The 72,089-nt window shown below is 39.5% G+C and overlaps 1 protein-coding gene and 1 pseudogene across 1 annotated transcript; one reads left to right on the top strand and one right to left on the bottom strand.

Annotated features, from left to right (window-relative positions):
* Nucleotides 1-51,675: 51,675 nt before the first annotated feature.
* On the bottom strand, nucleotides 51,676-52,575 carry LOC125409830 (taste receptor type 2 member 2-like). Its single transcript, XM_048449014.3, has one exon. The coding sequence runs from the start codon at nucleotides 52,573-52,575 to the stop codon at nucleotides 51,676-51,678; it is 900 nt and encodes a 299-aa protein (XP_048304971.3).
* A 10,747-nt stretch (nucleotides 52,576-63,322) lies between these two features.
* Nucleotides 63,323-64,112, top strand: LOC125409829 (calcineurin B homologous protein 1 pseudogene; annotated as a pseudogene).
* The last annotated feature ends 7,977 nt before the right edge of the window (nucleotides 64,113-72,089 follow it).

Raw genomic sequence — 72,089 nt, 5'->3', positions numbered from 1 at the left:
GCACTTCCCCTGAGCAAAACAATAGACCTGGCACAGGTGGTGTGAGTGCAGGTGAGCTAGATCCAAGAGCATGAGAGCAGAACTGATCAGCTCTTTGCTGCCTGCTCCACTGGGTGAGGCAGCCTGCAGTGCTGGAGAGCTCTCCTAGGTGGTGGTGGTGATGAAGGAAAGCTGACAGGTACCACTCTGGACCAGAACCCGGGCCGCTTGCCACCCTAACATCCGTGTCATCGATGAACCGTTGGAGCGTGTGAAGGGGCCAGACCTGCAGATCCAAAGCTACAGAATCTCTATGACACAAAGCAACAACAGGATATACCAGAGGAGTCCTGGGGAAGGCGCAGTATCAAAAGTGTAGCATGAGCTATAGGTCACAAACCAGAACAATGACTCATTGCAACGAACTCTTACAAGTAAAGATGTCTGGACTAAAGGGCATTCTGTGTGATTCACTGTGTCACACTACACCTTCCATGGCGAGATTTGTTTGTTTGTTTTCTGAGACACGGTTTCTCTGTGTAGCCCTGGTTTCCCTGAAACTTGCTCTGTAGACCAGGCTGGCTTCAAACACAGAGATCCACCTGCCTCTACCTCCTGAGTGCTGGGATTAAAGGCAATGTGTAGCCCAGTTAGGCCTCAAACTTGTGATCCCTCTGCCTTTGCCTCTGCCTTGTTCAGCAAATCTTATCACCTCAACGGGCTGCTGTAATGCATTTCATGTAATGCACATGTGCTGACTAGTAGTCATACTGGTGGGTGGCCAGGGTGAAGTGATGGGCTTTTCTCCTTTCTTTCTTTCTTTCTTTCTTTCTTTCTTTCTTTCTTTCTTTCTTTCTTTCTTTCTTTCTTTCTGTTTTTCTTTGTATTGGAATACACAAAAATAGAATAGGGAAAAGAAAAATTCTACAAGTTGTTTAAAACATAATCATTTGCATTAGCGTATTTGCTTATATTATTCAAAAATCATAAATATGATTTTCCAAATGCTTAAAAATAAGTCATTAGGGTAAAGGACTTTGTGGAAATAAGCTATCTACATTCCTTGTTTATATGATTACTATTCAGAGCAAACATGTTGTTAAAGGCAAAGATAAATGCATCTTGTAGATAAAAACTATCCCTAATTCTGAAGAAGTCAATTAAGGAGGTGTTTTACCTGTTCTGAACAGCACTATACATATCATTAATGCACATTCTAGGTAATTCATGGAGATGTTTTATGATGCAATCAAGAATACTCACATAGACCACATGCCCCTGTCTGTTTGTGTGGCTCTGCTTATTTATTCACTGATTTATGAAGTACAATGTGTTGCAAAGGCTTTCTTGGTAATTATAGAAAATTACTAAGGTTCTCTGCCTAGTAGTTCTCATTATTCTGTAGCAAGAGATTCTAGAGAATTCAATTATGTAAACTAAAGATTAAGAATCGGGTCCAAGTATGAAAAAAGCCCATTAAGCAATCTAAATTTAAATTAATTCAGAAAAATAATCTCAGCCAACATTTGATTGATTATATAGACTAGTGATTAGTAATCTTTTAATGAAAATTATTGATTCTCTTACCCAGAAAATCTGGGCTGTGTAGGAAACTCTCAGTGGAGAAAATAAAAAATAAAATAACTGATTTTTTATTTACTGACCAGTTGGAATACAGCAATAGATTGTCCCCAACTGTCAATACCTTCTGTTTCTGAGCTAAAAATTATTCTACCACTGTATTAATTTCTTCCTATTCCCAAGTTTAGATTGGAGCTGATGAAGGCTTAGGCTCAGAAGCTGTTACTCCTCTTTTTACTGGAATCCTCCATAACTCTACATGAGAAAAATAAGGTTCCTAAAAAGATTCCCAGTGTCTCCTAGCCTTCCAAAACCTACCATGCTCTCCTTAGTCAACTGAAGCTCTTTGAGGACTTCCAGATTCCCTATCTCTCTGCTTAGTGCACCCTTGAATATGGAACAGTAGTCTCTATACCACCTTTCCTCTCAAATGTTGCTTCTAGAGTCTCTACAATTTTGTAAGTCCCACTGTATATTTAACATTCCCGACCTCCTCCTTCCTTCTCCTCCTCCTCCTCCTCCTTCTCCTCCTCCTCCTCTTCTCCTTCTTCTTCTTCCTCTTCTTTTACTGAATCCATTGAGCTATATATATTTTTCTCTGCTCCCCTCCCTTTCTCTCCCCTCCCCTTCAATCCTCTCCCATGGTTCCCATGGTCCCCACGCTCCCAATTTATTCAGGAGATCTTGTCTTTTTCTACTTCCTATGTAGATTAGATCCATGTATGTCTCTCTTAGGGTCTTCATTGTTGTCTAGGTTCTCTGGGATTGTGATCTGTAGGCTGGTTTTCTTTGCTTTATGTCTAAAAACCACTTATGGGTGAGTAGATAAGATATTTGTCTTTCTGGGTCTGGGTTACCTCACTCAATATGATGTTTTCTAGATCCATCCATTTGCATGCATATTTCAAGGTGCCTGACCATTTTCTTTTTGTTTTTGCTGTAAATGAAGCCAAGCTACTCAAAAACATTTCTTTCCTGCAATCTTAAAGAAAAAAAGACTACCTTTTCATACCTCATTTACACAAAAATTGGAAGGTGAAATATCATCCATGCTTTCAAATCCATGGTCTCAAATTATTCCCCCTTCTCTTATGCAGCTCTGAACCTCAGGCTTTCATCTGAACTGTCGATCCAACTGAGATGCTCTCCTATCCTTGGAATTCAGTTACTTTTCTTTCAGAGCCTACATTCAGACTCAGCATCTTTCTTTCTCATGCCCACTTCTGTCATTACTTCTGGTGGTACCAACATCTTACTGTCTGCACCATCCTGACCTCAGAGACTACTCCTAAATTGTCTTGGCTACTAGTCTGAGAGCTTGTGAGCTTTATTGCTTCACAACCTTGGGGATTCCATTTTTGAGTCCCAATTTGTATGCCCCTGAGCTCACATACTCTATGGGTGACCTCGTCCACTGCTGCAGTTCTCCATCTTTATCTTCCACCCATTTCTGATGCAGTCATCTTCAATCTTCACCTTCCTCTTTTTCAACCTTAGACACTATGAGCAGTTATGGCTATCACATTCGTGATGCTCTTCCTTCTATACACCATCCCCCAAATTCTCTGGCTAAATTTGAATATCTCTTATATTTAGATGAGGGTAAGGAATTATTTTAAACCCATGAATATAAATCTAAGGCTATGTTTCTCAAATAAGCTTGCTTTCCAACACTATCAAATAATTTCATAGCTCATCCTTTCTCCCAAGCCCCTCTTTATTTCCTTCCCAATTTTCTCTTGATTTGTAACCTTGAGTCATCTTTCTTGGAAGGGAGGCATCAGTAGGTACAGTCACTTCCATAAATTAATTTTTCCATGCCAATACATGGCTCGCTATCTTTTTTCTGCTATAATAAATATGTCTTCTTGTCTGCAAAAGCTATTCTTCCCCCAGCTTAGGTTCCCAACCCATCACCTGTGAGCTGGACAGATACCTCCTAATGTATATTAAGACATGTAGGAACACTAGGAGGTTCATGATTTTTAAGTGCCTAAGGAGGCACTATTTTGCTTAAACTTGAATCTTTACTTCCCTAAAGTATCAAATATGAATACTATTCTTATCTACCCCTGGACCTACTCCATGTGCACCAAGCATGTGGTGAGTCTGGACTTCTGGTGGTAATTTACTAATTTTCTTTACAAAGACTAGATGTTCATTTTGTATAGTAATCAACAAGCAAATCCACTGCCTCTTATGACCTGAGAATCAAGGTGTCAATATTCTTTTCTGCTTCACACAGACAATTATGTACAACATCTATGACTTTTGTTTTCAAAGAGTGAATATATTAAACATGTAGCAAGCAAAAGTAAAGGAACAGCCAAAAAGTAGCAGATAGATAGAAGCAACAGATTGATACCAAAACATCAACAAGTCAGGTACTTCCAAGATCCACTGGAGGTAGCTGGAATAGCCTGACTGGGAGATTAAGCAAAAGTAATATCATCAATTCAGTCATTGATAACTCTCAGAATAAAGAAGCCACCATATTGACGTTCACAATTGAGATATTTCCAGGCAGAACAGTATTCTCTTTAGGATAACCCTGTGGCTTCTCATTCTCCCAGCACAGGCTTCTATTCCATGGAATAAACAGTACTAACCTTTGATGGCTATAGTTTACCTTCTAGCTGGTCTCTGGTCAAGGATTCAACACAGAAGTAGGGAACCAGTGTTCCTCAGGGAAGAATTTCAGATGACAATTGAACTAAACTTGCTTACGTCTGAGATAAGGGGTTTCCTGTGTTCATAGCTGGTTGTCAACAAGCACAAAGAGCCCATGACATTTATCAATATAATTTGTACTCTACCACCTTTGAAGGAACATAGATTGACCCCCAACAATACTTTGTCCTGTACTCAAGTTGATATGGTCTGGAGATCTGCATTTCCTCAAAATCCCTATTTTTATACCTAATCTTCAAGGTGATAGTATTAAGAGGAAGTATTTATATTTTAAGGATGAGACCTCCTCATGAGGGGTCAGTATGAGGTCATAAATGAGAACTTAGTAGCCTCAGGAGCTATGAGAGAAAATCATGGTTTACAAGCCAATTAGTTTATGATATGTTGTTATACTAGTCTAGATAGATTAAGAAATAATACAATATATTACTGCACTTTCTAATTTTTTCAATATGTATTAGAATCAAAAGTTTAAGAGCCAATGGAGATATTAGAGATAATTTTACAGGCTCAGAAAGCAGGAAGACTAGGTCAAAGTTAAAGGTTAAATACTTGTTATTACAGTATTAGCCTCATAATCTCTAAGACAGATGTTTCTATTTGTGATTATGAGGTTCTTGCTATGCAGAACAGATATGACCTCTGCTCTTTGCCTACTATTCGACAATAAGTGTGTCTTATTTTGGAACTGCAATCCTCTGTCATCTGGTAGTTGAATTTCATAAATGTCATGCTATGCATCACATAATTTTATGTAATCGTTGAAAACTTAAAAATACACATTTATATGGATGGCAAATCAAACTTCACAAAAAGCCTCAAATGGTTAACAGATTTTTATATCTCTAATGAGTATTATTTTCATTTTCTAAAGTAAGAAAGGAGTAAAAACACTAGTTTAAAATGAGAACTCCAAGAGGATGCCAAATACAGGGTTATGAAAACTCAGCAGTGTTGGTCTCTACCCATGGCCACAGGGAGAGACGTAGCATCTGCAAGATGTTTCTTTTTGAATGATGCAGTTTCAGTCCACTGAATTAGACTCCTCACTAATGAACTAATGACTGTTTAATCACATCAAAGGATAATAAGACTTTGCTTAGTTTATGCTTCTGATACTTTCATTGATACTTTTAAGTGATTTGCATATTATAAAATTTACTAGTTCTGAGTGTACAATTCTATGGCAATTTTTGGGGGAGGTTGTTGCTGGGCTTTTTTTTTTTTTGAGACAAAAATCTTTGTGTTTAGTCTGGCATCAGACTCACAGCGACCTTTCCATCTTAGTTTCCTGTGAGCTAAGATTACAGACATATACCACTATCCCTTACTTCTGATGAGGGTTGATGAATGTATCCAACCATGTACTTAGAGATACTATAGGGACATTCAACAATATTGTCCATAGTATTTTTTTGGTGGTACTAAGTCTTTGTCTGTGCCTTGTCTAATTTGGTAGCCATTAATGACATTGCCTACTGAGTGCTTGAAATGTGACTTCTGGATTAAGAAACTAAATAAGTGACTTCATTTAATTTTAAACTCACAAACTTTAGCATTTAAAATGTAATTTGAATAAATATGAGGAGTTCCTTCCGTACATTTTCTTCACCCCAACAAGTGACTTACAATCGTCTTGCACTGCTACTCTGGCACCCTCTACTGGTGCCAACCTGCTTTCCAGTCCTCTGCAAAGATGCAGTGGATGCAGTGGATGCAAAGGATGCAGAGGATGCAGACAGACTCCCATTAATAACTAGAAGAGAATGTGTATCTGCTCCCATAACTGTACATTTAACTTTAATTTAGCTATTTTTATGCTTTTTATTCTTCTTTACAAGGTCTTACCTACATAAAAGTTGTAGTTTTAGCTCCCGAATTTAGCCCTACTAGAGTAGAATATTTGTATATGGACATCAAATACCTTTTGTTATGGTTAACTGTCACTTTAAGAGACAAACCACACCTACTCCCGGTGACCCCTGCCCTTCTCTTTTCATCTTGATTCTCACTGTCCTCCCTCTAGGCACATGTGCCTCTCTCTCCTGCTTCCCTTCCCTGTCTCTCTCCTCTTCTTCTCTTTCTCCCCCCACCCCAAGTAATAACAATCCAATTCTATTCTGTATGATGGGCCTGTCTATGTGTCTCCCACCCACTTGCCTGCTCAACTGCTTGCTTGCTGCTGGGAAACTGTACCTTCTGGGGACTCCCTGGGAGCAGGGCCCTGCCACCGCTCGGGACCAGTAGCTGTCTCTGCCTGGGACTGGGTGCTCTGTGGGCCTGCCTGCCTACTGCCACTGGGGATCTTGCAGCATTTTTAACACCTTTAGCAGTTATTTTTTTAAAAAAAAATTTTCCTTAATTAAAATAAATTATCAGACTTGTCCCAAATACCTTCACTATGTACGCAGTAGTTTGAGACTCTGGTTTGTCTGTCTTCACACCAACTAACCTGTCTTCTTTTGAAAATAATTGCTGTAAGTCATCTAAGTTGCTCTTGAAATTATTTTTTACTAGATACGGATATTTTCAGTTGTATTTTGGAATTACCTTGTCAATTTCTATTAAAGAAAAATCCCACTGGAAAATGTAATTGATTTTTTTTTAAACTCCATAAATCATTTTAAACTTAGTGGGCATTTTAATTATATTGCATTGTACAATCCATGAATATTACTACTAATTTAGATTATATAAAGCTTTTCTCAGTGATGTTTTGTTATTTTGCTCAGCCTCGGTTGTTCTTCTGGATACTGGACAAATAAAAAAAATATTTACCCCATTTTTAGGTTACAGTCTACACTCTCTTCCTTCGTTTATTTTATAATATTTCATTTTTTCAGAGTCTGAGATGAAATTCAATAGATTTTATATGCTAGGCATACATTTTACCGCTGAACAATGACCATTGCAATTCTAGCACCCAAAACTTAATTAAAATAGTATTTAAATGTAATATTTAAAATTACTTGACAATGTATTGCAAGTATGTGCTTGAAATTTGTAAGACTAGATCTCTTCATGATTCATAAAAGCAAATTCCATGCAAATGAATGCTAGCCATGAGTCTAAAAGAAAAGTCAGAAATCTGCTGGGGTCAACAGTGTACCAGCATTTTCAGGTTTTATTATCTTTATAACATATGCACTGTGGTGACGCCTTACTTTTCAATTGCTACATTCTAAAAATTAGGAACAAAAGACATAACCAACCCTAGTTTCTAGAAAGGATCACATATTTGCATAGAACATAGGTAAGAATTGAAAACCACAGTAGTTCTGTTAAAATACTATGATTCTGTCTGCCAAAATTTGCTAAGACAAATTAAGTCTCATGAATTCAGCACATCTACAGGATACAAGAGTTAATTTACAAAATTTCCCTTATCACAGATCAAAAAATGCTCAACATTGATTTTTTTTTTAGATGTAAGATCTAAAACTACTAAATTATATGGGAAAACTTGGGATTTATTAAATAAGTCATAACTCTGGAATGAGCAAAAATATTTTGCATAAAAACTCAAAGAAAAAAGCAAGACTAAATGAGATTTCACCAATTTAAGAAGCTTCTCCTCAACAAGAGTGTGAGGAGACACCATGCAAAAATGAGAGAAATTGTTTGCAAATGACACTTCTGATAAGGGACTATTAAGGAACTCAATGGCAAGCAAGCTCTAATTTTACAATAAGATAAGACCTAAAATGGTTTTCAAAGGAAGACAAACGAATAGTTGTGATAAAATGTCCCATCACCAATTGTCAGAGAAATGGAAATTAAAGCCACAATAAGATAACGTACCCCTGGAATTAGAAAACCAACAGAACATAACAAGTATTGAAGGAGAGGTGTCCTTGCACACTGTTGTGGGCAATGTAAGTTAGAATCCACATTAGGAAAACAGAATGGAAATTCTATAAACATTGAAAACATGGCCTAGTAATCAACTGGTGGGTTCTACACTCAAAAAAAACGTGAAATCATTACTCTGAAGAGTCACTTTTGCACTTATACCCATTCCAGCCCAGCTCAAAATGGCAAAACTGGAAACAACTCAAGTGTGCATCAATGGTTGAAATGAAAAAAAAAAAGATGCTAATACCAAATCCCTACAATGCATACAGAGGGTGAAATGATGTCTTTTAATACAATATTTATGGATGAACCCAACAACATATAGGAACTTGAAGCCATTATTTTAAGTAAAATGTAAATAAAACACAAGAATTACATGATTTTATTTGCATTTGAGATCTAATTATGCTAATTGCATATCAATTGAGAGTAGAGGTTGCTGGGGCAGTGATTTATTGGCTGAACTGCTGGCTGTGCAAGCAGGAGAGCTAAAGTTTGGATCCCAGGACTTTTGCAAAGCTGGCTATACTACCACACCTGCAATCACAGCTTTCTTCTCTTGAGAAGGGACATAAAGACAGGAGAATTTCTGGAAGCCCAAATCAACTACCCTGGCCTACACAGCAGAGAAACAGGGAGATCATGTCTCAAACAGGATGGAAGGTGAGGATCACAGTCAAGGTTGGCCTATAGCCTCTACATATGCATTGTTGAACTTATGCGTCTTCACTCACACCCACGAACATGTGTACACACACATTCACACACACAATACACCCACAAAAAGATAAACAACAGGCATTGAGAGCACGGTGGTAGTTACAGAAGCTAAGGAGTACAAAAATAGAGTGGAAAAATAAATTGATCAACAAGTACTAAATAAAATTTAAAGAACATGAATTCTGGTGTCTTTTTGCCCAGAATATAACAGCAATATGCTGCATAATTCAAAAAACAGGAAGAAAAGATTTTAAATGTATTTTCTGCAAAATTATGTGTTTGAGGAGTTATATTTAAGTGTTATACAATGTATACATGTATTAAAATGTCAGATGGCACCCAGTAATATGCCCAATTTGATGTAGCAATTAAAAATTTTAAATGTTTCCCAATTATTTGTAATGAAACAATCCCCAATTAAATGAAGCAAGTCCATGTACATGAACATAAGGAACAATGGAATACTAAAGAATAAAGCTAATGACAGAACTGCGAAGTTTATTGCCTGAACAGAATTAAATGTCATTGGAGGGAATACAAAACTTTAATGGGGGAAAGGAATGTCCCATGTTTATGATCAGTTTTTCTGATGGTATTGTTGTCTAAGTTGATCATCAGACTAAGTACTTAGAATTCCAGGTGACTTTTTGACATAATTGCACAAGGTGATTTTAAAATTCACACGAAATTACAAGCGATCAAAAGAACTAAAAATGATCATGAAAAAGAACATTCTTGATGACTTTCAGACTACAAAATAACAACAGTTAAGATAACACAGTAATAACACAAGTATGGCTACCTAGACTGAGTCCAGAAAAAAAGTAATGAAACAATTTAGAAGATTACTCATAGAAAATTAATGAGTGGAGCAGAGAGAGCAGGATAGAAGAAGTGGAATGACCACACCACACATAAAAGTGAATTTGAACTGGGCCAAAACTGTAAGTGCAAGAGGTAAAGTCATAAAACTCTTGGAAGAAAATGGGATGAATTTTCATGACCTTGGAATATGTTGTAGCTCTTTAATTATAACAAAAAAAGCATGAGAAAAACACAAAAAGTAGACATACTGGGTTTCTCTGTAATTAAACAGACACTTGAAAGCACAGCATTAAGAAAGTGAAAGGACTAATTCAAATGGACGAAAATATTTACAAGCCCCATGTCTAAGACGTATCCATAATACAAAAGAAGTCCTGTTTAATAACAAAAGGCTATGAACCCAATATAAAATGAACAAAAGGCCTATATAAAGGCGTTTCTATAAGGAAGACATAGTCATTTATACAGCACAATAGGAAATGGCAAATCAAAACCAGGAAACACTGTATAATAACTGCTCAGATGGCTCCACTAAAATACATAATTGCAGGTTCTTGAAAACTATGATGCTGTAGTGTTGGTGGAGGCTACTCGTTTGGTCCCCAGCCACTCAGAACTGAAATAAACACACAGAAACTGGACTATTTGAAACAATGCTTGGCATATTAACTTATGAATTTTTATATCTAGTTCTTAGATCTCAAATTAATTAATTTCTATTATTTTATATTTTACCATGAGGCTCATGGTTTACCAGTAAAGTTCCAGGGCATGTCTATCTTCTCCGGTGGCTACATGTCTTCTGTTTGACTCCTCTTTTTTTCTTCCAGTATTCAATTTAGTTTTTTCCACCTAGCTCTATTCTACCAAGCCACTGGCCAGGGCAGCTTTATTCAATAACCAGTAAAAGCAACATATAGACAGAAGGACTTCCCATACCATTTTCCCTTTCCTGTCTAAATGAAAAGGAAGGTTTTAACTTTAACATAGTAAAATTACATATAATTAAACAGGTATCAAGCAAGAATTATGTTTACAATATTTATATCTACTTTATCTTTTATTATAACTAAGGAAAACTATAACTGTCTATTCTTCAACTCCATCAAATACTCCAGAAGGATATATTAGTACCTAAGTTAACAGGAAGTATATTGTAAGCAATTTCCAAAACTCTAGAATTGACAGAGATATCTCATTGACTGAGCAGTCACCCAAAGTTTTTCTGTAATGTTGGGATACCAATTTTTAGCCTATAGGCCCATAGTATCCAGCAGACTTTTCCATGAAGCAAGAAATTTCAACGACAGTTCTTCCTCTATTGGCAGTTTGTTAGTCACTTTCTTCTGTGTCCTACAGAATGTCTGGCAGACTCTTTCATGAAGCAGAAACCTTGAAGAACCATCTCACCTTTATACAAATACAAAAGTCATTTTTCTCTGGGGTCCTGCATGCCTAGTTCATACATCATAACATCAAGCAGTCCAGGCAAGAACAGTTTCTTGCCCAAATGTCTAAACAACTTCATAAGTAGCCTCTTCAATGCCCATCATCCTCTTAAAGTAGATTGATGATGTCAGAAGCAGATGTGTCTCATTGTTGAGAAAAGTCCTAAGTTTTTAAAACATTTTAAATGCCATATACCTTAGGTCTTTGAAAGGTTTGAAGATTATCTATCTAAGTGAAATAAATCTCTCTATATGTAGAAAATCTAACAAACATGACTACAAGCTTGACTATTATAGATGACTATCTACTTATACCAGTATTTCTTTTTATACATTACATTTTTAAATAAGTTGCACAAGTACAAAACCTAAATCAAGAGTAGAAATATACATATACATATATATATATGCATATAATAAAATTGACCTTAAATTTGTATCAATAAACCAAGATCCATACCAATGAAAAGTATTCATCTCTATATTATATCCTTTTTTAAATGTAAACATACATTTATAAACAATCACTTAGGGAATTTGGAAACAGTTCTCTCCAAACTGCTTCCTGTTTTTTGTTTCATAAAGTGTTTTCTTTTGGGGGGTTCATGGAGAACTTTCGGGAGTCTTGGTTTATCAAACCACATTAGTCTTGAAGAAATCCACAGGTTCTCACTCTATGTTGAAATAAAAGCAGAACTTCTTTTCCAAAGCAATTTAACTTTAGAACCAAATTTTGAAGTCAAGATACCATTAAAGTATATATGTTAGTTTATTTTAGCAGCCCATACAATAAAATATCTCTCTGTACTTAACTCATTCACAGTCAAAAAAATTCAAAGAAAACACAATAATATACATAATCCAGATTCTCTGTGTGTATTCCATCTTTATGTGGCTTATCTTTCTTACTCTATTAATTTTATTACAATTTTAATATTTATTTTATTATCTTTACTCCATTAATATATGACTGTCTGTACTCTTTTTCCTCTTTCCATCAGGCCTGTGTACATTTATCCAACACTGTGACCGATTTAGAGGTCTTTTCAATCCGGATTTGTCATTATTTTGTGTTTATCTGTAATTATTTTTTGACCAGGAGAACTTATTTTTAATGCTAAGCAGGCATGGCTAGGACCAACTCTGCATTCCTGCCTGCCTGCTCCACCCAGTCCAACATGGCACAGGCATGTTTGCTGCCTCTGGGAGTCACTCTCTGCCCTATATTCAGGGTCACAATGGGTCTATGTCATCATTAAGCAAGTTGTAGCACTCTGCTCACAAACCCCATTTAAATGCTCCATAACCAGACCTCCTGAAAGAGTCAGCATTGCTTTCACAATTAGCATAAACAAAGAAGCTTTTCTAAAGAAGCTGTGCAGTTTTTGCTGCTACTGCTGAGTCAGGAAGCCTTCTCTTAGAGCAAACAGCCAGCAAAACAGAGCCTATTTGAAAATATGTGGTTACCAAGAAGCTGCACTTAGTTACCACTTTTGGGGGGCTAGAAGTCCTCTTTTTTTTTTCTTAAGCTATTTTAGGTCTCATGTGGATCCATACCCCAGATAGTGGGTGCCATTCTGGTGGCCGAGGCAGGTTATTTGTTCCTCAGCCACTCAGACCTGGAATAAATACACAAAAAAACTATATTATTTGAAACACTGCTCAACATATTAGTTTATGCATATTTATAGCTAGTTTTTACACCTCAAATTAACCCATTTCTATTATTTTCTATTTTACCACAAAGCTTGTGGTTTACCAGTAAATTTCTAGGGCATGTCTGTCTCCTTCAGGGGCTACATGGCGTCTCTTTGACTCTGCCTTCTTTCTCCCAACATTCAGTTCAGTTTTCTACCTAGTTCTATTCTGCCAAGCCACTGGCCACATACACACGTACACATTCCACTATAAAGAAAAAGAATCATTTAGAAAACAGTGTGTCAGATACTCAGGTGATGTTATTTTGTACCAAGAGATGAAAATTATGTATACCCACAAATATTAAAAATTGTGTTCTTGAATGTTTATAGCAACACAATCAAAAGCTGAAAACACTCAAGTGTCCATTAAGGGACAAAAAGAAAAATACAGTGTAGTATATCTGCCCAATGAGATATTTGTGGGCTGTACAAAGAATTGAGTTCTACAATGGGCCTGAATCTTAAAATCACCAAGCTTAATATGTCTGATTGACAGAATCTAGGAACAAAAGATTATGTACTTTATCTGTTCCTGTTACCTGTTATTGGTTCCTGTAAAATGTACACAACATAGAAATTTAAAAGATGTACAGGGGATTTGTAGTTCAGTGGGTGTTTAGATATAGGACAGAGTAGAATGGGAGGGGATGTAGGGTAGATGACTTTAGCCTATAGCTCAAGTTTTCCCTTGTAGATACCAAACATATTCATGCTCTGGAATAGAGACATAGCCCAGTGCAGGAAAGGGTGCTCTTCTAGCATGCAATAGACTCAAGGTTCTATGTAGTATCAAAGAGCAAACAAACAGCTTGAAATATTCATGTTTTTAAAATTTACTCTGTAATAGTTTTGCTTGTCTCTGAATATGTTACAAAACTGTTAGATTGTTCACTTTCATTGTGAGAATTGTATGGCATGTGAACTATATGCCATTAAAACTAATAATAAAAAAGTTCCACTTAATAAATAACTTGAAAGCTATTTTATGCTATAATCCCATTTATTTAAAATCTGAAAATACATAAGATAAAATTGTAATGTTTTAGGAAACATATATAGCATATGTCAAGATAATATGATCAGGAAAACATATATTTCAAGACAATGAGTGAGCTTGAACAAAGATAAAAATATGAGGCTAAGATTGGGCAGGGGTCTTCAAATGCATTTATAACATTACGTTTTATTATAAAAAAAACCAAAATAGCATGACATATTTTTCAAGGAATTTATTAAATCATTCTTGCTGACTTTAATAAGGCAGTTGGCATGAGGCAATTGTCCTAATTGCCAAACCTGTTTCATCAAGTTTATAGTAATGCAGCCAATGGGATTTCTCTACTTTGTATGTTTTGAAAAGAAAGGATCTGGGTCTCTGTTTAAGGATGCCTTGCTGTGTTTTCCTGCTGAATATTCCCTGAGCTCTGCTTTTCCTCTGCTCAGTCCCTACCCTTTCATATTACATTTTAAAAATAAAACTTAGATGTAACATAATTAAATGAGCTTATAATTATATATATTTGAGAAATTTCGCAGACACCAGTGTAGATTCTGACATGGTTAACCATGGGCTCTGATGTTGGTAGTTGTGATACTCAGATAACCTTGGGTGGTAACACATAAATAATCCTGACCTGTCAACTTTATGACCAAGTGTTTGGTTAGCTAGATTTCTTGGTCTCTTGCTATAGGACTTACACTATTTTTCCATTGTCTTTAAATACCTTTATAAACCAAGTGTTAAAAGTCTGCATTGGATTACTTAGTACCTTAGTTCACAAACTTCACTGCCAGGATCTTTACGGCCTTTTCTGCCTTTATGTCTACATCTTCATGTGCTTCTCTCTCCGACCTGTTTGTCATGGTTCTAAGGTTCATACCACAGTGCTATAGCCCAATGTCTCAATATTTATGTTTCTTACTATATTTATTAAATTGACTTAAGTGTTTTTACAACATATTTTTACAATTTGAATTAAAAAAAGGCAATGACATTTTGTTTACTTTTACTGTCTTTACTTCTTATTCTAAATGCTAAAGACAAATATTTAGAAGGCAATCTTTGCATTTGATGTGGGTTGTGTAATGCATTCTTTTACAGTGTCACTAATGTGGATTGGAGAGTGCTTTCTTAAATGTTAGTTTACATTTTTTTATTATTGAGTCCTCGCTACATTTGGTGACAAGGCGTATACTGTTCTTGATATTCTGGAAATGGAGACACAGCAGTCTTCTGATGTCACCGCAGAGCACATTAGCATTCCCTGCTTCTTTTCTAGCAACAACATTCCCCAAAAGATTAATCAGAGTACAACTTTTGCTGTCAGCAACCAAAGCTGAAAAGAAATTATTTGCTAATGTTCAAAGAAATAATCTCAGGTTGAATCAAATAAACAGAAAAAAAAATCCAAGTCTAATAAGATCTAGAACAGTGGTTCTCAACACCTTTGATATAGTGAATATCAGATCTTTACATTATGATTCATAACAGTAGCAAACTTACATTTTGAAGCTATTAGTGAACTACTTTTTTGGCTGGGGTCACAGCATGAGGAAGGTTGAGGACCGCTGATTTAGAAAGAGAGATGAGGTGCTGAATTTCAGTTTCTGTGGTAAATCTTTGTCCAATGTAAGAAAACTGTTTTCAATCGTGACTCACTTCTCTCTGTCCTAGCTTGGCCAAGGAACCTTTACTCCAGTCCTCAGCGTCCTATACCTGGAAGTATGGGTGCTGGAACTTTTCTAAGGATGTGTGTCTTACACAAAAGAAACTTCTCTCCCACAGAACCTGGTGTTTCCCTCAGATAGAGTTTGAAACCTTCCCGTCCTTTCTACATCGTTGCTGAAGTAGTCAGATGGCCTATCCCTGCCATCTCACCTCTTCTGGTTCCTCTGTCTTCACCTTCACCTGAAAAAGACTTTCTGGACATGTCTACAAAGTTGTTTTCTCCTTCCTACCCCAACAGAGTCTAATCTTCCTAAGAGATACATGCGAAAATCACTTATTTCTCCTATTCCTGTGTTTCTTCACACACAAACACATCCCCATAAGATCTCCCTATAGGGAAACAAGGAAAGGGCACAGAAAAGTCACATTTGCACAGGTGACTTTACAATATGATTTCTGGGAGTGAGGTTGGGATTTTAATAAATCAGTGATTTGTATAAGATGCAGACAACATGACATAACAATCTGAGTTTTTCCTAAAACATTCTTCATTAGACCTGGCTCCCTTGACCCGTAGAAGACCACAGTTCCTTTGTTAACTTACTGTTTCCAAAAGAGCAGTTTTAAGGAGCCAGCAGGAGATAATGTAAGTTGAGGTAATGAATGGGGATGTGAAATGGACCATCAAGTAAAGAGCCTGTAAATACACATAGCTCTAGGAAATTGTTTGCAGGCCGACAAATGGAGAGGCTATGGCTTAAGCGAGAAGGGTTTAGGACCATACTGCACAGCAAGCTCATTCAATAAGACTACAGAGAAAGGCTGCAGATATAGAGATGAAAGGATCTGTGAGGCCCTGGGTAGCAGGCAGAGTGAATTTAATGAGTGAAGGTGTGGACAGTGATTTTAAATAAAGCTACTTAATCATTACCCTGCTGGGAAGGGAATGCAGCTGTCTCTCATTAAGAGCTTAAGTACTGTTCATGCACTGAGATCATGGCTGATTACAGCTAAAACTTAAGAGGAGATGGGTTCTGAAGTAGCAGGATGGGATGGTGTTTGGTGGAAAGGGACAGAACATGGTCATGAGTGTGATATGTATCTACTTCAAACCTTCTCTAGCTCTTTCTCGTGATAAAAACTCCATGTAAAGACCTTTCTCTGCTCTTGTTACTAGTTTAATAGGTACATTTGGGTGGCCTCCAGAGCAGAGCTCAGATTCTCATTGTAGGTACTAAGGAAAGCCTAGGGCTAAAAGGTGACTCTGGCTTCCCTACACCCTGAGTAAACAATGTTTAGATTTCAAGATCTCTATTGAAATATTTCTTGGCTTTTAAAATTAAAATAAATTTGTTTATATGCTAATTATTTTAAATAAATATTTTTACTAAAGAACAAAGGTCTTTATGCCATTTTCCTGCTTCTCAACTTATTCCACAAACCCCACAAATTTAAATCACTTCCAACTCCAGAATTTTTACATGCCCACCAGTACCCTTAAAATTTTGCATATCCTATAGTTTACAATATTGTATTGTGCTCTTGAAAATATTAAGAGGGCAGATTTTGCCCCAGAAAATATCAAACTAAAAATAGAAACAATGTGTTTCTTTTCCTCTTCAAAGTCATCACCAAGTCAAGCCGCTAGTTGCTGCCGCCATAGATGAGAACCCAGCCCTTTCCGTCACCACGATCCCTTCCTCTCCCTTCTCTAGTTTATAATTCTAAATAACTCATTCAGTTGTTATAACTACTTGAACATCATGCCTTGACTCCAGATTCTGTAAGATGAGGGAGCCAATACCACCAATCTACCCTTCATTGTGCCCCCTCCATATCTCATCTACAGACAGCAACCTCTATGATTTTCTCTTTTCAAAATCACTATGATTTTCATTTTTTTGTCTTCTTAGTTGCACATTCTATAATTTTTAAATATAAATTTCTTAATCAAGTGGTTTCTAAAGTAGTATGTTAGGTAGGGTATAACTCTTACTTTAACTTTGAGGGATATTTAATTTACTTTTTTATTGTGTCATTTTCATATTTGTATACAGTATTCTGTGACCACAGTCACCCTTCACTATGCTTTTCCATCTGTACTCATTTCTGTTCACCTTCTTCCCAACTATTTCCTGCTTGTATCATCATGTTCCTCCGTCCCTCCCTTCTTTCCCTTCCTTCCTCTCTCCCACCCTCTTTTCTTCCTTCCTCCCTTCTTTTCTTCTTTTCCTCCTTTCTTCCCTCCTTTATTCCCCTTTCCTCCCTCTGTCTCTCTTTCTCCCCCTCTTATCTCTCTCTCTCTCTCTCTCTCTCTTTCCCTCTCTGTCTCTCCTTCTCCCCCCTTCTCTCTCTGTCTCTGTCTCTCTCCCTCACACACACATACACACACATGCATACACACACACACACACACGCATACACACACACACACACACACACACACACACACGTGCTCATAGATACTGTAGGGTCAGGCCCATAACAGCCCTGCCATATCTAGATGTTAGAACTTCACAGCACTCTTCCGTACCCTTTGACTTATACAATCCATCCACTAGGAAGAGGTGACTCATACTTGACATAGTCCACCAGGAGAAGATGACATTGATGTCTTGTTTAGGATTGAGGACTCAAAAGTCACGTATTCTCAATAGTTTGACCTGTTTTGTGTACCTGCTTTGGCTTTTGCCCCATGCCAAACAAGACTTCTTTCATTAGGGCTGAGAGACAGTCTATAGGTATAAACATAAATGTTTATGTCTTAGTTAGGATTTCGATTGCTGTGATAAAATACCATGATACAAAGCAACTTGAGAAGAAAAGAAATTATTTTTTTTCCTGTGGTTCATAATCCAATTGAAATCAATGTAATAACTCAAGGCAGGAACCTAGAGGCAAGAACTGATTCAGAGGCCATGGAGAAGTGCTGCTTCCTGATTGGCTCTCCATGCCTTAGCACGCTTTGTTACATTATCTGGGACTACACACCAATCTGGTGGGTGCATTTTCTCAGTTGAAGTTATCTCTTTCCAAATGACAATAGCCTGTATCAAATTGACATAAAAATTAGCTACTACTATTTAGAAGGCAGTTTAACTGAATGTTCCTTTAGAAAAATGTCAAGTGGATCCCTTGAATAGCCTTTGATCTTTCTAATCATAGACTTTAAGTCATGTTGAGAGCATCAGACATGTATGCAAGGGTATTTTGATGGAATCATTTTGATGCAACTTTGTCAAATGTAAAAATTATCTATATTTTAAGCAACAACAAAAAAGACAGAAATGTGCACAGAAGACTTTCCTAGGCCTCATCAAATCCCTGAGCATGAAGAAAAGTGAAAAATGTGTAAGATTATTTATGACAAGTTTCATTTTATCTTAAAACAAATGCTCTACAATATGCACATAAGGCCACCTCAGAATGTCATGTACCTTCTATCATTCCTACATTTATTTTGCTAAGGTATATCTCCAGAGGAAAATATTAGAAAACTCCATCTTCTGAATTTGGGGCAGACTAGACAGCCAATCTAAATGAGAATAATAGCAAAGACTTACAGTAGAATATGTCTAGCAATGTTAATAGCCCTGTGGGGAGATGTTGTAAAATTACAAAGAAATATGCTTTAGAAAAATGAAATCTCTCCTGAAAATGCCAGTGCTAAATCTATTGAATAAAATATAAACTTAAAATAGAATACCATAATCTCCAGTTTGTCTTTTATCTTCAAAGAAGACTAAAAAATGTTATTATTCTCTTTTTAAACATATTCTCCAAACGGCAATTCAAATGACTTGCCTGAAGCCGTAGTAGTGTACTAAAGAGTTTCCACCATAATCTAGCCCCACAAAGACTAAAGAATGCTGTAAATCAACTACCTGCTTCCATCTGGTACCACAGATTTAAAATTTAAAAAATCATGATATTTTAATGAATACAAAATTCTATGTTATGGAGAGGCTTCATATAGTTCAATAATCCATTTGATTGTCCTATTACATACAGCCTTGTGTTAGGTACAAGTTTAACTTTCCTTCAGGAAGGAAGAAGACGGGCACTTTCTTGGGAGCACATCCTTATGCATATTGTGTTACCAGGATGTTTTACAAAGGGGAACAGTGAAAAGAAGTAAAATAAAAGCTTTTAAACTTATTTTAAAGTATTCAATTTCAGCGGATATTGATTTTAAAGTAACATTTGAGGCTATAAATATGCTCAAGACCTCTCCCACGAAGCAGCAATTGCTGCTGCTGCTTAACTTCAACCAAAAAAATCTCTGCTCGTACCTTGGGAGGGGGGATTAGGTGTGTTCGTGGTCAATGATGTGTATATGAGAACACAATATGAAAAGTGCTGTAGTTTATTCCAGGTCAGAATTGATTAGCAGACAGCCTCTGAGATGTCCTGGCTCCAACTTTTAATACAGAATGCAAACTCCAACAGAAGAGGGTGATAGGAAAGTTGACAAAGAGCTGCCAGAAGGAAGCTAAGATGAGAAAAAAAAATTCACACACAGGATGTTGATTACTTTTGCTGGCTTAGTATATAGCAAAGTTGACCAATACCAGTGAAGGGGCCAACAGCAGACACAGAGACTAGGGAAGAGCAGTGTGTGTGCATGGAGCAGAACGTTCTGGAGAACAGCTATCTCTGAAGCTCAGTGATGGGTCACATCTGTGCTAAAGTATCCAAAAGAGTAAGACCCACATTTGCAACGAGCACAAACAATCCTGAAGGAATTCTCCTGCCTGAGGAAGTGAAGGACTAGTGCATGCAGGAGGCTCAATGCAGCAGGCTCTGTGCACCTAATGCACACAATGCTTTCGTGTCTGGATGTAGGCAATCCCTGTTCATGCCAAAAGGGATGCAGAAATTTCCTGTCTTTTCCAAATGTTACACATATTTACTTCCCAAAGGCTTACATGAGAATCTACTTCTTTCCAGGTAAGAGAGATGAAATGCTGAATACAATCATTCTCTGACATGAAAAGCCTTGCTCCTATCCTTTGGTGACAACAAATTAATGAAGTGATTATGTGCAACACAAACTGGCATGGGATGAATGAAAATGGAAGGCCAGGATGGAAGGAAAGTTTATAGGGAGAGCTTTTGTTCTAATACAAAGAAAGGAAGTCAACTATATATCTTGTTACCACTAACTAAGTCAAGCCCCCTAGTCTGTATCTTTTACCTTCCAGATGGTATGTATAGGTATAGTAATTGTTTCTGTGTGGTTAAACAATATTCCTTTTGTAAAATATCCAGCTTTTGTAGGTTTATCTCTTTATAATTTCAGAAGTTCTATTTGTAGCTTTGTAATGACTGAAACCCCAAAGATTTGTGTCGTCTTACAACCTCAAAATCCTTGTGCCCAAAGATACAATATTTTATTCATTTGAAAAAAATCTTTATTACATACCTGTAATGTCTCAGGATTTGTTCAAGGAGCTGAGAATATAATAACATAATGGCAGCTTCTCTGTACTCATGGATTTTTGTATTCTCATGGTGCAGACATAGGTAAAAACAAGTAAATAATAAGTATATAACTCAAAGTAGTGGTATGTGCTATAGAGAAAAATAAAGGTTAACAAACTTGGTCAGAAGGGGAGGAGTGAGTCTGTTGCTTTAGAAACAAAATAATCAGTTGAAGCCTCTTGTAATGATAAAAGTAAAAAATGCTGCAGGATCCCTCCAACTGGTGGCAGCAGGCAGTGGGCAGCAGGTCCAGAGAGCAGCCAGTCCCAGGCAGCGATTGTACAGTTCCCCAGTGGCTGCTGCAGGCCACGAGGAGAGACAGACAGATGGGCATGCCACAAGACCACGCTGCAGATCTCTGAAGGTGGCTGGTCTCGGGCAGTCAGACGTGCAACAGCGGGCGAGAGACAGAGATATAAATAGGCATGTTATCCTATCCATGAGAAGAGCAGAGAAGGGGAGAAGAGCAGAGAATTAAAGAGAGAGAGAGAGAGAGAGAGAGAGAGAGAGAGAGAGAGAGAGAAAGAGAGAGACAAAGAGAGAAGGGAGAGACAGAAACTGCCTCTTCAAAAGGGGGATGGAAAAGGAAGAGACTCAGGCTGCAAACAGGAAGGAAGATCTGCCTGCCTCAGGGGACAGGGCAGGGAATGGGCATGCCTTGTCTCTTAAAGGGACATGACAAATTATTATATACCCATCTTTTTTTTATATAATAAAAAGGCGGGAGTTTAGGCACCACAGACTAAAGGAATTATGGTGGTAGAGTCTCAAGACTGCTTCCTGTTTTTTTTGTGGGCATTATCTTTGGAGGAGGGGAACCTGAGAAAGCTGAGTGCTAGTCACATCCTGGTGTAGCTGGTTTGTTCATTCCTGTCCGTTGCTTGTGGTATGGAAATGCCTGGTGTCTCTTATACTCATTTAAGGTATTGGCAGAACAGAGGAAAAAGTTAAATTAAGGGAAAAAAAATTAGGAGCAAGGCATTGAGAGAGGTGTATCTGACCTGTTTAAGGTAGATCCTTCAATTCAACTCCCTGGAACTCACAAGAATTCTTTGGGTTTGTGAAAACAGAAGTTTTAGACATATACATTGTATAAGCAGGAGCATATTTATGTCAGAATGACTGTGACAGGTATTTTGCGCAATGAATAGTATTTTTAAGACTATGCAAGGCAGCATGAGAGAGAAATTTGATAACTTGTATTTGTCCTCACACCTTTATTACTTGCAGGTCTTGCATTTGTATTTTACTGAAACTTGTTTGGTAAGTTTGTCCTTTTAAACTGACAAAACTCAGCTGTGAAACTGCACCAGAGATCTTCGAGAAGGATGAAATTTTACTTGAGTTACTAATTAAAAAATGACAGAGAACTTACTTGATTGGCACCTAGAGCTACTCTTCAGGGTCCTCCATGGTTGCTGAAGGTTGTGTTTGCCTTTTGCTGTTCAGCGCAGGGCCTATCAGGCTCCAGAAGATCTTGTGGGCTAAGAAATCTATAAGAAGACAAGCCTACTTTGACCTGAGGAGCAAGGCTGTCGATTCCAGTGATTCTGTCCACACCTAGAGATCTTCAGTTAATATCAAAGACAGTTTTTCCCAGTGGTCAGTGTTTGGCAGTTGAAGCGAATTGCTGATGGACATTGTTCTCTGCCCATTTGTCTTCTGTCTTCTTTGGAGGAAATAGAGTGCTGCTGCTAGGAGCCAATCTGTCTCTTTTTGTTATTAAAAATATTTTTAATAAATTTTAATTTATTATTATTAATAATTTAATAATAAGTTTTTTAATAATTCAATGTTTAAATGCCATATTCCCCAGATTGCTGAGCAGTTGAGGACTGTTTATCAGGTAAAACTACAGTATAGAATCTATCTGGAGAGCTGGATCTGACCTTGACTGTACTGGCTCTTAACAGGTAATATTTACACTTGTAAAAAGATAGAAAGAAAAAAAACTGCTTGTAACAGAAAGTTATTGGCAGAACTGACAGTAGTATAGAGCATCTTAATATATTTTAAATGAGGATTAGATTAAATATAAAGTATTTTTGTAAGAGACTTAAAAGTACATACCAGTTTAAATCATGAGACTTACTGCTTTGTAGTCTGGAATGAGATAACATTTAACCGTAAACATAGGTGCATTTAATTTACATATATAAACACACACACAAAATGAACAGGAATTGGGTAAAGTGGATGCTCTTGGTGAGGCCTACCAAAGGCATGTCACTGCACAAAGCACCCATGCAACAGAGTCAACAAGAGGAATTTAGACACAAAAGCAGAAGTTAAATGGGGGACCAGGCAGGGTACACTTCAGTAAAGATGGCAGGGATTGGTCATCTGACTGGCTCTCAGTTAAGATGGTGGTAAAGTCACCTGACCTCAGTTAAGATGGCAGTAAGGTCATCCATCAAACAGAGTTAACACTGGGGAAACAGGCAGTTAGTAAAAATGGCAGAACTTGGTCACCTGACCTGGCTCTCAGCCAAGATGGTGGTAAGGTCGCCTGATCTCAGTCAAAATGGCAGTGGTCACATGTTGTATGGAAAAGCCACAATTTTTGAGCTACAGGGATTTAAAGATTAATAATAAGAGAGACCTAGAGTCGTGATCTGCCCTGTCACTGAGCCACCATGCCACAAGCCATGGAGGGGAGCAAAAGGCTGGAATTGAAAAAAGCCACCTCATTGATTCGACCAATCTTGTTGGCAGCAGTTGTGGTGGCAGAGACAGTTTGAGGAAACTCCTTCTATTTGCCTGTGCACTGACAGTAGTTAGAAAGCTCCCATAAAAGTGCAGACAGTCGGACACTAGTGGAGTGAGGGGAGGAGCTGAAGAAGTAGGGTTTTAATGCCTGTGGTTTTAGGGCCTCTAAAAGGCATCCATCCCAGGGAGGGACAGACATGGATGGCTTGCTATCCATAGCTGAAACAGTGAAAACCCATGGAAAACGGTGACACCACAAGGCACACAAGGAGAAATCTCTCAGCTATGGGTAGGCTGTGAATTGGTGTGAACATTGCAGGACCTGTGGGAGAGAGTCCCCGTCCATGAGTGGTATGTTATAGCCTGGCTGGATCTCGTTGTGGTGACTCAGAAGTCAGAGAGGCCAGAGGTCACTCCAAGTGGTCTTTCATAGCAAGGGAAAAAAAAAGAAAAACGAAAAAGAAAAAAGAGAAAGAAGAATCCGATGGACCCTGGGCCCCCAGTCATGGGTGGATCGACCCAGGGCCATTTCAAACACAATTTTGGCTAAGGAAGCAACCCAGAGATGAATGCCAGCTAAGGGCTCCACCATCAATGGTTGGGGGCTGTCCCCCCATTTCTAGGAACACCAGAAGATTTCTGGGAGCTCACCAGCCAATTGCTCAGGTTCAGAGAAATAGTTAAGCTGACCAGAATGGGGGAAAGTAATCAAATAAAGCCAGTGGTGTGTGTAGAAATCATGCTGTAGAAATCGCACTCAGGCATATGGAACACGTGGTTGTTGTGGAGAAAATACCTGGTTCCAGATCCCGATCCCAGAAGAGGTGCTTGGGGTGGGAGACCCTCCTGACTCTCAGGGCACCAATGAAATGAAGAAATTAAAATGCTGCAGGATCCCTGGTGGTTGCAGTGGCAGAAATGCTGCAGTGGGCAACAGGTTTCAAGAGCAGGCAGCCAGTCTTAGGCAGGGACTGGCACAGGTCCCATGCCTCAAGTCTGTGAAGATGGCTGGTCTTGGTCGGCGGGCAAGAGACAAATGGATAGGTACACCATGTAGAGTGAGGTTGGATATTATTCAGTGGGTAATGGAGGGAAAAGGAAGAAGGAGATAAGAAGAAGAAGAAGAAGAAGAAGAAGAAGAAGAAGAAGAAGAAGAAGAAGAAGAAGAAGAAGAAGAAGAAGAAGAAGAAGAGAAAGGGATAGATGGGAAAGACAGAAGCTGCCTGTTCGAGAGGGAGATGGAAGAAAAAGAGACTCAGGCTACAAGCAGGAAGGAAGATCTGCCTGCCTCAGGGGATGGAATGGGAGTGGAAAGGGTTTGTCTCTTAAAGGGACAGGACAGATTATTATACCTCTCCCTTTGATAACAGTGGGGGAAAGTGAAATGGTGAGAAACAGCAAGAAGCATGTTCATGTTCATTAAATGTGAGATGGGAAACTGGTGCGGGCTTTCAGCAGGGGAGCGAAATGATGGACACTGCTTTGGCAAAATCATCTGAATTGTTATCAAGAGTGGAGGCTGGGGTGTCAAGTGAGGATTCAGGGAATTTGATTAGGAAGGAACAAGTAAGAGATCATGATCAGTAGGTAAAGATGATGTCGAGTTAAATACTTTGACAATAAAGTATGCCGCTGATGGATTAGATGGACAGAAAATAAAGGATGCCTCTTATTATTTCTCTTAAGCAATGTGATCGAAGAAATTGCCTTGTATTGTAACAGGAAAGCCAGGGGAGGACAAATTCAGGGGCGTGCAGTCAGCAGTCTTGTTTAGCATATTTTTAGCTGATACGTTTCTTAGCTAGACAGAGACATCAACAGACAGTTGAATGTTCAAATGTGGATTTAAAAGTAGAGGGTCAGAAATTGATTTGATATAGGATGGAGACCAGCAGCCACATGTAAGATACTTCACAATAAAATAAAACTCTCTCTCCTTCTGCTTGGCCAGTACAGCTCTTGTTATCGATACAGTGCTTTTCCTACTGGAGAAGAAAGTGTCCGTGGAAGGCTTTTTATGGAGGGTATAACTGGCTAACAATTGAAGACTAGCAAAAGCTACCTTCTGGGAAATGCTCAGTTTGTTTCGCATGAGCTTGCTAATGAGAAGACTATTCTGAAGCCAGAATGTCTCTCGTAACTCTACTCCCCAGCTGCAAGGTTTTACAGAGAGGAAAGAAGTCTCCAGGAAGGGAGCTCTAGTTTTTAGAAGTGGAACTAGGGCCAGGCCTCTGAAGGGTGTAGTCTGGCTGCTGATTCTCCTGTGTTTAGTACACCTAGGATCATTGCCAATTGCTCAGGTCACCATATAGTGAGATGCTTCATCTTTCTTTCTTGACTATAATGGACAACAATATCCAAAAACTATAAGACAAAATAATTTTTCCTTTCCATAAGTTGTTTGTTCAGCTACTCTGTCACAGTGACGCAAAGTGGCTAATACAGCAGAAACCCAATCAAGCTTCTTATTTGCACATAATGTTAGAGATGCTTTGGTGCAGCATACATATAAATACACATATATTTGCACATGTATGTCTGTGAATTGACTATAAAGGTATATGGGTTTTATTTACCAGTTAAATGAAAGGCATTTATGGAAAGTGAGTACTATAGCCCTGATTTCAGTTACCACAGCTCCTACCGACTCACATATCTACAGTTCATATGAATTCATTCATTTTTTTTATATTTGAGATTATAATTTGATTACATGTCTTCCTCCAAATGCTTTCATAGTCCTTCCTGTTCTTTCTCAAATCCATGGCCTCTTTTTTACTAAATGTTATTGCATAGATATAAGTATATGCATATTTATGTATACATAGGAATATATGTATATTAAATATAGCCTGTTATGTCTGTATAATGCTATCTGTACTTATGTTTTCAGTGAGGACCATTTGGCACTGAACAGCCAACTGTAGTGTTCTTCCCTGAGGAAGGGCACCCCTCTCATTCCCAGCTTCCTTTATGTTTGTAGTTCTTTATGTAGGATTGAGGCCTCATGGAATTTTCCCTGTCTAGTTTGACACGTTCATCAATGTCTTCCTGTTCAGCTCACATTTGGGCAAGTGTGTGGTAAGACTTTATGACTATAGTTTCTGATATTACTAGGAGACACAAGCTCCCTGAACCCCTGGCTCTTACAATCTTTCCACCGCTTCTTTTACAATGTCCACTGAGCCTTAGGTGTGGGAGTGCTTTGTAGATGAATTCACTGAGACTGTGTTCCACACTCTGTACTTTGATATTATAAATTCTTGGTGGTGTTTATCATTTCTTGTGGGAAGAAAACAAAATAGTGCTTGCCATTTCACACTTTATATCCATTCAAATGCTGGTCTATTTAAAATACTCAGAGAGCTTGCACAGAAACAAGAATTGAAATGAGGCTATATCTTACCTAGGAATAAAAAGGTAAGTATCATGAAACTTCTGCATGTCCCTTCTGCTTCTGCATAGCTGTGCAAACTCCCCTCTCAGAAAAGAGGTGCTGTGTTTTCAGGCCTACATACACACTTGCAGGTTCCTGAGTGAAATAGTCTATATCGCTGGCCTTGATGCTTCTGGATATCCACATGTGTCTCCAGCCTACAATTACCCTACGTACCAAATGATTGCAGTTTTCCCCAAAAAGCAAGGTATGCTTATCTACATCTTCTTTAAAAATAGTTATTTGGTTTTTTGTTTATGGGTATATATTCCTACATGAGTTTACATACACCATGTTTGTGCAGGTGCCTGCAAAGGTTTGAAGTGGGCAACTGATCCCCGAGAAACTTTACTCTGGAAAAGTTACTATGAGTCACCTGATGTGGGGCACTGGGAACCTAACCTGGATGATCTCTGTAAAAGCACCAAGTACTATTCACCACCGAGCCTACCCTCCAGGACCCTAAACCTGCATCATAATGTTGGGGTAGCCATTGACTTCTGTGGTTAACAGAATGGAACAGATGTGAAAATAAGCCAATACCAAACCTGAATTCTATGAAGGTCTTTGCATTTCATTTTATAGTCTTTTGCTGTTGCCTTGAGAGCATGCCCTGCCTAAGCTACTGCATCTAGGATAAAGATAGGAAGCGGGTGCAGCAGGTATAGATAGGTCAATGAAGTCCCAGAACGCTAAGATGCACAAGCATAAAAACATTCTGATTGTTGCTTGGCCCAGAAATTTGAGTTGTCTTGCGGAATTATTGTTCCCAGATACATGTGGCAGTTACAGTTTTGAGAAGACAATTGTGTCCAAATCCTGACTTCATTTTCTAAGGATCCTGCATTATCAACTGTGAACTCATACCTAGAAGAGACAGTTAATGCTGTATACATAAGCCTGGCTGCTGGCCCATCTCTGTGGGTCAAGAGACAGATTCCAGCTGAAAGGAGAGTAAAGCAAAGTAAATAATGTGAGCTAAGCAAGCAGCTTAAAAAAATCATGTGTTTCTTCTAGTTAATGTAGAAAGTATGACAGAGCAAGGAGTACCTTAAGGCAAAAATTGGTGTGTACGTGTATGTATGTATTCATGAGCATGTGCATGTTTACATGCGTGAGAGACAAAAATTGCCTCTTGCAAGAAAGCTCTGAAATTTGTAGGCAACTAAACTCTAAAGGAAATGCAAAAAAATATATCTTTTAAAAAAAAGGAAGATATTAGGCAGTGGAGAAGCTTAAATGGTATAATCAGAAGCTTTGTGTATAATGTGATCAATGTCTTGCCAGGAAATCAAGTGTGAAATAGAAGGGGAAGTAAGTAATTTTTGCTCCTCAGCACACAGCACACATTTTGTAAGTCTGTGAGCATGGGCTGCCAGGCACTCCAGGCGCTGACCATCAGATGTGGCTCTGAGGCCAGCAAAGAACAGAGCTGAAGTTGAGATACAATCACAGTCACATTAAATTTAACGAGTACACAGGCAACGTTAGTCCTGGACTTGAGTGATGAATTTAAAATGAGAGAGCTATTAGACAGCAGAAAATGGATTATTCAAATCTGCTTCATGGCAGCAGAAAAACAAATTGGTAAAATCCCAACCTGTTTTTGCCTTAACTGAAAGACCTCTGGAGCGGGGAGACTCTCACTCAAGTCTCGAGATAACATGACCCCCCAGGAACTCACGAAAAACCATCCTTGCTGCAATCACACAAGGTTTATTGACAGGACAAGAACCAGTGCACTGGGGCCAAAACTCATTTCCCATGCAGGGGTAGAGAGTTTGACCCCTAGTAGCTGGGAGAAGGAATATTTAAGGGAAGAAACCACAACCCAGTAACTCAAAGTGGGTAGGGAGGGCGTCATTGGAAAATTCCGAAAATACCAGCGATCACTGAAAAATTCTGAAAATACCAGTGATAATCACAAAGGGGTAACTCCCTGTTTTTCAAGATTATTCTCAAGATTATAATCTAACTTTATCTTTAGCTAGTTCCTAATACAGAGTCACTGAACCAGCTAACCTAGATTTTCGGCTCTTCTCTTCCTGCTTAGATTTTTGGCTCTATTTTTTCTCCTAGAGGGATCTGGATTTATCCAGGTCTTTCATAACCATAGGTGACTCTATCTCTTTAAGACTCTTTAAAGACACATGATGACAATGTGTAGATTTGAAACTAGGAAATATTTATTATAATGCATATAATCTTACTTGAATCTGGTATCTAAAAACACTGATTGCCAAATCATTTCTGAAAATAATAAGATAGCATTGCATTTTCACAACTTTATGGACCATTTATGAAAAAAAAAATTGATGGATTATTTTTTATCCACTTACAAAAATACATACTGATAAGCATATCTGAAATATTTGAAATACTATGCTTATTATATAGAACAAGTACTAAAATCTATATGGAATAAGTAGCAACATATTGTAAACAAGAACCAAATGGACTTTGACTTCTCTAAAAAAAACTGGTATAATTCTGACAACAATACACAATTTATATCAAACATCAAGCTGACTGAAAGTTGAAGAAATTAACAATTATAATAGTTGTCACTAATCAGGAGGACATCAGAGAAGTCAAAAAGAGTCTACTGAGAGTTTGCCAAACGAGCAATAAATTTGAACAACAAATTTGAACAAGGCTATCCAAGGCAATTCAAGATATGATGGAAAGCTGTCATAGATCCCTCCAAACAAATAACACTGAGGTTTGAGCTGCAAAGTAGCAGTGGGTATTTGGTGAGTTTAATAAAAATTGTGGAAGTGTCTTCATCTGGTGTTTGCTCCTAGACAGTCTCTCAAGGCAAGGCAATTCTCTGAAGGAGAGTTAAGTCCTCTTCTCTGCCCTAGCCTACTGAGTCTGATGTCCCCAAATGCACTAAGAAACTGTATTTGTCGTGGTCTTCTGGATGATTCTGTTGTGCAGTCGAGCTTGGAAACCTTTGCTTTGGAGAGAAGAAGAAAACATAGGGCTGACACATTTGAACGTTCATGGTGGCACTGCATAGCCATCCTGAGTTCTAAGAAACCTGAGGTGGGTTCTGCTTTTAGGCTCTGCATTTGCAAACCACTCGTTTCACTCCCAGAGGTTAAGAATATGTCTTTCTTTAATCATACTGGAAAGCGAAGGCATGGCTATCTATCTACTCTACAAAATTGTAAAACTGTTTAAGATGCCTTAGGTGAAAATCAGATGATCCAATGAAGAGAGTGATCCGTGGTTAAACTGGCAGAGAATCCGGTAAAATGAAAGTCTAAATTATTAATTATTTGTATTACTTATTTGGCTTATGTAGTAAAAGAGAAGTATTGCAGACAGGATTTCTCATTAAATATGTTTTGGGACTCTGTTCATGCCGTTTCATATCTGAAAAAGTGTACACTATACTTAAATGTTTATTGATCTTTAAAACCATATAGCTTTAACTGCACACTGGTTTTCCTGCACAACAAGATGATTATAAGTAAAAATCTAAAATTGCCTCCATCTGTCCACACAGCTTTGTGATGAGTAATTAAGGTGGGGGTCATGTGAAGCTGTTCTTCAAGTATCAGGTCCTTCTGGTAACCTGTGCTGACCCAGGCTCCCTGTCGTGAGGTGGCTGGTGCTGATGGACAAGAAAATACAGCAGAAAGTCCTACCTTCAAAGATGCTGTTTTCTGACTCTAGCGTGGGTCAAGACATGGCTCTTTTAAAGTAGAAAGTCAGCAAGTCTAAGGAACACATATCTAGGGACTCAGGGATCTTTGGTTTTCTATAGCTGGGAGAAGAAATCTACATCTTCTACCTTTGTGTAACGATATTCAAGCTTAGGATAGAAAGCAGGTAACAAAACAGGAGCCCTTAAAGCAATTACAGCTATTTTATCATGTAACACAAGTAAACACACACACACACACACACACACACACACACACACACACACACACGGAGGAGACCCAAAAATGTGAGTCTGTTTTTACCTTGTCTGATGGTCAGAGAGTTTGAGTTTGCTCAAAATTGTTGACAACAGCCAGGGCTACACATCCTGACCCAGGTTGTGGTTACTTGGTGCTTTTGACATTAAGATGGCCCATACAGGTAGATCCACTCCATCCTGACAAATGGCCACACACACACACACACACACACACACAAAAAAAAAAAGTGCTGGCATACTTCTACTTCTTCTTTTGTATTATGAGGTATGACCTTGGGAACGGCTGCCCTCAGGATACTTTGTCTAGGGTGGGTTCACTGCCTAAACAAAGGAAGGCTAATGAATGGAGTAATGACTTGATGGCTCAAAGTATTGAAGCAATTAATTGTTCAAATTTTCTTCTGCATCATGTTAAAGAAGTCTTTTGTTGCCTTCTTTTCCCTTTTGTATTGGGGTATACAAGTGTATGGAAAATTAAACACGAGAATTTTAGCATTCACTGGCACTCCTTCCCTATACTATCCTAAGTATCTGTTTTATTATTTTCACTCCTGTCTTCAAACTCTTTACTTATTTTCTGTTCCCCATACCCCTACCATGGTAAGTGGTATTTTTGTCAATGCTGGTCTCCGAAAACACATATACACCACACACAACACATACATACCACATATACACACAAACACACCACATACACAGACCACACAACATATACACACCACACAACATACACACAGGCACATCTCTCTCACACATACATACACATGCACACTCTGAAGACTTAAAGATTTGACGCAATATAAAAGTTTGGATACAAAGAAGGGCCAGCAGGGGCAGACCTCATTCTGTTCTGTTTGCATTGGGAACTGAAAGTCACGTTGAAAATTTCTCTGTGAGGACCATATCAGCACAAGGAAAAGAAGACCTTGAAATAATTAATTTACTGAAAAAGAGTCTAAAAGAAAGGAAGAGCAAATTACAATATCATAAAAGTTGTTTATATCACCAAATGCCTACTGAGACTCAGTCTAAAAAAATAGCAGAGTTTTTGTTTACTAGAACCCGGAGGAAGGGCTAATCATGCCCTCTGTTTGGGGGAAAAGCCCAGCACCACAGTGGGGAGAGACTGCAACCTGGACATAGAGGAAGACCAGCCTCTTTCCGGAATAGGGAACAGGTTTGCTCTCATAGGAGGAAATGCTGGATGGAAACAAGAAGCCAGAATAAAAAGGAACGAAAGGCAAAGAGGGTGAGCATAATTAGTACATTGCACATATGCAGGAACTATCATAATGGAATATTTTCTAATATGTGTTAATAAAAGAAAAGGGAAGAGGAAAAAATAATTTTATTTGTAAATTAGAAATACTTGTTTGGTTATATGATAGTCCATGATCTAATTCTAACTTCCCTATGTCCCTTTTTCCTTCCTTTGTTAAGACAGGTCTCACTATGTGGCACTGATTGGCCTAGATCGTTTTATGTACTTTGCAAGCACACCTGTCTCTGTCTCCCAAACTCTGGCATCAAAACCAGGTATTACCATACCCAGCTGCATATTTTCAAAATGTAAAAATTTAGTAATCCTTTTTGTTTTCTCACAGGTCAGTGTATCCTGACCTGCAATATCGGATAAATTAGCCACTGTCTGCATGAGGGTAAGGGCAATGGCTGTGAAACTGTAAAGACCCACGTTTGAATACACAGAACACACAAAAGACAGACATGTATATGAGCATTTGTAATGCTGGTACTCCTACAACATGGTAGGAGGAGGCAGAGTCGAGAGAATCCAGCTAATTGAACATTCACAGTAGAAGAACAAGAGATCCTATTTCAGAGAAGATGGAAGGTGAGAACTGATATGTAAGGCTGTGCTCTAACATCTACGTGTGCACTGTAGCATGTACGCACTCCCACATACACACATACACAGGCACAAACACACTTTAAAGTTCTCGTGTTGCATAGGAAGCCGGCTCGTCTCTAACACATGATGGCCTTGCTTAATGTCTGCCAGCATTGAAACAGGCCTCAATTCTTCCCAGTGCTGTAGTCTGCCCTTTCAAGATGTCTGGAACATCTGTCTGCAATAGGCTACTCTTATTACATTGTCAAAATATACCTTGCATTGTCAAAATATACCTTGCTACCTTCCTTGTAGTCTATGTACAAGACTGAACAGACAAGTATCCAACACGACCCTAAGTCAGGTGCACTCATAGGAGATTGCGATTTGGAAAATTGTGTGAGAATTCAAAGACAACACTCAGGTCTTACAAGAGATATTCTCCTTCCAGACAACACTGGTTTTGATCTGAAGGCAACACTTCACGCCTCACATCAGCAATGAACACCCAAGCACAGGCCCAGGATGGAAGAAGAACTTCTTGTACTGTGAGTTACTAGTCAACAAATTCAATTTTAGCTCAGATTAGCAACTGTGAGTTCAGCTACTTATAAATAGTATTCATAGTAGAAATTCCCACTCAAGTTGGTGTTCATTCTGTGGCATTTGCCCACACACATCAAAATCTAAGTCTTGCGTTAGACTCTTCTGGGAACTGAAGACCCATTGGAATTTGTTCTCAAGAGGCTTAAAATTCAAGGAAAAAGACTAGCACACAGTAAGAATACTGCTTTGGCATCATGGAGGCGCAATGGACAAGGGAGGACAGTGCATTGCAAATGGTTCCAAGGAGAAGATGGTGTCTGACCTGAGCTGTGAAAAACAAGGGAATATTTGTTAGATTGGCAATAAGAAAAATAGAGAAAATGCTTGTGTAAGGTGAGCCGGGAACAACCTTCAGTGCTCAGGAGAGACAAGCAGAGAGCATGGTGGGTAAGGGGAGGAGATGGGACACCAGGCAGTATTACTGCAGTGAGTGCTCACTGCACACACTGGTCTAAGTGTCCTACTACAATCATTCTTTCCTCACTGCAGCAGCAATTGATAGCACTATCATTCTCAGGTTTAGACATAGAGAAGTGATTTGTCCAGGTCATGCCTCTATGGAAGGCCAGCAGAAGAGAATTTGAAGGCCAGCAGAAGAGAATTCGTTCCATTTAATCTAGCGCCACAATTCCACTTATTAGAAATCATTGACATGCATAATCAAATACCTTCACAGGACAAACAGTAACACTTCAGCAATGTGTATAATATGGATACCAAAATCTTTTTTTACTTTTATATCTTTTATTCATCATTCTTTTATTTACTTGACATGCCTTTACATACTTGCAAACTACAGTTTCCCCTCTATATTCTCTTGTTTCCTCACCCTGCCTCCCCTCTCCTCCACATGCACTCCTCCTCCACCTCCATGATAGGGTAGGCCTCCCATGGGAATCACCAAAGCATAGCATACCAAGTTGAGGCAGAACCAAGGTCATGCCCACTGTATCAAGGCTGAACAGGGCATCCCATTATAGGGAATAAGTTCCAGAGAGCCAGTTCATGCATTAAGAACAGGACCTGGTCCCACTCCTAAGGATCCCACAAAAGACCAAGCTACAAAAATGTCACTCAGAAGCAGAGGGTCAGAAGAAGAGAGGTCAGCTCTATGTATGCTCCCTAGTTGTTCATCCAGAGTCAGGGAGTTCCTACAAGCTCAGGTCAGCTGTCTCTGTGGGTTTCCCCTTCATGATTTAGACCCCACCTTGCTCATAAAATCCCTCCACCTTCTCTTCAACTGGATTCCTGAAACTTGGCCCAGTGCTTGGCAGTGGTTCTCTGCATCTACTTCTATCAGTTACTGAATGAGGGTTCTATGATGACAGGCCATTCACCCATCTGATTACAGGGGAGACCAGTTCAGGCACCCACTTCACTGTTGCTAGCAGTGTTAGCTGGGGTCATCCTTGTGAACTCCTGGGAGTTCCCCTAGCACCACGTTTTTCCTAGCCCCATAATAGCCCCCTATTTCATTACTCCTGCCCTCCATCCTGCTCCAACTAGACCATCCTGAGACCTCATGTGCACATTTCCCCAACCCCTTCCCTCTACTCCTCCTGACTCCCAGTTCACCCAAGCCATCTCATCCATTTTCTCTTCCCAGGGAGACTCCATGTGTCCCTCTTAGGGTTGTTCTTGTTACTTAGTTTCTCTGGCACTGTGGCCTGTGGCCTGGTTATCCTTTGCTTTAAACCTAGTATCATCTTGTGAGTGAGTACACATCATGTTTGTCTTTCTGAGTCTGGGTCACCTCACTCAGGATGATTGTTTCTACTTCCATCCATTTACCTGCAAATCTCATGATATCATTGCCTTTTTTTTTTCCAGTGAGTAATAAATACTCCATTGTTTAAATGTACCACATTTTCTTTATTTGTTCTTCTGTTGAGGGGTATCAAAGTTGTTTTCAGGTTCTGGCTATTACAAATAATGCTGCTGTGAACATAGTTGAGCAAGTGAAATTTTGTTATGATTGAGCATGCCCAAGAGTGGTAGATACTACAATCTTGATGACCTCACCTGATGTGGAATTTTCCTCTGGATGATGTCAATATGTTTTATTATGAATAAAGCTGTTCCAGTCAATGGTTTATCAGAGCAAAGCCAGGAAGGAAATCCAAACAGAGATATATAGAGAATAGGTAGAGTCAAGGAGATGCCATGTAGCTGCCAAAGGAGAAGGACAAGCTGGATCTTTGGGAACCTTCCTGGTAGGCCACAGCCTTGTGGCAATACACACATTGATAAAAATGGTTTGATTTGTGATGTAACAGTCAGCTAAGAATTTGATAGAGTCTTTGGGCAAACAGTGTTGTAATTAATACAGTTCATATATGATTTTTCAGATCTGGGTAGTCAGAAAATGAAAGAATTGTCTCCTTATACATTCACACAATGAATGTAGGTACCAATGCCAGCCAGAAGTCATATCCTGTTCTAAGGAGGTTATGCCTGGCCCTCTAGCAGCGATGATCATGTGTATGTTTTAGGATGAACACAAAGCATTAATAGAGAGTAGATTAAGGGTGGGAAGTGCAGTTTGACGAGCTGACTTCACTATTTTCCTGACAGTTCTAGCAGTTTGTCATACAAACAAGACCTCACATAAAACCCCAATTTCCTATGGTAGGCATTATGTACTATGTTCACCCCATAGTACCCAACTTGCCACTGTAGGCTTGCCTCAGAAGGCCATTTCAGGAAGGTGTGGAATTGGGGTCCACCATACTTTAGGGGAATTTTAAGAGAGTTTGTGTGTGTTTGTGCACGCATACGTAAGCGTGTGCATGCATACGTGTGTGTGTGTGTGTGTGTGTGTGTGTGTGTGTGTGTATGTATGTATGTATGTGTTTGTATGTGTAAGTATGCTTACCCATTGGGCATATATTAGCATTGGGATGTCTTTCTTCACTGACTTATCTTCCTTAATTTTTAAAAAGATTCTCTCACTTAACATCACTCTTGCTACTTGACTAGGCTGGATGACTATCCAAATCCAGGAATTCACAGCCTTCCTTTAGCCCACTCACAGCCCTGGAGTGATAGGCATAGAGCATTGCACTTCGCTTTGATGTGCATTCTGGAGATCATAACTCAGGTCCTCAGGCTTGTGAGAAAAGGGATGGACCTGCTGAGTCATCACCTCAGCCCCACAGTATTTTCTAGGGCAGAATATTTTTAAAAATAAGAAAATTGGTGATAAGAGGAAAAATGGGGAAACAAATCCAGGAGAAACACCCATACACACAAGAGAGAAAGAGAAAGAGAGAGACACAGAGAGAGAGAGAAAGAGAGAGAGAGAGAGAGAGAGAGAGAGAGAGAGAGAGAGGCTTGCCAAGACAAGCAATGGTCAATGAGGAAATAGACTTTGTTGATTATGTGCTATTATCTAGACATTGTGTCAGTAGACTTGTTCATTCATAAGAAAAGCCCATGGGTTCCGTTCCCTTTTCTCAAACCCTTGTTTTCTCAGGCTTATTCTGCTTGTTGGCCTCTATTGGCCCTGTTCAAGCCTTCATTCCCATCACCATCCTCCCATGAAATCATTGCCATAAGATTTATTTAGACATTTTTGCATGACTTATTGCTTCGGTGTCAAAGTCCCATAGAGTCATTATTACTAAGTCTATCTCCCAGGTGAAGCAGTGAGCTCTGGGCAGTGGTGATTGGAACCTGGGTTTTTAACCCTCTCTCCAACTGCCCATTCAGATTTTCACAGCAATCTCCATAAAATTCTGGTGGTTCTCTAGAAACAAAGTCACTGGGCAAGGCTCAGCAATTTTTATGACACCCCTTAACTGAGCACCAGTGTGCTTTAGTTGGTGGCCTCCTGAGCTGCACATCAGACTCCTACACAGAGTGACAGCATGCTCTCTATTAGCAATGAAAGGTAAACAGTTGTCTTTATTACTGAGACCAGAAGTCTTCTCATCCTGACTAACTTACCTGGGACAGTCTTAAAACCCAGAGTTCTGGGCTCCAACCCCAGAGATGTTAAGAACTCTGTGCTTGATTATGCAGTTCAGATGAAACTGGTACAAAGGTGGTCACGGGGACCACTGACCCAGAAGATCAGAAAATACAAAGGACGGACCAGTCACTTTAATTTCTGGCCATCTAAAACTTTGTGGCCACACTGGGGTGAGAGGGCAAATAACCTTGGAATGACAATCCGAACGGTGATAATAGCTACTCACTGCTTATTCATCTTTGTGTGGATGACGTTGGAAACCCACAGGCGAAGTGTAACATTCTAAACTGCAAAGCCTGAGCCCAGGAGGAATGGTGAGTGACCATTAGGAGATGCTTCTGGAAGCTCTGCACACAGGCTCGCTGCTGTACTCCCCCTTCTCCGTCCCATCTCTTTTCCTACCGCCCTCCCATCCTCCCTTCAAGTGAAAGCAGCTTTGGGTTGCAGGAGGACACTTCAAAAATCAAACAGAAAGCCGAAAATCACTTCTCTGGTTAGCATCTGTGGAGCAATATGTTTACCACTTCTGTGCAGCTCAGAGTCAATGCCAGGAAAAAAAAAAAAAGGAGGGCAAGGGTTCTATTCATCTAATTACTTCTGCAGAAGAAAAATGTGTTAATTAACTGACCTTAATAATTGCTATGTATCTCCACTGAAGGATCATTAGCTGTGTGTGCGAGACCTGGTATCTACATCAAGGGTCGTCAGAACACCCTCACAGCCTCGTTCTGGAGAGATGATCTATTTTTGTTCTCGCAGGAACAAATCTCCCACCCCCAACATGATTGAAGAACCATTCTGCAAATTATGGGTTGGCTATAATACCTTGATTCCTTCAATTTTCCTCAGCACCTCCAGGGGATGGGAAATATTTTTAGAATCACAACAGCCTAACACATTAATTGGATTTCATTATGCTGGTTGCTGATTGGAACATTATACAGTAGAGGCGAATGTGACTATGTGTGTCCTCTGCAGACTTCCAAAACAGAAGGAGCAGGGACACCAAAGAGGTTTGCTTTCAGGGGCAGTTATTAGAATCAGTCAAGTTACAGATTCCCACCAAACGAGTCACTGCAGAGAAACCTGCCAGGCAAGTAGTTCCACAGGCCTTAGCTTTAGCAGACACTCTAAAGGAGAGAAGGGATGGAGATAATTTTATTCCCAAAATAGTGGGGATCCCTGGGTGCATATACAGCTTATATTTCATAGTTTCGGTCCACATACAGAAAGGGGGAATGAATCGTGGTGCATTTTCAATGTAAACAAAGCTGATTTTCAGAATCATTTATGAAACACATCAGCACCATATATGGAGACACACATAGTCGGAGGATGTGGGTTTGTTTTAAAGGGGCTGACAGCAGCTTTTCCAGGCTGTCGGTGTTGACAGCGGAGATGCAGCTGGTCATGTTGGCAGGATAGAGCACCTGCCCCTTGGCAGCTCCTCCGGCCCCTGCAGCCAAGGCTATCACTGCAGTGTGTGACCACAGCTGAGCCCCAGAGACCACAGCAAAGCCAGAGGACACCCACCAAACAAGAGACTGTGCCAAGGCCCAAGAACGTTGCCAACACAGGATCTGATCCAGGGCTCCGGGGTGCTATGCATTGCATCGCTGCCTCTCCTCATGCATATGTTCCTCGAGTCTCAGAATAGGATCTTATTTGGAAATAAGGTCACTGCAGATATAATTAGCTAAGAAGTCACGCTGAAGTTAAAGGGGATCCTCACTCAGTACATCTCCATAGAAATTTAAAAAAAAAAGACATACAAAAATACAAAAAGAAAAAGACACAGAGGGAAAATGGGATGTGCCAGTGTGGGTCTCTGCTACTTGGTGAGAAGTCAGCGCCAGCCAGGAACAGGCCTACAGCGGATCTTCCCCTCGCACCATCTGAGGCAGTGTGGCTTGGATGACGTCTTGATTTCAGACTCTAGCCTCTTGAACCGTGAGACAACAAAAGGAGGTTGTTCTAAGCACCCAGTTTCCGGTACTTTGACCTGGTACCCCTAGCAAACTGATGCAACTAGGCCAAGGACAAAGCTTGAGCGGATAGCCAAGGCTTGACTCCAGGCCCTAGAATCCAGCTGCCATGGTCAAAGCCCAGCTGTCGGGCCTGAGACAGCTTGCCAACTCTTCAGGCCTATTTATCTACCCATGCATTTATTAGAATGCTTGCATAGCACCTCTTGCTAAGCAGGTTTGCCCTGAGGCCAATGAGATTATGCTAAGGATGTGGTTAGCCTCATGCCTGGCAAAAGGTAAGCATTCAGAAATATCTACTAAGAGGTTGCAGGATAAAATTAGCCAAGGAAGGGAAGCTGTCTGCAATCGTTTCCCTCCCGTGGTTTCCCCCCATGCTTAGGGACTTCCAATACACATATCCAAAATGGTGGCTCAAGTTATTCAGATGCATGACTGAGTCACTAACGCTATAGCTCCCCTCACATCCTCCTCTGCATATCATTGCTTCTCTGAATCACACCTGACTTTCAAGTCTGGCAGCTTCTCTTTCTGCACCTCGCTCACCAGGTACCTTCATCCTTTTGCACCCACCTCCTCACCAGTAGGAAAATGTCTTTTTCCTCCGTGCCCTTTCCTATGGCTGAATTCACTGTTAGTAATAAATGTTCTTGCTCTCTGGCTGTTTTGCCTGGAGTAACTGCCCCTTTTAGCTTCCCTTCCATTTTTAAAACTCCCTCTCGCCCTACCTGCACAGAACAGCCATCTGTAGATAAAGACAGTGAATGGAACCTGGAGGCAGCTTTTCCCACTCATACCTAAATATCATCAATTCCCTTCTAACCCTAACCCTCCCACAGCTGACAAAAATAAGCCTTTCAAATGGAGAATGAGGTATAATAATCCAACCACTCGCCATGGCATTAATGGAGTTCCGTTCCCATCCCTGCCTGAACCTGTACGTGCAAAGCAACAGGGAGACCTTTCTGAGCAGGGATTCCGGTCCCATTGCCTTCTCTGCCCTGCTAAAGTATCCATTGCACCGCTCCTGGACAGAGGTGCAGGACCTGGATCATTGACCTGCACACCCATGGAAGGAAGCTCACTTCACCCAGCAGCTCCTCCTTCCCTCCATGGAATCACTGTGAGTCACCCTTTTGGAATTTTCCCGAACTTGTTTCAGAAGCAGCCTTTAGGACAGGCTTAAATAAACAGTATTACACAACTCTGCAGAGAATGAAGCTCTCGGTATTCATCAACATGTGGACAGTTGGTTTTGTCTGCTAGTGCTTCGGTATTTTTTTGTGGGGGAGGAGCCTGTTTCTTATCACTTCCATATGAATCAAATGATGTAATCTAATAAGACCAAGAGGGGGGAAGGAGGGGGAGAGAAAGGAGTGGGAGAGAGGAAGGGGAAGATGGAGGGGGAGAGAGAGTTCACTAGTGTTGTATGGCATGATCCTATTCTCTTGTCAACTGTGATTAGTCCAGGAATAAGCCCATGGCCTCAAGTGGACCAATCCCTGACTCTAACCCTAACTCTAATACTAACCTTTTAACATTTAGACCTGTGCTTCTGGGATAGTTAAACCGGGAGGTTGTTTGTTTCCATTCACTATCTTTCTTACCACACCAAGAGCTTTCCCGGCAGGAAGTGAGGTACAACAGAAGTGAGGGACCAGAGACAGATACAAACCCACGGCTGCACCCCTCGAGGCAAGCTTCAGGCCATACCCACCCCACGGTGCACTCAACTCCTCTGTTTCAGAATACTTCTTGCTGAAAATTTCCGTGGGAGTTCTAGCACTTGCATCCACGAGCTTATTTGCACCTGTGTGGATGTATTGACGGTTAATGGCCCACGTCTGTTCTGTATTACTGCTTGTTTAATATTATGTTCAGCACCGGTGCTCGGCAGAGGAGCCCTGACCCGTCAGAGTGGGCGGCTGGCGGTGCTAAACAGGCCGTGGGTGGCAGCCTCTGTTCTCTCTGTACTCTGGTGGCCTCTTCAGCGCTGCTGCCTCTCTAACTTCCACCTCAACAGAGACATTAAAAAGGCCTGAAAACTCATTCTCCCCTGGAAAAAGCGAGAGGAGAACCGCAGGGGCTGAAGTAAGTTCTTTACTTGTTATTTTCTCAGTCCCCAGAGAGACGCTCTGCAGCAAGGAAAATGCAGAAGATCCTGTGGACAAATGCAGCAAGAAAAGTCTAGAAAGAAGACACATCTCTCTATATATAGAAATATATATATATATATATATACACACACACACACACACACACACACACACACACACACACACACATGTATAATAGATTTGAAATGCATACACGTTTGGAATGTATTTCAAAAGAGAAAAATTCCCAGGATAGGACTCATCCATCAGTTTCCCGGGAAGCTGGCCATGCCAATACAAGGACAAATGGACTTTTTTACCTTTCTAGGGTGACTGAGCTTGAGTGGGGTGTTTCTGAGTAGCCCAAATGTGGTAAATTCAGTTGTGTCTGCCAAAACTCACATATTGTAAGTCTACTCCATTATGACACTATTTGAATTATCTGCCTCTGGTGGGAAATTGGGTTAGGTAAGGCCTTGCAGCTGGGCCTCTGTGATAGGACTCCTGCCACTTTAAGAAGAAATATGAAAGACTCTGCCCTCAGCCCCACTTCTATGTAAATACATACTGAGAAGGTTGACATCTACAAGGCAGAGAAAGGACTCTCACCCTATTCCATGTTGGCACCTTAATTTTGTCATCACTGGGTCTGAAACTGTGAAAAAATAAATTTCTGCTATTCAACATATGTAGTCTATTGTATTTTATTTGCCTTATAGGGCTGACTAGAACTCCTGAAGCCAGGAATCTGATCCTGAAACAGCAAAATAAATTGAAAATGGTGAGAAGACAACGATTGAATCTATTTCAGCTTCCTAGACCTTCATCTAAGAGCAAGAATCCCACAAGAACAACACTAAAATGGTCAAGAACCTGAAACTAAATAGATCATAGGCTCTGAAGAAAACCTCCTATTGTTATTCTGCTAGAAGAAAATAGCAATACAATGATTCCTAAAGAAATATTGCTATGCCCATAGAGCAGAGCACCACCCAACCGTCAACCGTCATCAGAACGTCTTCTTTTTGCAGTAGATGACAATTAGCTAAAAGACCCATGGCTAGACAATGTGCAGAGAATGAGAGTTTTTGGAGTACTCATCCCAAGATACAATGGCTTTAAATGTCTTTGTCAGTCCCTTGCCCTGTCCCCCCCCCCCCACCAGGCACAAGGATTGACCTGGAAGAGAAGGTGAAAAGACTGTACATGCTAGAGGAGAGGTGATGGATGATTCCAAGAAACAGTGTCTTCCAGACACAACAACATGGATATACATATGAACTTAAAGAGATCATGAAAGCATGTACAAGACCACACAGGTTTAAACCAGAAAGGAAAAAAAAAAAACCTAGGATTCAAGCACTGAGAAAGGAAAATGGGCATGGAGTTCCATTCCTAAACAAGAAGCTATTATAATTGACAGTTGCTAGGTAAAGGAAAACCAGTTTTCTTCAATGGAGTGTCACTAGGGTACCATCCATCTCCAGGGCAAATCCTGTGCCCCAGAGCAGTTTCCCAACACAAAATGGCTTCTATGCCTTGCTTTGTTTGTCTTTTGGTTTGTTTGTTTGTCTTTTTGCGGAACTTTATCAGAAAGTGAACTAGAAAGGACATGAAGTTAAATGGAGAGGTAGAAGGGGAGAATCTGGGAGGAGCTAGGGGAAAAGAAATAATATAGCCAAAGCATATTGTGTGAAAATTTGTAAGAAGCCTCTGGGGAAGGTTTCAGTCTTCTGCTTGCTGGTCTTTTGTCTCCTCTTGGCACTCTCCTGTCCTTCTTAACAGGCCATCTAGCATGATTATTTTTGGTCCAGCATAGGTCTTAGCTTGGATGTCTTCCTTAAAGACTCGCGATTATTCCTCCTGCCCTATATGCACGGCAGCCTAGGTACCATCTCACCTGCCTGTCTAGGCTCATCACTTATCAATCCCTCCTCATTCTTGAAGCCTCAGAGATTCTGAGTTCCATCTAGTTGTTCACTGCCATTCATCCATTGTCTCCAGACATGAACCTGCCTATTCTTTCTGCCTGGAACACATTCATTTTATACAGTTAAATTATATACATTCTTTAACTCCTCATATTCCATAACGTATTAACATTTTGTACAGCTAACTTTAACCCATTCTTTAGGTCCAAACAATTCAGAAAACATTCTACAACATGTTTTTTTTTTTTTTGAATCCTTGGCTGCCTGTAGATGGACTTTCCATGTTGCGAAGAGCCAGGTCACATGGAGAGGCCATGTGTAGGTGCTGCAACTGACAGTCTCTGCCCAGGTGCCAGACATGTGAGTCGGGACACCTCCCACAATTCCATTTTCCAGCCGGTTGAGTGTTTCTGGCAGAGATCCCAGACACTGCATCAGAGAACTGACCTCAATGTGCCCTTTCCAATTCCCTGACCCACAAGATACTTGAGCATAACTAGGTGGTGAAATCACTCCCAAGGCATGCTCTTACACAGCACCAGTAATTTATATACCTTCCTTGATTACCCAGGTGCTGATCCGCCTACCATTCCCTGGATTCCCATGGTATCTCGAGCATCTCCCATATGAATGCCCATACAAACTGTCATCACAGCTCACTCATCCCTATCTCAGCCTAGCTGTTAACCCCGCGCAGGTACAGATCCTGCTCATCTCATACACCTCCATATTCTCAGTAATTTGCAGAATGCCTGGCATACAAAGTAACTGTCCAACACGTCTTCAGTAAGGGAGTGCTATGCTGACTTCTAGAAGCATCAGCTTTGGATGAATACTCTTGTCTGACATGCTTTCCACACAGGAAAGGGCTGCTGCTGGGTGAGACAAGGGTTAACAAGGACCCAAGCTCTGTTGTATTATAAATTGTACATTCTGTCTGTGAATTTTTTATGAAAGGAAGACAAGGTCTGCATATGAAGAAATACTCAGATATCAAAGGGGTTAAGAGGCCTAGGATATGCTCTAGGTAGCAAATGATACTGGAGAGTTCAGAGCACAAAGGGATTCAGGAAGAGAAACAATATCTGGCTGACCTTTATCTAAGGCATAAGATTAATTATTAACTATGGAGCCTGATCTGAACCTGCTAAGGATGGAGTTGAATTCTGATTTCAACAGGGTTTTTTATGATGCTCAAAAGATGCTCAAAAGATCTAAGAAAGGGCAAGAGTGTCATCCGGGGGAATGGTAACAAGAGCCACGTATAACTAAGAGTGGAGGCTGTTTAGAGAGAACTCAATACTTTCTTCAGAGAAACTAGACAAACATGGAAGTGCTACAGTTCCTCGGTCAAACAAAAGCCTAAAAACATCTTATGCAACTTTATTTCTGATTAGAGCTACAGATAATGGGTTAGCATTAGCTTTCATTGGATAAAAAACAAGGATCGCTCTCAACACAACGTTCAAATCAATCAGACAAGGGAGACTAAAGATTCAAAGTAACATTCCCTTAAACAGAAAGTAGATTCAACAGCACCTGCATTGTCAGAAAAGAATACTTTGGAAATCATTCTCTGTTGAAGACTGAGACTTCTTTCTTGAAATATAAATGTATAAACATAATTGTTAGCTATATAGCAAAATCTGACAACTGAAGGTGAACAAGCTTGTAGCAAGGCATTTTGTGGTCAGCAGACAGGGTCTTATGGAAGTTTGCTATACGTCTTTAAAGAGTAAAAAGTGTAATTTTAGTGAATTTTGCTGTGCCATTCTAAATACTTTGATAATGTGAAATTTAAAAAAGGCAAAATATACAAAAACATGAAATATGTAAAATGTAAACATATTCATGATATAGGATACATACTAATTTGAGTAGTATTTTTTAAATGTCTGAAAACTATTTTTCTGAAATTTGAATACCCTTGAACTGTTTTATCTGGAGCCTACTTCAACTATTTTATCAACTATAATTTCATATCAAAACCCAAACTCTATTGAACTGATGCGTGGCGGTATAGAGCCGTTTTCTATAGGAAACTTAATTCTTTTTAGTTAAATTTCTTTCTCTTCTTCCCAACTTAGCTGAGACTCAAGACCGTGGCAAAATCCTGCCACCCAGTGGCAAAAATTGTCATCCATTATTCTGACTCCATATCTGAATGTAGATTAGCTATTAGCCCTTAGATCGCTGCTTTAACAGAATAAGTCCTTAGAACACAACCATGAAGAAGTTTGGCAATGTTGGGCCCAAGGTTTCAAAAATGTTCCCACTTTAGGAGAGATATTGTAGCTCCTATGTGACTGTGGGGGCCTACTTTCATCGTTAGAACTCTGTTCTGCTTTCATGAGTATTAATAAACATCAAAATATAGTCATAAGTGGGTGATATGGGGCATTTTAATCTCCCGAATCCAGTAGCATGATAGCATATTAACTATATCTGCCTGTGGGAGTCATTCAAAGGGGAAAAAAATCAAGTTTTTTCTTTGCCTCAAGTCTTTGAAGCAGGTATTCTTTCCCAGGCTTTTGAAGTATTTTTCTTGTAATTAAGCAACAATTTTATGATTATGCATCAGTGTGTGTTTGTAGTTTAAGCATAGGCTTGCACATATGTGATATGAGCTCTCTATGTGTGTGTCTGTTGACACATGGTAGCATAGGATGTCTTCTACCACTCTGTCCCTTATTACCTTGAGAAACGGTCTCTCATTGTGCCTAGGTCTAATGGCTTTGCCTAGTCTGTCTGTCCAGCAAACTAGGGGATCTTCCTGTCTCTGACTCTCCCCTCCCCACCCATTTACACGCACAGGTTACAGAAACTTAAAAGAACATCTGGCTTCATTTTGTAGGTGCTCTGAAACTACTAAGAACATCATTGAGGAAGACTTCAAGATATTAGCATGGGCAATGACAAAAGTACATCAAATTAAAAACTGAAACCAAACCCCAAACCTGCTACGTAGCAAAGGAAACTATGAAAAGGAACCAACCCATCCGACTGCCCCGTTGTCACTGCTGCTGCTGATTCCTCTGTTGATAGCACAGCCAGTGTTTTTAAGCATTCATCGTGGAAGAGAGACCTTCCGTGACTCTTCTGGACTTTTCTGGGCTCCCAGTACTTCCAGACTCAGGCTGAAGTGTCCTGCCCTGTGGACTGAGTAACTACTATAAACTACTGTAGTCAGACAATGAGAAACAGCTATCCTGAGACTACTCCAAGTAGCCTGTTCTTAACATCTGAGGTGTGATTTGGCATTATTATTAATTTAAAATTCAACATCTATCTGTCTGTCTGTTTGCCTGCCTGCCTGCCTGCTTCTCTCTCTCTCTCCTCTCTCTCTCTCTCTCTCTCTCTCTCTCTCTCTCTCCTCTCTCTCTCTCTCTCTCTCTCTCTCTCTTATCCATCTACCTACCTACCTACCTACCTACCTACCTATCTATCTATCTATCTATCTATCTATCTATCTATCTATCTATCTATCTATCTACCTACCTATCTTTGTATCTATTTAGAGACAAAACTCAAACACGTGTCAAACACATGGCAAGATTGAAAATTTTCAAAAACACACAAAATAGAATTATATAATGAACCTCCAGGAAACCATCATACAACTTGAAACAATACAAACTTCTGGCCAGTCTTATCTCACAACCTTGTTTCACACCCATCTTCTAGCCCATTTTCACCATTCCACTTGTTATTAATGTATCATATAATTTCATAAGTAATTATTTCATATTTCCCCAAAAGATGTTTTAAAATAAAACATGGGGATAAATCCAATGCAACATCTTAAAATAGGATCAGGGATATTTTGATAACATGATCAGGTTTATATTAAAAGATTTTCCTATTTTATAAACGCTATGCTTTGGTTTTCAATATACATATTTGTATTGCATTTGAAGGAGATAATGATTTGCTAATATTTATTCCAAATTTTTGTTTGACCTTATTATTCATTCCTCATTTTCATGTTGTTGCTGGAACACAAAATTGCTTTGTCTCTTGCGGCAAAGTCTTCCCGTTCTAACTCGGATCTCCTGTCGTGTGATGGTTCACCACTAGGTGGCAGTCTACCAAAAATTTTCAGTTTTGTCCTACTTGATAAACCGAAGAACAAGAATAAAATTCCTCTTCTAGTTCCCGAAACTCAATTTAATAAGTTTTTTTTTTACTTATTTTTTTTGGAAAATGTCAACAAAATTGTAACTACTAGTTTTGATAATAGAATTAACATACCATCTGACTTTATCTTTGGTTTTATTTTACAGAGAGGTCTAAGTTTCTTGATCCAGTGTATGTATTCAAGTACCTGTTTGTGATTAATTGACAGCTATTAAATATTTGGGACTAGAACTACATTTTAGCATGGCTCTTAATTTCAGGAATACTGGAAAAATTGTTTAGTGAAGATAAAACTGTAAGCAAACTTTATAGGACAATGTACAAAATAACATGTGATAATGCTTTTATGTTCTGAATGAGAAATGAACAAATGAGAGATTTTAGAGTTTGGCAATGTCTTTGAAGGTTTCTTAGAACACAGAAGAGCTGCCCTGATGTTGATAAATACATTTTGCTTCAGAACATGGAAGGAAGCATGAAGAACATCAACATCAGTGAGCTGCAGAAGCAACCGCTCAGAATTCCTTTCAGCCTTCTGAGATGGAAAAATATTATGAAATTCTCAAAGACTCTCTCCTTTGATATAGATACTTCTGCATATATAATAAGCTTTTCTCCACATGAATTAGATGGGGTATATAAGTTATTTTCAGTTCCCAACAAAGTTGGGAGGGTAGCATGTAAAAAAATAAAAATTCCATGACATTGAGGCTTGTGTCTCTATGCCTTAAGTCATGCGGCTCCTCTTGAGTACCATTTACACCACACACGTGTACTAGTGGGAGAACTGAAGAGGCTTTGCAGCTCAAATTTTCATCAAATGACAGGTAACTGTATGAACTCCTCTGTAACTTAGCAGGTGCATAAAATAAGATTTAATGTTTTTTTCTTTAAGAAGAAAAAACTATGGATGAGTTTTTTATGGGGTATAATAACTGCTATGCTCTTGTGCTGTGTGCTTGGACTCTAAGTTTTTCTCCATCTGTTGGTACCCAGGCTTTTCCTGGCTCTTAGAGGCGCTATGCAGGGCTGTTTCTCCTATCAGCCTAGCTTCCTGTCTTCTCCTCTGCTGGCTCCACCGGTTTGGGGAAGTAGCTTAGAGAGCTTTATCCTCTTTTGATATGGTAATTCCACCTGCAAGCAAAAGTCGACATTTACCCTTTGGGCAAATGATCCTGGGCTCTGTGTGTGTGTCTGTTTAACACCTAGGATATTGATCCAGACTCGCGGTTCGATACGGGAAGCGCGCGCCCGCATCGGAGAGTAGGGTTTCGCAGATTCGGGCTATCACATCCATCAAGTGAACAGTTTTCGCGTTGGAGATAACAGGTGTGACAGAAAAGGAGCAAAGCTCAACAGCAGTGAAGAAAGCATGGCTCAGCAGCGTTAGACACGCAGACGGAGGCAGGAAAGGATGAGAACTACGGCCAGGACAATCACTGGCAGTGTGAAACGAGAGAGTAACTCCTAGAAAGCTGTTGGGAGAACAAGGACTCAGTACTGAAAGTCAGACATGTGTCAGTTAATCCCTCAGACACGTGTGCAAAGTAATCTCTGTGGCAATCACGTGTCATCACAAAGCAGACAAGGCGACAACCACAGAAGGGGCACGGAGGAGCCCCGATGTCTGTTCCTTCTGACTGCTCTTGGATGGGCAGTGGGCCGACTCTGTTGGACACACTGATTCTTCTTCCTGTCTTTTCTCTCACCACAGGGCTGGAGTGAAAGGGAAAGAGAGCAGAACAAACATAAAATATTTGGGTAGGGAGAATACTGTCTTTATGTGGGAGACGCTCTCAAGAGTCACTTAGGGAAGTTGTCTGGCCAATGTGTAGAGACTTAGGGGACTTGGGAACAGCTGTGTTTCTCTTCTCAAGGGAAGGATCCAGTTGGAGCTTAGAGTGGAAAGCCCTTCTTTCACAAGGACAGGAGAAGAGAGTCCAGTTCTGTCTCAGTGTCTGAATGGAACAAGTTAAGTTTGGATTCATTTTAGGAAGTCGTGCTTGCTACACACAGAATATAGCTAAAGTAAAGTTTTTTCAAACACACAATCACTGATTGCTGTAAAGAAAAGGAATCTTTTGATCCCTCTCAGAGATACTGATCAATTCAGGGTAAATATGTCTACAAAGCAAATCTGTGGGTGACATAGATACCTCTGGTGGTGATGCTATCAAGCTATACTACACTGAATTTGGCTGTGCTCCACTAATCCTGAGACTGGCAATCAATGTTGTTGATGCTCAAAGCTTTGTAACAAGGGGCCTCTCAAGAGCACCAGTCCTCCTGTTGAGGATGTCCAAATCATATTTATTATACTATGGTGCCTTGACCATCTTTACTCAAAGAAGGACAGCCCATCCGTGATCTTTTCTAAAGATCAAGGTAAAATGCCAAGCACCATCTTTTCGGCTGCTTTTTTCTTCCCCTTCCATCTGCACATACCGCGGCATTTTGTCTCATGCCTTCACAACCTCATTCAGTCTGCCATCTTTTCTAACACACAAAGGTGCTCACCAAGTTAATTTAACTTCTTAGCAACTGGAGAGGTATAAACCTATCCAACTTTAAGTTCTTAACTACTGTGACTGTAAAACATTGGTTCCCAGTTTGTCAAGAACTGGGACCGTGACTCTTTCCTGTTCTGGCTGTGTTACAGTGAGACTGAGACCTGTCAGATGCAGTGTTCTAGGTGTTTCATTGGTGCATGAGTTGGGAGATTTTACCATACAATTTGAGCTTTCTTCTTCAATTACTCTAATAAATTCTAATCGTTTGATCTGTCAACCCTGGTTAAGCTTAAATCCTTCAGAGTCTGACCATAGAATTCCACAAGTAAAGTCACCCTGCCCTTTTCTGAAGGCTGCAGTGGTGTGTGTGTTCCTGAGTCACCAGCACTATGGAACTGATGGAAACTTGTGAGCACAGCCAATCTCATGCTTCCTGGCCCACTAAACCAGAGCCCTCATATTGGGACCAGCAACCTGACTTCACACACATGTTCCAAGTGTCCAACATCTGCTCAAATATGAGAAACTTTCCTTCAGAGAACAGTGACAACATTGTGAGGTTATATGCAGAATTTTTATCTGCCAGTAAACCATTGTCCACATACATACCTAAGTTTTTCTTCATCCCAGAAACTTTCAATCAAATATAATTACAATTTGTTACAACTAAAGTAAGATATACAGTTTTGGTTTAGGCATCAAAAAGGATTTTTCAGGTTTGAACTGGTGTCCCAAGGCATGAAAGTTGTTTCAAAGATTATTTTTCCTCCTCAAAGCAAATTACAAAATTTATGTTAGGTCTCCACTTCACTTCCGGCTACTGTACCCAGATCAGAGTCCTAGTCAGGGATCAGGTCCGGTCCTGTAGGGACTGTTTCCTTCCGAGATTTTCATTCAGCAATCTCCTTCACAGTCTCTCTATGGAGGTAAGTTTGAGACTTCAGAAGGTTGAAAAATAGTCTTCATTTTGCTAAGACTAAACAAAAAACAGAGATCCCTGTTTGTTCTTGTTTGCTTATGTAGACTGGTTAAAATGACACCTGACCCTCTCCATCCGGTTAAGGTCCAAAGCGGATGAGACTTTACCATGTCATCCAGGAGAGCCGTAGCATCACCTTTATTGTGCAGCATTATCACTCCATTTGTGTTCTGCTAATGAATCTCTTTTAAAAAGTTAAGTGTATTAAACAATAAACGTTTTTTTGGATCTGTCAAGTCTTGAACTGAATTCAAATGTTTTCCCCTGTCTCCACCAGAAGATCCCCAAATTACCTAGAAAGACAGACAGCAAAAGCCAAATATTGATTTTCCCAAGGAAGCCTTACATCTTGCTCAAATTCTAAAATAAAAAGTGGTACTTCAGAGAAATTAATAGTTATTCACAGAAATCACAGTATCTTCAGTACACAGTCCATGGAAGAGTGATAACCGATTCATCCAAGACAAAACAATGGTTTTGAACATCCTGGGTAAGGCCTGTGAGGAAACGTGAAGGAAAGAGGGCATGGAAAATGAGAGTTCACTGCATTAATAGCAGGGAAATAAGACAGTGTTCTCTTTACTCTTTCTTCTTCAGCCAGATCATTCTCCTGAATAAGTCTTTAAACTTAGAATTGCTCAAAATGATTATGACTGAATGACCAGCTGGATATGCTGCCATGACTTCCTTCACCACAAAGAAGTGATGACTTCTATATGGAATTCTAAATGTCATATTTGCCATGAAGGCAGCAAAGTAAGACACAAAGAAGCAAAAGAATGTCGTCACCATTTTTAATGCATTTATGTGGGCTTCTGTTCTGGCATTTGACATCTTCTGAGATCTGCAGGTGTGCTTGTAAAGAGAAATGAACAAAATAGAGGTGCACTTCACAAACACCGCGAAGGGAAGTAGTAAGGCCAGATTAACGAGGAGCAAGTCATTATTTTTCATTAACTTGATATCACTAATGTTTAGATCTGTGTTTCCCAGGACATACCCATCCTCAATTAAAGGGAAACCTACCTCAATACTCACAGCTGCAGTGCCCAAAGAGGCCAGCAAGCTGCCCAGAAGCAGCCAAAATATGAACTTTGAAATCCTGAATTTCAGCCAAAGAAACCAGGACTTAGTGAAGCTTGAAATCTTGAGGCAGTAAAAGACAGAAAGACAGGTGGCAAACCAAAGGCCAATTGAGCTAAAGAACATCCAAATGAACATCATATTGGGACCATAAATATTCTCCTCATATGCAAATGGGAAGAACACAGAGAAGAAACTCTGTGTCATCAGTATCATCTGCAGCCCGAGTCTGGACAGTCCTGTGCATATCAAGAGGATCTGCAGTATCAGGAGTTTTCCACTCTTGGCCAAGTCATAGCCATTCACAATGGTAAGGAATCCATTCACTGTTGTCCCTATGAGGAACTCTGCTGTCATGATGACCATGTGGAGAATAGCTGGGAAAGAGAAGAACATGATGAATCTTGGCGTTTCTCTGGATGACCTCAGGCCCTTCCTCCTAAGGGTCTTGCACAGCACACAGCACACAATCTGGCTGGTTGCTGGAACCTGGATTTCAGTAGAGTCTTACGCATGCTTTACTACAAGGAAGAAAATTAGCTGATTTTCTGAACCGGGTGCTCATCATGTGAAACTGAGAATGCAAATCCAAATATTTGAATGTTGGCTGATTCTTCCAATTATATACTTCGAAAAGAACTGCCATAGCTAAACTACTCTGTTTCCTAATTTTGTCTTGTGAAAAAGAATCTGATTGGGAAGATGTTTTATTTCAACTACTACAATTATGCTTTCGTCTTTCATTTTTTCCTAGTACCCAAGACAACAACCGTAGGATACGTGTTTTATTTCTCTTTATTGTAGCAATTGTTCAATCTCAGATTTCACTTGTTCCAGCACATTTTTGACTTATAGTATTTATGGAAAATATTGATAAATTTTCTTTTCTTTATTCAAGGGTAGGACAGAGGAAGGAGTCAGGGAAGGATAAACAAGATTGAAGATGCTTGAAAAAAAGTCATATGGAGACCTACTAGTGTATAAGCATTCAAATATATGTACTTAAGTATGTACATACAGCTAAGTTTAAATGGAGTTAACCTTAATCAGGGATAATGTTCCTGCCAGAAGCAACAGGTTACAAAATTAAAAGCCCCAGTTCCAGATGTGAAGAACTTCCCTTGCATTGTTTGTCAGACAGGTCACAGCAACCCACTACACAATAAAGGTTAGTGTTTTTGTTTTTCGTTGCTACCAGACCTTGATGATAAGATTCTGTTGCTGATGATATCACATACTTTGGTCACAGGATTTGGAGAGATAAAGTTGGTACTGATCTGGAAGCTTTCTCTATGCTGGCTAGATTTTATAGTATTGGAAAATGCTATGCTGGATGCAGGAGGAGAAAAGTCATCGTTGGTCTATCCTGTCTGTGAACCCTGTGAACTGCAATAAAGACTGGGCTGGAAAGACATGCCCATAGGTGCAATATGGGTTGACTATCATAGGAGTAATAGCATCACTTTCCGATGGAGTTGAAGGTGCACTCCACAGGAGGGAACTTATCACAGTACAAGTCTGATGAAGAACATGTGACTAGGGAGCTCAGAGGCTCTAAGGGGTGAACCTACTACTATTATGGTGCTGAATGGACATAGCATCAAGCTGAGTTTTAAACATGTACTTTACTTTATTACCCACAGATTAGTGCAGCTTTCAGTTTTCATCAGAGAAGCTTTTTCTGCGTGTTGGACAGTAGTTAAAACACAGACGCACAGCTGGTCAAAGGGCTGAGAACGAGCATCTGTAGAGTGCTCATTCATAAACTGGACATTCCTGTCGGTATATCACATTATCTTCCCACTTCCAAAGCTTAGGTAATAGAAGGGGATGAATGGTTATAAGAGCCAGAATCAGGGAGTGTCTGTGTCTTCTGGATGTGACAAGTCTATTGTACTCAAGAACTCATGGCATCTTGGCCTTTTGAAAACATTGCCGCTTCTGGGTACCAATACAAGAGCTGCACAAGATCAAGCTAGTCCACATTCCAGCATGGAAGTAGGGGGCGCGCATGCAAGCTTACTCAGGCTGGAGACCTCTTGCGAGTTGATAGCTACTAGGGGAGAGAGAACCAGTTTTCTTTAGGTCTATGGTCCCTGGTAGGCTCACCAGACCCCAGTGGTTGGTCCCACACTCATGGATGTATGGGTAGCAGGAAGAGGATTCCGTAGATTATAAAAAAAATAAAGGAAGGCATGAAGTTAGAAAGTGTAAATTGGGAATCTCCCGAAAGAGTGGAGGAAATGGGAGGTGAATGTGATAGAAATATATATATATATATATATGTGTGTGTGTGTGTGTGTGTGTGTGTGTGTGTGTGTGTATGAAAGTCACAAAGAATAAGTTTAAAATATTATATTGAAACAAAATAAAACAAAACTTTCCCTTCCTTAAGCCCAACTTTCATTTAAGAGAATTGTGGCATTAGACTTCAATAGTAATTTCTGGAATATGGTACTTTAAAAAAAAAAAGCCACTCCTTTCATTGAAACATGCAATGTTTTCATTGCCTTTGTTTCGATAGAATGTTGACTTTAGTACTAAAAAACTAGAGGTATAAACATAGTAACAAGTGATCCTGTCATACCAAACAGAAGATTCAGAAATATTTAACAGCCAGCAGAGGTTATAATCACTGTGTTAAAATCAGCTCCCTCTATGGGTTAAAAAGAAACATGGACATAACCCTGTTCAACCCACACCAGATGCAAAATGTATAAACTATTACTGTAGAAGATGTCGTGAATCCTGGATAAGTCACAGCAGACACTTTACAAATGTTAGTTGCTACAAATATTAAATATCTATCTTTGTAATGTACTTTATCACATATGTATATATTTACACATATATATTTTGTAAAGGATTTGTATCTTATGAAAAGGATAATACATACTATATGCTACTATAATATATAAAATGTAATTGTATTAATATAGAATCTATTATTATGTATTACATATTGATATATTATATGTTATTATGTAATATAATAATATATTGTATAAACACATTCCATAAAGAAATAACTGAACCAATGAGGGGCAACAGTTTGTATATAAGTAATCATCCAGATTATAGACACATGACAAGTTATTAATTATGTAATGTCAGACTGAAATCTTGGAATATATACCAACTCTAGGGTATTTTATATTAAATCATGACTGAGTAAATGTGATTTAACTATATTGTTTGATCATACAGCTATAATGAAAATGCATAATAACATACTTGCATTTATTTTATATTTTAGTGCAGCAATGGAGATCTTATTATATGTGAGATATCTTCCCCATAATAACCAGTGTTTGAGTATTCAGCAATCTATTTATTTTCTTCCTTGTTCTCTACTTGTCTGGTTCTAGAGTCTTCTCTAAATTATTCCTGAAACATTAGCATTCAAAAATACACAGACATTCTTGTTGAAAAAAACATTGAAATAAATATGAATTTTTCTGATGATCTTTGTGAGCTTATATTTTTAAGCCTACATAAGAATGAATATGATTTTTACGAAGCTTCTTTAAATGCCACTTCTTAGGTTAATACACAATCAATCAGCTAATATTTATCTCCATTAAACATTGAAGTGCTTTAAAATATCTTGGCTGAGTGAGTTTCAACCTACCCTGCCTTTTTCACATTGACGCTGGTCTGACTGCCTTCATTGACTGGGACTCGTGATTCTGCTCGGAGATTTGAATTTCTAGAATTTATTTCATTGTGAAATCCTGGATTCTGGCTCTCATTTGCCTCTTTAAGTACACAATTTAATTGAAGAGAATGATTGACTTTTTCAAGAACTGTTCTAAATGTATAATTGACATTAAACTCCAATTAGTTAGTATTTGCATTTGTGATTTTCCTGTCATATGTCTACTGGTTTGCATTTACCCAGTCCAACCCCATCTTGGAAATGGAGTTTCAGCGAAGCACTTGCTTATGCAGAGCCTTACCGAGAATGACTCACTGGGACTTCATGAGTTTAGAAAAGGGTAGTGATGAAATGGGGAGAAGAGCTATTAAAATTAAGAAATGTGTAGCATATTTAATGTGACAGATTACATTTATGAGGACACTGGATATTTATAGCTAGATTTACTTTTCTGGTTTCAATAAAGATAAGTTCTTATAGCTATCCACAAGATTCTCGAGCATTGATATACCCCTAATTAGTGGAATTGTTTGAGCAGAATCTTCTGATTCTAAGGCAAGGAACATAAGTTAATTATGGCAACATGGCTCAGTGAGTAAAGGTGCTCACCATAAAGTCTGATGACCTGAGTTCAACTCCCAGAAGTCACATGGGGGAAAGAGAGCACTGAATCCGAAAAGTTGCTCACTGATTTCCACTCAAGCACATGGGCACATACACATAGGTAGAAAGAGAGACAGATTGAAAGATGATAGGCCAAGAGACAGATAGGGGAATATACACACAGATACATGTAAGAAACAACTACAGAAAAACTTGAAATTTAAGATTTATTTTGATTATTAATATTATTTTCAAGCAATTCCCAGGTGCAGGATATGCTGGACTGGTTCTTACTTATTATGACTGCACATGTGTTTGTATTTACTTAAATAAAGCATTAATTAGGCTAGGTGCCTTACAGACAATGGAAGAAGACTGGAGTTGTGGCCATTCTTAAAGTTAAGAATAGCTTTGTTGATAATTCACTGCCTACCCTGGGTTCACTATCAAAATTTTGCAAGAATTGGCCTTTTGGACAAAACTCAATCTATTTGAGATGTTTAATTCTGTAAAAGTACTCAAACTGATTTTTTTTTTGTTACTGTCATTATTTGTTTGGTTTTTTTGATTATGTAATACCTGAAGTCAAATTTTATCTGAATTTTGGGTCTTATCTTGCAGTTCTGGGAAATGAAAGGAAGTATAACCAGGCTTAAAGGAGATACCCTACCTACAAGTTGTCAGCATTTCACTTACTGTGTCCTCGATGAAGCTGCTCCAAATTCTATCTTTTGTGTTCAGTAAAGTGTTTAATTATGACTTTATTGAAAAATTCTAGTAGGTTGTCTGTATAGATTTTGAGCTGAGAGATGACATGAGTTTCCTCCCTTAGTTTGTGGAATAGCAGAAAGTACTGTTTGTGTGACAGAGAACCCAAGCACAGTGATCTCTCAGAGTTCCACCAAAATCTTTATTCATGTGTGTGCTGTACTACTCACATCAATTGTACCATGGAAAATCAGTCATAAAATCAGTAATATGATAGATATTTGGGTTTGATAATAGCTCATTACTTTACCTACCACAAAAATCAAGTGGTTATTGTTTTCTGCAAATATATTCCACTTAGCTATGCAGGAACTAACCCTTCACTGTTTGTAAAAAACTGTGCAGCTGACCTGTACTATAGAATCAGTGAAGAGGCAAGGGCTTGATGATAGGATAAGGAAGGACTTGAAAGTAGGTGGTGGTTTACAGCTGACGAATATTTCCTTGTGAGAAAACATCTTTGGGAGAACAAGGAAAATAGTTATGAATGTGTTTTTCCGCCAACAGATTTCTATGCTGTTGGCTAAAATGACACAGTACATTCTTAATGAAATACTTCCTGAAGAAAAGCCCACATAAAATCAATTGAGAATCACAGTACACTCGGTGTAATTGATTTCCCCCTTTGTACAGAAACAGGAAGAAATTAACCTTCATTTCCTAGGAGGATAAGTCTATAAAGTGTTCAAACCAGGATCTTGGCCTTGGGTTATTAGCAGATGCAGCTGTTCATCAGTGCTGTGGGACTAACATAATAAACAGAAGTAAAACCCAGACATAATTTAACAAATATTATGCATTTAGTACGTCTGTGAAAAATAAGACACAAGTAAATTTATATGGAAGTGTCAGTGCTATATATGAGCATTACAGAGTGCTCCTAAGAGAAAGGATTCAACTTCCCTCACGGTTTGCACCCCTTACGGAACAGCTCTACAGAGAACTCCAAAGGGCACACGAGTTATTCCAGATGATGTAGGTAAATACTAGTAGAACTTGAAAAGTTCCCTTTCCTGTGGTAAAACAAAAGCATGTGAACAAACAAAAAAAAATCTACATTTCAGATTTTGTCATAAGAGGGACTGATACTCGGCCAAAGTTTTGAAGTATCTTGCAGATACTTCAAGATAGATATCCTGGTCTATCTTGCAGGAGCTGTGTCTCATCGAGGAGGAATCAAGAGTAGGATTTTATGATACAGTGCTTGCTATTTAGAATGTTAAACTAACGAAGACACCACATGCACCCTATTACAGCACCAACCTGAAATAGAATGTAGCTCTTCTCCAGAAGCAAAAGAACCTATGGTGCCATGTATAGACTCAGGAAAACAGGTTGAAAGCAGAAAATATGGTAACATTTATCTTGGTTAGCTTTCTGCTGCTGTGATCAAACACTGAACAGAAGCAACTTAGGAAAAACAGGGTTTACTTCTTCTTACAGTACCAGGCAATAATCCATCAGTGAGGGAAATCAGGGCAGAACTCAAGTCAGGAATCTGGAGGAAGGAATGGCTAGAGAGGCTATGGAGGAATGCTGCTCTCTTACTTGCTCCCATAGTTTCCTCAACCTATCTCTTATACAACTCAGGACCACCTGACCCTGGGTAACATTACTTACAGTGGCCTGGATATCTCATACTAGTTAATCAAGAAATTGCCTATGGGCCAATCTAATAGAGAAACCTTTTAAACTGAAGTTCCCTCTTCCCAGATGACCCTGGTTTGTAATTGACAAAACACCTAGTAAGGATGAATATAAAAGTCTAAATGTATATCTCTAATCTGAGACCTTCTGTAATAGAGTAAGTAGAAATAAATTTTTGGTGTCAGATCATGTAAGTTCAGAACATTAATCTATGCTTTTTCTTCAGAAAGTATTGTGACAGGTAACATCATTTCCTCTGGTCCAGCTTAAGTGAAATTCAAACTTTTTTGCTGATTTAATACATAGTTGATCTATTTTATGATACCTTTGTTTTCTCTTTCTCATTTTGTTATTCTAATGCTCACATTGTATTTAATTTTGCAGGCATAATTTTATGTTACTTAAAATTTTTAAATTAATTTTTAATTTATATGTATGTGTGATTGTGTGACTTTATGTGTATCACATGCAGTGTACACATGCTTGCTGTAGCTAGAGAGGTCGATGCCGTGGAACTGGAGTTATGGAAGGGTGTGAGTCGCCTGATGTGGGTGCTATGAACCAAGCTTGAGTCTTCTTCCAGAGCAGCAAGTGCTCCAAACTCCACTGAGCCATCTCTCCAGCCACTATATTAAATTTTTTGTAAAGCAAACTCAGAAAATATAATTGTTGATGCAATTTAACTATCATATTATTTTCTATTAAATGAAAATCAGAACACTTGTTGTGAATTTATTAATAAATATTCTATATTTCATTATTTTCTAGGTTTGAAATTTTATGAGATTTATAATATATTTTGAATGTCAGTGGACAAGTAAACATACTTTTTAAACATTTAAGGCATCTTTACAGTTGAGTACATCATTAAGATAGACATTCAAATTAATTATTTTCTTGTTCTTTCATAATTATTATAAGGATGTTATTTTCACTGTTATTACTAATAACTGGGTCATCATATAATCTAAATCAGTGGGGCAATAAAAATAATCACTAAATCTTAAATATCAAGATAAATGAAATGGTATTTTTACAGAGGTATTTCTAAGGTACTGTGGCTTTCAGGCTCATGCATTTAATCTTCATTTTGTTATAGAGGTAGTTTGTGTATTCACAATGATACATATTTACATGGGGGTGGGTTACAGTTCCTGCCATGCCTACTTACATATTGACTCATAGTCTGTAGGTAAATGTAGGTTTTCTCTATGTAAATAAATGAGATGATGAGTCTTTTTACTAATCCATATTTACATGTCTTTTTTGGATTTTTATTGGTAACAGCAAATCTAGTCAATAGCCATACTTCTTTGTAGAAATTCACATTGAAACATTAAACATACCTTATAAGCAGAAAGAAACATTTATATAGGTAAATTACTCATTGCTACTTTTTCCCTTTATGATAGAAATGTGACATAAAGTGATAGACTGATAGAATATTGAAGTAGTCTCTGCTCCAGAGAAAAATAAACCCCTCAAGTTTCATGAAAACATCAAGTGGCAGGACCTTAGGCAAGTCCAGGAATAGTTGGTGACTTTGGAGAGGGAGATGTAACATTTAGCAAAAAAACCACAATTTTTCAGGCAAAGATGCATCTACCAAAAGACTGAGCTTGCTCAATCTTGGTTGCTTTTTCTTACCCCTAAGGATGTTCTCCTTGTTCCTGCAAGGAGCCCTGGAAATGTGGTGTGTGTCTTTGCTACATTTGCCAGTGTAACGTTTTCTGGTTTTATTTTTTTTTCAAATGTAACAGTTTTATGTGACATAAATTGAGGCATTTCTCTTCATTTTGCTCTTCTTGTACTTTACTGTGAGAAAGTTGGAGTGGGCTCTATAGTTACCAAAGGTGCTTTCTAGAATAGATGAAAGGGAAATTTGAGATTCCATCAGGTCCGACATACTCACGCACTTCAGTGTCCTTCACGGGGTATGTAAGCACGAGATGGACCTTGTCAGATGGGTTGGGTTCAAGGAGCCCCACTGCAGTGAGCACAGGCATGCCATGCAGACCATGCTTATGTGACAGTTTTTATTGTTCGTGGTGGTTGGGGTGGATAAAGGGAGAGAGAACGGAGTGTAGAGGGGTCTTGTGGGAAGACTGTGAGGGGGGGAGGCAAAGAGACAGAGAGGCAAGCAGGGAGAGAGAGGGAGATAGCTAGATAGCTAGTAAGATAGAAACAGACAGTCAGATAGACAGACAGACAGACAGACACTCGGAAGGGATAGAGGAAGAGAAAGAGGAAGAAGAGAAAGGAACAGGGTGAGGCTACACAGCAGGCTGGGGTACTACTGCCTGCCATGTGCACAGGGGTGACACACTCTGCCAGGTCCCAAAGGGGCAGGGACAGGTGTTCCTGGATGCTAGCAATGGCTACTTCTGCTATACCAAGGTCTTTGTGGAGGAACGGTTTTCTGCCACCAATCATTTTGGGCAGGTGGATTTCATGTGGCAAGAATGTCAGCACCTGAGCCTGGGGGTTACCCACTCTAGAAATGTGTCCAGCAGCAGCAGAATGCAAAATCCAGGTGTAATGAGAAAAAACTGATCACCAATAGGCATATTAAAATGCTGGTCTCCGGGGACCTGTCTGCCACCCTGTACACATCTCCATCAGCTTTATTTCCTTGGCCATTTAAAGAATTGGAAGACAGGAAAGAAGGACAAATGCAGCAAACAGCAGCAAGGAAAATAAAAGCAAACAGGAGAAGACAGACTCAGCTGGTAAAGAAAGGCTTTTAAGGTTGCAGGACTGTACACACACACTGTGCACACAGAGAGATCCGCAAAGTAGACAGAGACTGGGGAAACTGAGGCCCAGACTCTTCTCCAGGGTGGTGGGTGTCGAGGTCTTTGAGGCTTCCTCCCCTTTTAGAAGTGATCAGTTTGAACAGAGACAGGAAAGTTGATAGGTCCAAGAATTGTGTCTTGGTCTGGCCTTGAACTTGTTAGACTGGTTCGCAGGCAGGGAGCACATTCAGCAGGAGAAAAAGCCCACAAGGCCTTTGTTTTAAGCTGCCAGTATTTTGTTTCAGGTCAGGAATGTGAAGAAGAAGCCAAGAAACAATCCTGGAAGTTCATCATTTTTGTTGTTGCTTTGTTTTGTTTGCTTTTTTAAAAAAATCTGGTGAGCCTCCCTGTCTGTCTGCCTACCAAGGAGTCCGTCCAATTCCTCTTCCCTCATGCCCAAGTCCTGTTACTGACACGCGAAGGAGAAACAGCCCTAAAGATAACACGATGGAACCCTGACACAAACAAAGTTCTCACCTTCATGGGGATATCAGAGTTGATTCTGAAGCTGTTCTTCATGACTGGGACCTGGGACTCACAGATTTAGGTTGTTCCAAATTTCATGTTCCAATGTGGAAGCCGTTTATGAAGTTTTGTAATTCACAGACTAAAGAAAGACACAGCTCAAGGCAAGTCTAACATCCATTGGTGAGGATATTAGAGAGGTAGTGAGAGGTGGTGCAGGAAGATGGCGGAGGCTTGTCTAGAGCACGTAGATGCTCTCTGAAGATGCTCATAGCTTGGGACTAGTGGTCTGCTAAGTTCATAGATTTTCAATTTTTTCCTGTTGGTCACAGGACATCCTTTCTGACATAGAGCTGTGATATGGGAAGTTCTTCTGTATCAGTGTTGCTTTTGTAGGTTAATAGCTAAAGACTACTTTGTCCTGTGATAGGGCAGAATAGAGCTAGGCAGAAAAACTAAACTGAATGCTGGGAGAAAGAAGGTGGTGTCAGTGAGATGCCATGTAGCTGCCAGAGGAGGTAGACACTGGAATTTTGCCAGTAGGCCACCAGCCTTGTGGTAAAATATAAAATAATGAAAATTGATAAATTTAATATATAAGAGCTAGCTAGAAATACATTTATGCTATTGGCCATGCAGTGTTATAAATAATATAGTTTCTGTGTAATTATTTTGGGTCTGAGCAGCTGGGAATGAATGAATTACCTCTGACTACATAGGTGGGAAAGGAATGGTTCTTGGAGATGGAGGAGGTGCTGAGCAAGCCCAATAGAAGGGAATGAATTCTGGATCTATAATATCTCAATCTCTCTGCAGTACCGAAGTCCTAATCCATCAGTTTCTGAAGACATACCTTTCCAGTGGTTCTTTTTCACAGATCTAATGATGATCTGTGGGGCCAAAGAGATGTTCCTAAATTATTGTTAACAATAAGCATTTCTATCAATTATGCTCTAGAAGTTAGAATTATCTTACTATTCAATTTATAAAAATGTCACATCAATAGTATTGTTATCAGAGAATATCCTCAAAGCGTACATGGTCAAAAATTGTAGGAAAAATGTTCTAAAAGTGCTTTAAAGAGTTATTTAAAATGTAACCTTTTGAGTGCCCTCTCCCTTCTTGACCCCTGGCCCTTCCCTCCTTCCTTCCCTATTGCTGCAGTAGATTCTAGGCTGCTGCTCCTGGAGGGGCACCTGCCGCAGTGATGGGGTCTTGGGCCTCCACATTCCTACTGGATGAGGAGCTCAAGGAGATTAAGAAAGTGACTGGCTTTTCCAACAGTCAGATCACGTGCCTGTACAGCCAGTTCACCAGCCTGGACACAGGGGAGAATGAGACTCTCAGTCGGGAAGATTTCCAAAAGATTGCAGAACTTGCCATTAACTCACTGGGGGACTGGATCATCAATGCCTTCTTTTCAGAGGGAGAGGACCAGAAAAGCTTCCGAGGATTCTTGAGAACTTTGGCTCATTTCCAATCCACTGACGATAACAAAAGATAACAAAAAACATGTGATTGGACTTGAACCACTCAACAGCCCAAGCAACAAACTGCACTTTGCTTTCAGACTATACTATTTGGATAAAGATGACAAGATCTCCCATCATGAGCTGTTACAGGTACTATAAATGATGACTGGAGTGAATATCTCAGATGAGCAGCTGGGCAGCATTGCAGGCAGGACCATCCAGGAAGCTGATCAGGATGGGGAGAGTTCCATAACCTTTACAGAATTTGTTAAGATTCTGGAGAAGGTGGAGGTAGAACTAAACTATGCTTGCTTTCTAGTATTTAAGAACTGGAACTTCGTTCTGTCTGCCTGCCCCACCCCTATCCTGCCATATCCTTTTCCCAGAATACTGTTGTTCTTGCATGACAACCCAAAGTCTCTCCTGTCCACACAGGACTTGCCTTTGGTGTATAAACAGTGCATGGTAGAAGGGTACCCTCAGTCTATTTATGTTCAGTATGCACCCAACAGGTTTCTGTTTTAAGTATCATCTTCCCCTGTTTTGCTGCTGAATTCCATGTATCCATCCTGTCTGAGGAAATGAGATAGGGACTCATATTACGAACCAGCCAGCCAAGCTCCCACTGGATGAAGAACATATCCATGCTGCCTTCCCTTCATCGAGCCTCCATCATGTTCCTGTTTCCTTTTGTGTCCTTTACTTCCTACTTCACTGGCACCCAACCTTTTCTCCATTTGGTCTTTGAGCCTTCCTCTTTTTCATCAAGATTGCCTGTTTTTCTACTTGACTCCAGGCTCTGTTGTCAAGTCTGTCTCTGATGTGGTAGGATAGTGAGTGGTCTGGTGGTTTACATCTACCTTCTCCTGAGTGTGTCTTTGGGGCATTGCCTATCCAGGAGCTTGTCAACAACCACTACAACTCTTGGAGAACTTGTGACTCTCAATCCCCTGCGCTGCTCTCGCCACAGGGCTTATGAACAGAGATGTTCCTGAAAGGTGGGCATGATGAGGCATTTAGGTGTCTCCTAGGTGGCTTTCCCGAATCTCTCTACCTCTGGCATTTTGATTTTCAGCGTATTCATATGGCCTTTTTTCTGAATTCAGTGCTGACATTGAGAAAATAGTCCTGCCAATTTGCTTCTCTCTGGGACATTGTCACCAATAGAGTGGGCGTTATGACGATACGGTAGGGGCCCTTCTTGTAGTTTTATAAAGCGGCTAGCAACCCTGGAGAGCTGCCCACATTTGCTCTGCAGCGTGGGTTATGCCTCAGTGTTCTGTACACTGGAAGACTCTTCATATTTCCAAACAGAAAGACAAGTGTTGTGAAAGTGCCTGACTCATCTCAGTCCTAAAGAATTAGATTGTCCTCGATTGCACCTGAGTTCACTGTGGAACCATGGAGTTTGCAGTACTGAGGGGGGAGTGAGACGAGTTGAGAGATGTGGGGAAACCAAATGCCTGATGGGAACCTCAACCCTGTTTACTGTGAAGGATGCAGACATATTATTTTGCTCCTATGTGAGAATGTTGAGAAAAGCCATTGACTTGAGCAGCTGGCTACAATTTGTTGTTTGTTTGTTTCAACCTTTCTGCCTGAAATACTTTATCAAATGTAGCTAATATTTATTAGAAATCAGCTAGTAAGTACTTCAAGGAAAATTGTGTGGAATGAGTAATAGATATCTGAGGAACAGCTAGAGAGACGACGTCATCTACTAAAAGAAAAAGATGATCCTCCAAACAGTATTCACCCAGTTCAGTTGTTTTGGAGTGACCAGCAAACAAAAATGTAGCAACACAGAAGTCTATAAATTGAGCTGGAAGGAGGAGGGGTGTGTGGTGGAGACCCTCAAAGAACAACACCCTTCGGTCTGTCATTTTAACCTCTTTGGTCAGTTTTATCAGTGTTAAGCAGTTCCCCTAAATTTAATAGCTTGCTGCCACCTACTGATAAGTGTACAGTATTGCCATCTGTATCTCATTTCAAAATTCAACAGAGAGCTGATGAAGGTTTGTTGGTTAAATTTTGGTGGAGTTGACCCCGTAGAAAAACTTCCCTAGGCAGTGTCTATTGAGCAGGGAACTACTTCAACAACATTGTCAGCATAGAATGTTTAGTTTCAAATGTATATGCAAGATGCAAACTTAGATGGGTGGGATTTTGTTAGCAGGGCCTGATCTAGTTGACCCAGGACAGAGTGGCAGGTTTCTCTTTAAAAGTACCAATCTCTAGCAGTTTTAAACTGCCCCCCTTTCCTCTTTTCTTCTCCCCTTTTCACTCTTTCACTGTGGCTTGAGTGAGAGGTGTGAGTTGTTTTCTTCATGCTCTCCTGGCCTCAAGTTTCCTCCACCCGACGGATCTGACCTTCACTCCTGTATTCTGCTTCACTCCCCTTCTCAGGACACAGGATGAGGTTGGATTCTTTATTAGAATATCACATAAATGACCTCTAGCTGAGTTCAATTTAGAGTCATTGTACTCTTCTAAAACCTCATAATTAGGACCTCCACCATCTTCTAACCTCCCACCAGAGTAGCCCACTAAGCTTTGCTTGCAGCTCTTTAGGGCTGCTTTAGTCTGAAGTTCTAAACACTCCACATTCCTTCTGCAAACCAGTTCTAAAGGCTGAAGAGCCACGTGTGGGGACCAGTAGCACTGTGGATCTGGTGATGTGTCAGTTCTTTACCTTTGTGTCCTGAAGTAGGGGAAGGGAGATTGAGTTGACTACTGAAATGTTAGTTATTCCCCTCTTATAGTCTTCCCTCAGTGGGATATGGTGTAGTGCAACTGTCGTTGAAAGCACACTTACCCTCACGAGCATACACACATGACAGGTTAACGATTTGTTTGCAGATGTAATCAGGGTGCCTTGCCTTCTAACAGGACAGAGGGCTTTTTGAAACTTACATTGCTGTATGGGAGAGAAGCAGGGGAAAGAGGAGAGGGTGGGGAGGAAGAGCAGAAGGAAGAAGGGTTGTGGTGCTCCGTGACTGTGTGGGCCCCCAGGGCTACAGATACCACACTCTGTGCCTGGGTAATAATGATGCTCTTGGCCCACAGAGAAGGGGGTGAGGTCCAGAGATGGAAAAATGGTCCCTAGGGTTGTTCAGAAGTGGAAGCTCTGGATAACTTAAGAGTATGCCTGAGCATCTTAAAGGCAGCACCTGGCATCTGGTCTGAATCTCTCTTTGTCCTGTTCTGGATATGTTGGTCACTTGACAAGCTGCATTCCCTAGTTTTTCCTTACACTGATTATTTCTTACCCCTTTCTCTTATGATCTAAAAGTTACTCTGTTTTCATGTTTATTGAGCAAGTTGATGAATTTTTGCTTGCATTTAAATTTTTAAAAGAATTATTCTTTTCTTATGCATTACACCACACTCAGTTTCCCCAGGTTCCTCTCCTCCCACCTCTCTTCTCGCCCAGATCCATTCCTCTCTCATTCACTTTCAGAAAAGCACAGGCCTTTCAGAGAGATCAACCAAATGTGGCATATCATGTTGCAAAAAGGCTAGGTGGTGTGGGGGAATTGTCTGTATTCTGTCAATCATGTTTTAAATAAATGCTGATTGGCCAGGCAGGAAGTATAGATGGGAAAACCAGACAAGAAGTAGAGGTGGAGCAAAGAGAACAGGAGTATTCTGGGAAGCAGGAAACTCCCTCTGCAGTTCTGCCCAGACCACCAGAGAGGCAAGATGTAAGCTGCCCTGCTGAGAAAGGTGCCATGTGGCCAACATAGATTAAAAATAATGGGCTAACATATGTTATAAGAGCTAATAAGTAGCCTGAGCTAGTGAGTCAATCAGTTTATAATCTCATGGAGTCCTCTGTGTAATTTTCCTTGGGGCGTGCTGACTTGTTGGGGTACTGGGAGGGACAGAAACCCCAACAAGCAGGCCCCCATGTTACAGCTTAGAACCCCTTGTAAGGCTGGATGAGGAGACCCAGTAGTAGGCAAAAGGTCCCAACAGAAGGCAGAATTCAGAGAAAGCCCTCACTCCCTCTGTTAGGTGTCTCACAAGAACACTGTGCTACACAACCATTATATATTTGTGAGGACCTAGTTTAGACCCAAACAGGCTCCCTCATAGTTGGTTCAGTCTCTAAAAGCCCTATGAGCCCTGATTACTTCATTCTGTGGGCTGTTTTCTTGTGGTGTCCTGTACCACACTGGCTCCTATAATTCTTCCTTGCCCACTTTCACAGGATTCCTCAAGCTCCCCCTAATGTTTGGCTGTGGGTATCTGCTCCCATCAGTTTCTGGAAGGAGCTTCTCTGATGACAATTGTGTAGGCTCCAGTCTACACAGTTATAGCAGAGTATGCAAGTATAGTAGAGTATTGTTAGGAATCATTTCTTTGACTTATTATTGTTGTTGTTGTTGCTATTATTTTGCCAGTCATGTTTGGTTCTATCCTAGGTTTCTCTCTGGATCCTGGTCCTTCAGGCAGTGTCAGGTGTGGGTTCAATCTCATGGGCCTGTTTGCTTTTTGGTTGGTATTTGGCTACTTCATGTGCTTTTAATTTTCTTATAAGAAACATAGGTTACCTCTGACTGTCTAGCAGGCTACAGATAAGTGGACCTTAATTATTGAGATTATTAGTTTCATTCCTGAGCCAGCATTTTACCATGGTAAATTATTCACAAGGCAGCAATATTTTATCTTCATAACCCCAAATGTCTAGCTATGAAAATTTTCATATATTGATTAATTGTTTTGCTATTGTAAAATAAACCACTATCAAATGAGTGGGTCAACTATCTTGCTTCTTTAATCTATAACAAAAAACAGCTTAAAATATTATGTTAAAACAGAATGTGCTCATGGTTTATTATGTGAAATTTACAAATAATCAGCAAAAATATTATGAAAAGTAAATATTCCCGAGTCAGACAAAAAACAAAACATGTTAGTCATGAACACGCAATATTTTGTAGCTATGAAGTAAAAGCTAAGGGTGCAAACCTGAGAGAATGAACAGTATGTCTGAGAAAAAGCTACATATGAATAGAACATAGCCTCATTTTTTAAAAATTCCTAAAATCACAAAAGCACACAAATACGTGTGAATGAGCGTATGTTCCCATGTGTGTGTGTTTTATACAAATATGTATGATAAAAGACAGAGACCATGACAGCATGCAGGGTAACTGCACAAATTTAGATAAGACAAAAATCTCAGCATGGAGAAGGATATATGGGTAGAAAGTCTCACCCTTAACACAGTGTCTACGCGCAGCTGATACCTCATGGTAGGGGGATAATTGGGTTTTTTCAAGGACTTAACCTGGGTATATAAACTGCATTCTAGGGCAGGCTTTGTGCTCAGGAGTACTTAACTAACACAAAATAAACCTCATGTCTTTTGTGCTTTCTTTTGTTATTGTTTGGAGAGTTTTTTCATTTTTGTTTTATTCATTTTTTGATAGAGAGAAAGAATGCAAAATTGAATGGGTAGAGAGGTGGGGAGGATCTGGAAGAATTTATGACAAAAGAAAATATGATCAAAATATATTGCATAAAAATTTTAAAAATAAAATTAAAGGGAAGTGAAGGTGAAAATGCTCTGCATATTTGGGTAATACTGTCTTCTAAAAGTAAACGGTCACCAAACTGAAAACCCAGTTTCATATGTGAGATATGTGTTATTGAGTTGTCGATCATGATGGTCCTTGAGACTCTACAAACAATACAGACTTTTGCAACTCTTCTTGAGTCCTCACCAGAACAAATTGCTAAGACCCCACTTCGGAAGACACCAAATAACTTGGATTCAAGTTGTTGAGAAGTTAAGTTGGAACTGAATTGGAAGCTTCCTCCCTGATTACTAGGTTCATAGTGCTGGTGCCTCACAGGCTTCTGGAAGAGAAAAGACATCAATGGTCTTTTGTAACTGTGAACCCTGTGATCAACCATACCAATTTACTATGCAAAATTTTACCCTTGCTGCAAAAGTGGCATGATTGTTATGTTGATAACCAACTGCTCTCCACTTGGGTTTGAGAATGGATCTCTAAAAAAGAATGTATTGTATTGTAACCTGGTATTTTAAACCCAATCAGAAACCAATGGCCATAGAAGTCTTAGGCCATAGAGGCCAACTTACTACATCTGTTTATCAAAATTTTCATGGTGCAAAGCTGCTTTCTAATTATTTATATTTATACTGATAGACAAACATTATCTGGATTTTTAATACGTGGAGCCTCTTTTTGTAATAAATTTCATTGAATACAAGATGAATGATTGTTCAAGGTGCTGAGGTTAAGTGACTGCTGAGTGCTCAGAACTAAACAGGACATTCACACCACCCCCTCTAAGGATCAGGGAACATTGCACAAGTAAGGGTGGAGTGAATGGAAGAGCTGAAGATGGGGGAAAGGTCACTGCCCTGTGAAGGCCTAGAAACACCCTGATCATTTTCATACAACTCCTAGATTATGAGGGGCATGGTGACTTTGAGAGCAATAAGCAGAGCTATGATAAATAACAGCATGAGGTCCTTAGGAAATGTAGTCCTCAGGTCTCCGCTTCTCCAAAGCTCCAGCAGCATGATTATGCTAACCGCCAGAACAATTCCCATGAGTTCCAAAGCTGCTTGCTCTTCCTCTCCTGTTGACTGAGTTTTCTGTCATGCCCAGTTCCTACAGTCGTTAAGTCCCAAAGAAGCACACATAGGTCTACATCAATTATGAACTGATTGGCCCAGTTTCACAGGCTCTTATTAATTAACTCTTATAACTTATATTAGCCCACAATACTTGTCCATGTTGACCTCGTGGCTTGCTACTTTTTTCAGCAAGGCCGTCACATCTTGCATTCTCTGTGTCTGTGTAACAACTGCAGACTAAGCTTTCCTATTTCCAGAATTCTTCTGTTCTCGTCACCCTGCCTCTACTTTCTACCTGATTGTCCTGTCTAGACTTTTTGTCTGGCTACTGGCCAATCAGCGTTTATATAAAATTTAATTGACAGGGTACAGACCATTGTCCCACAGCACTGTCCAATGTCCTCCCACACTGTTCAAGATCAAGTTTATCAAAGTCAATCATTAATTGAAGAAGAGCATATAGAGTTAACTCTTGGTCTCTTGGCTCCTGACACATTCTTCAAGAGGAAAGGTCACTATACATAAAATAAGAAGCCACTAAGCTCCAGTGGATAGTTCTAAATCCATGGTAACTTAGATGAACCAAGTTAAACTCAATGGGTCTTTAAAATAAAACAAAATCAAACCAAAACATCAACAAAGTCATGAATTTTTGAAGAGAGAATAGAGGTAGTGTAGGGAAGTTTGAAAATGGAAGAGGGTCATAGAGGTGGGATGGAATTTGGAATTGGCTAGTAATATTCATAGCTTATACAATAAATGTGAAATTGTCAGAAAATAAAACCAAGAAAAGTTTTTTAAAAGCATGTCAAGTAAGCACTGATGTTAATTAAAGATGTATTACTGTATTGTACTTTTATATGATTTAAAATACATCAAATACTATTTACACATTCCCAGTATATAGAGACATAATTTTCAAATAGATAACAAGCAAATAATGGGTTATATGGGGCAAAGTTTTAAGTACTATTTAAACTACCTGGCATTAATTAAAACAATATTTTTAAGACATTAGTCATAATCTCTCAAACAGTCTTTCAGAAAACAATAAACAATATAGAAAATAGAAGAGACTCAAAACATGACAAAAATCAGTTCAACACAAAAGTAAGCAGTAATGGAGGAATCAATAGTATGCAGAGAATGAATAAAAAATAACAGAAGCCAGTTTCTCACCAGCAACTACTTAGCATAAAATATTTAACTTTTCTAATGAACATCAAGTATTGACAGAACAGACTTGAAAACTTGCATAATTATCTAAAATCTAAAACAGATTCTTTTTTATAACCAGTGTCACAGATGTATTGAAACTACAACTTGGTAAAACTTTCATGCAAAAGTGAATGAAAGAGATCAGGAGTGAATATAAATTTATCAAATAAAACATTTTGAAAGACAGCAACACAAAATGGTTAAGAAAAGTTAGAAATGTAAAGATTCTGTAGCCTAAACCAGAAAGGTTTCAGGACCATGGACAGAAACAGACATTGCCCCTGTGTTAGGGTCTTCACCACATCTCTGTTAGGTAGGCGGAAGTCATCCATGAAAATGAGTAATTTGTCTTGTTGAGATCAGGGACTCAGACTTCTGAGTTAGTGTGGGAATTTTTTCCAATTATTCCTAAAATATTATTAACTCAAAAGTCTTTCGAAAATTTAATGTAGAAAATTTTGTTCCGGGCTGGAGAGATGGCTCAATGGTTAAGAGCATTGCCGGCTCCTCCAAAGGTCCTGAGTTCAATTCCCAGCAACCACATGGTGGCTCATAACCATCTGTAATGAGGTCTGGTGCCCTCTTCTGGCCTTCAGGCATACATGCAGACAAAATATTGTATACATAATAAATAAATAAAAATAAATAAAGAAATATTAAATATA

Source organism: Myodes glareolus, chromosome 25 (genome assembly GCF_982192425.1).
Source record: "Myodes glareolus chromosome 25, mMyoGla1.1, whole genome shotgun sequence".
Taxonomy (NCBI): domain Eukaryota; kingdom Metazoa; phylum Chordata; class Mammalia; order Rodentia; family Cricetidae; genus Myodes; species Myodes glareolus.
This window is presented reverse-complemented; position numbering and strand designations above follow the sequence as displayed.

Coding starts and splice junctions, on each gene's coding strand:
- LOC125409830 (XM_048449014.3), bottom strand. CDS start 52,575: ATGTTCTTCTCTTTCCCAGCTATTCTCCACATGGTCATCATGACAGCA.